At 42.4% G+C, this 72,089-nt stretch overlaps 2 protein-coding genes across 2 annotated transcripts in view; both read right to left on the bottom strand.

The window, feature by feature from the left end:
- The window catches only part of LOC134573494 (uncharacterized), a 26,020-nt gene extending 7,530 nt beyond the window's left edge, over window positions 1-18,490 (bottom strand). The window contains exons 1-11 of the mRNA XM_063433261.1: window positions 18,352-18,490; window positions 15,929-16,056; window positions 9,179-9,267; window positions 8,221-8,316; window positions 7,365-7,469; window positions 7,009-7,061; window positions 6,605-6,741; window positions 3,376-3,428; window positions 2,028-2,117; window positions 1,072-1,182; window positions 93-148 (exon numbers count right to left, since the gene is read on the bottom strand). Of these exons, the coding sequence (XP_063289331.1) occupies window positions 93-148; window positions 1,072-1,182; window positions 2,028-2,117; window positions 3,376-3,428; window positions 6,605-6,741; window positions 7,009-7,061; window positions 7,365-7,469; window positions 8,221-8,316; window positions 9,179-9,267; window positions 15,929-16,056; window positions 18,352-18,459 (1,026 nt within the window). The 5' untranslated portion in view covers window positions 18,460-18,490. The remainder of the gene's footprint in view (window positions 1-92; window positions 149-1,071; window positions 1,183-2,027; window positions 2,118-3,375; window positions 3,429-6,604; window positions 6,742-7,008; window positions 7,062-7,364; window positions 7,470-8,220; window positions 8,317-9,178; window positions 9,268-15,928; window positions 16,057-18,351) is intronic.
- A 5,282-nt stretch (window positions 18,491-23,772) lies between these two features.
- On the bottom strand, window positions 23,773-42,459 carry NFKBIL1 (NFKB inhibitor like 1). Its single transcript, XM_063433260.1, has 5 exons — window positions 42,373-42,459; window positions 27,730-28,005; window positions 26,480-26,592; window positions 26,177-26,315; window positions 23,773-25,187 (listed from the first exon to the last, which is right to left on the bottom strand). Exons 2-5 carry the CDS (start codon window positions 27,998-28,000, stop codon window positions 24,526-24,528), a joined length of 1,185 nt encoding a protein of 394 aa, XP_063289330.1. The 5' UTR covers window positions 28,001-28,005; window positions 42,373-42,459; the 3' UTR covers window positions 23,773-24,525.
- Between the last annotated feature and the right edge of the window lie 29,630 nt (window positions 42,460-72,089).

The following is a 72,089-nucleotide window of genomic DNA, read 5'->3' as shown; positions in this document are numbered from 1 at the left end:
ATAAGTCTAATATATTTATTTATTTTTTTCTTATTTTAAAAATTGGTTACTTGCTGTTTGAAGCATTATCAGATGATAGTTGAGATATTCACCTCTTTCAGGATCACTGGCAATAATTGATCGAAGACTTTGGTACAAGCTTCTTTTTCTGAAATACAGAATTCTAGGTGTGAGATAAGGGTTGAGGTTAAATTAAACTTTCAGGGTTGTTTACTAAATGAGGAGTTGAGGATTGTTGGGAATTCAACGTGAATTTCAATGTTTAGCTCAACTGAAAGCATCTGACTGAATTTTTGTCTGAATTTGGCTAATTTGGACAAGTTTGAAATTCACGTTAAATTCTCTTTGGATTTTCGACAATTCTCCGTTTAGTAAATAACCCTGTTTGTCTCTCCCTGGATCTGCCTAAAACACTCCCCAGCTACCTAGTAAGAAAGTAATGATGTAACTCTACCTGCCTTAAATAGATATTACACCTACTATTTAATTGCATCCTCCTTTTCGAGTAACCTGTTTCGATTCCTGCACCAGTAATGATGCAATTTAAGAAGAATACACAATAAGATCACTCAATCAGTAGAAACTTCCACGGAATCAGGAAATAGCAACAAAAAAAAAAACACAATGTCCCCATCTTTTAGGCAAGGTTTTAAATATATATATATATGATATTTGTTAATCAAAGTTCGTTAAAGAGCAATGAGTGAAAAAGGACCAAGCAATGGGTATGGAAATGGTAGGAGAGTTTTAATGAAGAATGAACAAAAATCACAACTTTTAACGTACAACAATCTGCAATAATTCATGCCATATAGACAGGGAACTCACTTTACTCAAGTCTAGAACCAGTTAGACGGATTGGCAGCTGGTATTAAGTTTATACAGTATTTTTACTTGTGATATAGTATTGGCGAGGTATGTATGGTCAGATGTTTATCCAAAATAGGCTTCACATGGACTGCAAGACAGGGTCGGGTGATAGAGGGGAGGAAGGGAGGTGGGGGGAGAGAATAGATATCAAAGAAAGAAAGAGAAAACAAAAAAACAGACAGATAGATATACAATACTTACCATTTTCGGGTATTTTGCTGCCAGGAATATGATAAATATGATTTGTTTCAAAGCACTGCGCCTGCCTCTCGAATTTCTCCAGCACTGACTGTTTAGCTTTAGATGACTTAGCTAATAAAAAATAAATAAAAGAATAAAATAAAATAAAAGCAATGACATATTTTTAAATCGCACGTTTTGGTTTAAGGACATATCAATCCTTTAAACATGTTACTTTAATGAAAGTATCAGAGGAATCAAAGGAATCTGGGGGTCTGGTTCGCTTGCCAATCTCATGGTCAGTTCCAGTATACGGTGGCCGCTGGTCCACAAATATATTTAGAGCAAATTTCATATATTTCTAAACCATTAAATCATGTCACGGTCATCATGCAGCTGTACTGAAAAGCCCTCTGGCATGGATTTGGCTGGTAGTGTCCAGTGCAGCCATTGGTTACCACTAGGATTCAGACTCAAGAAAGCATGGTGATGAAAAACGTTGTATCTAGGTTCCGACCTAAACTAAATGTCACAGCCAGGACCCTGGCACATAGGTGACAACAGCCCCAGTTTGGTTCAGGACAGTCCTGATAATGGGACGTATGTTTTTACTATTGGTTGGTTGTCATTTCAAACAGTTGATCTGTAACCTGTTTTTGTTACGCAATTTGTAGTTGCACCAATAATGCTCACTTACAGGAGGAACCGGATCTAATGACACTGCCATTCTCATGGTGGATGGTTTGGTAGCATTGTATTTTTATGCCCACTTTGACCATATAAATTATGCAACAGAATTAAAGACATATATTCATTGCCAGTATGTCATCGATATTCTGTCCAAATACCTTCATCTTTTTAGTGTAATTTATTCACAATCCCTTTTATGTGCCATGTGGATGATGTAATTATATATATATGCACAAATAATATACCCTATAAGGAAAGCCGTTTATATGACCTCGGACCACACTTACATGCCAGGAAAAGCGTTCGAAAATCCTTAGACCTGACTCCAACAACCAATAAACCTTCCTCAGTCTTATATGTTGATATTGAAACATCAGCTGTTAAACGACAAATAAAATAATTAGACACTGGAAAGGCATTACAAAAGACAGAGGCCAGGAAAATATAATATAAAGAAGCAATGGAATGTAAGAAACTTTTATTTCACAGACACCGAATGTCACAGCGAAGGTGATCGGCACAAACGTTAACTCATTGTTTTGAATAAAATCACTATATATCAGTTGTATGATATATACATTATGTCCTCCCACTCTCTGCATTATAGTTACCATATGTCAGTTATATAATATATATGTATCATTTACTGTGATTACACCTGTCAATCAATCTCTCCTCTGATTACATTGCACTTTACCTTTTGCGTACGTTGTTATCCCTCACATACGTCAGCCGTATAAAGGAAAACTGTTATAATTTCTTATGTAACTTTTAAGTGGCTCTGGATATGTGAGTGAGACCATTACTTACTGCATTATAATTTAATGTTAACAATATTACCCTATGTCTTTCTTTTTTGTTTTAACATTTTAGATTGACTGACAAAGTTTGGGTAAAGTTGTTTTATTCTGAGTGCTCTCACCAATTTTGTATATTTTTTTTGTATCACTTGTTGTATTTGTGGCGGTGTGGCCCACAGAGGTGATTGTAGCACCATTTTATTTTAGGGATCTTTACTCATCTTTTGTTGTTTATATTAATTTAAAATAGTTTACATGTTTTATGGCCTTGGTGTGTATTTTTTGTTTACAAAAAGGGCTAAAGATGGCTGCTCCCATGAAACAACGTTAACCCGTGAGGTGTACTAAAAAGAGCTATTAACTGATATTTATATTATTACAAAATAATCAACAATATATATCACATTCAATCTTTTATTTTCTGTAAAAATTAAAAATGATGACAGCTTTCCTTTAAGGCCCTTATCATAGCATGTTTCTGGATGTCTTTGAAATTATTTAAATTTTTTTGTGTGGTTACGGACATGTTTTGTTTACCCATTCGTTATATAGCGCTGCAGATTATATTTGTTCTTTAATAATAATAATATTAATAATAATAATCTGAATACCCAATTCTATTCATACATGATCTAAACTTGGGGATCTTAATCTTTTTTTTTTTTATATTTTAGAACAATGTTTTCCGACAGCTGCTCCCGTGACTGAAGTTGATCTGCCAGTAGTCCTTCCTGACTGGCTGGGCTATAAACCTTCGGGGGCAACCCAGGATGTAGTGAGGGAGTGGCTTAAAGAAGAACAATGGCCGCCTCCGTCCGCAATAATTAATACTCACAGTCTTTCTCTCCTTTGGTGTATTTCTTTTCAGACAGGTGAGTACCTCCTGGCCTGCGGTTTACAAACAGAGAATGACATAAAAGTTGGGCATCAGCAACCGTACGATAATGAGAAAAGAGAAATGATTTAATAAATGTTAGTTACGTAGCAGTGCTCCTGTAAGGAACGGTCTGTACTGGGCTAGAATGAATATCGATATAACATAATGTCATAAAAATACTATTCCTAGCTTATTGCAGTGTGTGGAGGTTGTGCATCTTGGGAAAGTTTAAAACTGTATTTTATGGGCGCGCTGTTCTTTAATCTGTATTTTATATAAATTTTGGTCTCTACTGCAGCACCACTGCTGATAAATGCATGTTTCGGGTGTGCCCCTTTTTTTCTAATGCCAGGATGTTAGCAAAATAAATTGAAATTTGCCTGTCCTGTTACCTGAGAGCCATGAGGTGTGTCCTGCTACATGACAACCAAGAAGCCTGTCCTGTTACCTGAGATCCATGAGTTTTCTCCTGTTACTTGACAACCAAGAAGCCTGTCCTGTTACCTGAGAGCCATGTGACTTGCCCTCTTACTTATTAACCCAAAAACCTCTCCTGTTATCTGAGAACCCATAGGCCTGTCTGTTTACCTGAGAAAACAGAGGCTTTGCCTGTTACCTGAGAAGTCAGGGGCCTGTCCTGTTACCTAAGAATGCAGAGCCCTGTCCTGTTACCTGATTAAACAGAGGCTTTTCCTGTTACCTGAGAAGTCAGGGGCCTGCCCTGTTACCTGAGAATGCGGAGCCCTGTCCTGTTACCTGATTAAACAGAGGCTTTTCCTGTTACCTGAGAAGTCAGGGGCCTGTCCTGTTACCTGAGAATGCAGAGCCCTGTCCTGTTACCTGAGAATGCAGAGCCCTGTCCTGTTACCTGATTAAACAGAGGCTTTTCCTGTTACCTGAAAATTCAGGGGCCTGTCCTGTTACCTGAGAATGCAGAGCCCTGTCCTGTTATTACTTGTTTTTATGAACTAGATTTCATTGTTTTCCCCTTTATATTGGATTTTAGCCAGCTTACTGCATCCTGTCTGAGACCTTTCCCAACTCTAACATAGATATTGACCAGCTTGACCCAAATTCTGAGATGTGAGAAGCAAATTTCACCTACATGGTGGATGATTACGTCATATTCCTGTTTATTCCACATAATCTCACCCAGACAGCGTACACCGAACAAACCAGATAGAGTACACAAATCCAGAGTACACCAAACCAGACAGCGCACACCAAACCAGATAGAGTACACAAATCCAGAGTACACCAAACCAGAAAGCGCACACCAAACCAGATATAGTACACAAATCCAGAGTACACCAAACCAGAAAGCGCACACCAAACCAGATATAGTACACAAATCCAGAGTACACCAAACCAGATAGAGTACACAAATCCAGAGTACACCAAACCAGACAGTGCACACCAAACCAGATAGAGTACACCAAACCAGACAGCGCACACCAAACCAGATAGAGTACACAAATCCAGAGTACACCAAACCAGACAGCGCACACCAAACCAGATAGAGTACACAAATCCAGAGTACACCAAACCAGAAAGCGCACACCAAACCAGATATAGTACACAAATCCAGAGTACACCAAACCAGACAGCGCACAGCAAACCAGATAGAGTACACAAATCCAGAGTACACCAAACCAGACAGAGTACACCAAACCAGACAGCGCACACCAAACCAGATAGAGTACACAAATCCAGAGTACACCAAACCAGATAGAGTACACAAATCCAGAGTACACCAAACCAGATAGAGTACACAAATCCAGAGTACACCAAACCAGATAGAGTACACAAATCCAGAGTACACCAAACCAGATAGAGTACACAAATCCAGAGTACACCAAACCAGATAGAGTACACAAATCCAGAGTACACCAAACCAGATAGAGTACACAAATCCAGAGTACACCAAACCAGATAGAGTACACCAAACCAGATAGAGTACACCAAACCAGATAGAGTACACAAATCCAGAGTACACCAAACCAGACAGCACGCAACCAAACCAGATAGAGTACACAAATCCAGAGTACATCAAACCAGACAGCGCACACCAAACCAGATAGAGTACACAAATCCAGAGTACACCAAACCAGACAGTGCATACCAAACCAGATAGAGTACACAAATCCAGAGTACACCAAACCAGACAGCGCACACCAAACCAGATAGAGTACACAAATCCAGAGTACACCAAACCAGACAGCACACACCAAACCAGATAGAGTACACAAATCCAGAGTACACCAAACCAGATAGAGTACACAAATCCAGAGTACACCAAACCAGACAGCGCACACCAAACCAGATATAGTACACAAATCCAGAGTAAACCAAACCAGACAGCGCACACCAAACCAGATATAGTACACAAATCCAGAGTACACCAAACCAGATAGAGTACACAAATCCAGAGTACACCAAACCAGACAGCGCACACCAAACCAGATATAGTACACAAATCCAGAGTACACCAAACCAGACAGAGTACACAAATCCAGACAGTGGCGTACACGCAAACTATGGGGCCCCGGTGCGAAAATGATCTGTGGGTCCCCCCCTCCTTATCCCCCCCCCCGACAGACACACACACACATACATAGAGAGAGAGACACACACACACACATAGACACATACACACAGACACATACATGCATAAAAACAGACAGGCACACATAAATACATACAGACAGACACAGACAGACACATACATACAGACCGACACACATACATACAAACAGACAGGCACACATACAGACAGACAGACACACACATACAGACAGACAGGCACACATACAGAAAGACACACATACAGACAGACAGGCACACATACAGACATCCACACAAAGACACATACATAAAAAAACAGACAGGTACACATACATACAGACAGACACTTACAGCCAGACAGACACACACACATACAGATATACTCACATACAAACAGACACACACACACACACACACACACAAGACACACATACATACATACATACATACAAACAGACAAGCACACACACACACATACATACATACAGAGTACACCAAACCAGACAGCATACACCAATCCAGGCACAGAACACTAATCTAGACTATGTACACAATTCACAATATTGATTTTGATTCATGTATACACAAACACACAGGTTTTGGAGAGATGGAGATAACTTACAGAGTCAGGATTTCAAGAACACTATACACGTCTCCCGTCTTGCTGATTTCCAGCTTTCCTTCATACAGGATCCTCTTTAGATAATTGATATCAACAATGCTGGAAGATTTTGCAACCAGCCCCCATGTGGCTTTATCCTGGAAAAGAAGGAGTTTAAAAGTAACCCCAACTGACGGCAGAATCAATAATTAAATCTTGTCCCTTACAAAGTCGGTTCTTCCATACCTAAGTGACAGGTTAGAAGTGAGACGTGAAATGCGTAGGAGGAATACAATATGTGACCTTTAACAATTCTCACCGTCCTTCTAATAGTGACAGTGATTTAGAATACACAGAAGGGAAAGATCATTATTTTTTCCTATAAGCATATAGAGGAACTGATGTGTCATTTAATAGATACAAACCACAATGTCATCCAAATGCGTTGAGTGTTCAAAGAGTCCGTGGCATTCCAGAGCTAAAATGGAGAAAAGGGATTAGCGTCAGAAATGCCTTTATTACCGGCCGATATACTCAATAAACTGTCAATGTGCAATGAGTAGGGATAACTGATCACCGATGAGGGTTCTAACCACTTTGTGGCTTTTTTTTTCGGATTAAGTTTGAATATAGGAAAAACAATTTCTGTACGATATGTGGCAAAGAATGAAAGAAAGTGTGAAGGTCGCACGGCATTGATACTCGTTTAATGGCTCCCCAATGTGTTAATATTGCCCTGTTGCATATGGTGGATGATCTATATAATAACAAAATGCCGTACCATAATTCACACCAATCTCAAACTCCCTCAGGAAGACAAGTTTTTTGCAGTTGCTCCATTTTTTAAAATGTTCGACCTCGGACTCTGGCAGGGATGTCCCTCGGCCTAAAACACAGAAATTGGTTAGAAAAGCTTAGCAATCAGGTTCACTAACAGGGTTATTCACAAAAGTGAGAATTCAAAATGAATTGAAAATTTAGGGTCAAAATAACTGAACCAGAAAAAAATCCCCTAAGTCAGAAGTGCTTCTAGTTTGGCTTCTACCGGAGATGTCACACTTTACTGAATAGTTTAGCTAGTTTCCAGCGTTACTTTTTATTACACATTAGAATGTGTTTATCCTGGGTTCTTAACACAGTTTAGTGATTATACAGAGAGTCAGCAATGAATATATTAAAGCAAAACACTTCTTCCCATAAGTCAGTTTAATGCAAATAGATAATAAAAATAATATTTCAACTATAGCGAGCTATAGTAAGTTTGAATTAGCACTAAATATTTGTCTACGTATTAGCCGGGAGACGGCCATCTTGGAATTGTAACACATTTTTAAAAGTGCAGCAGCAAGTTTATTCCCATGAACCCTTGTTACAAAGGGTTTTATGTTGTGTACATGTACCATGGAAGAACAAGGATTTATTGGAAACATTCCAGGTACTCCCTAGTCTGATAAGAGCTCACTGCAGTTTTTGAAAATTCCTGGGATTTACAGCAAACACTGGAACTTCGAAGGTGAGTATCTTTTTTTTTTTATTTGTTTTCGTTTGATAACGCATTATTATTTTTATAATGCAGTAAGAAGAATGCTGAACTCAGGCCGCTGATGTTCGCTAACATGCTCTTTAGTAATACTTACTGTATAAAAAAGCCACTTTAGTTTCATTATCCAAATCCTGGATTGCTATCAAACTTTCTGGATTGGATTGCCAAAATTTTAAAGTATAAACTTCTCCTGCAGAGAGAAAGTTACAGATAAATCAGTTAATGGCAGGTGCATTATTTACGTGAAGATAAATGCTTTGTCGGTGGCGTCCCACCCATGCAGTAACCAGTTATATGCTTGATGTGTGTGTTCTCTGCTTTATCATGAATACTGCCCAGATAATCGAAGTCACTGAGCAGGAAAAGTAGAATTTTTTTTTTTTTTTTTTGGCGATTTTTGCAGAAAAGCTACCATATCAATTGTCCACAATCATTTTTAGTGAAATCCCAGTATGCTATTGTTTTTCTATTTTTACGTTAAATATATTTATTTACACATTAAAGGGCTACTCCAACCAAAAACCTATATTTTAATTTCTGAGATTGACTCCCCCCCTCAAAAAAAAAAAAAAGAAAGAAAAAAAAAGAAAAATTTAAATTTCTCCCTGCAGCTCGATCCTCTTTGCCTGATGTCACTCCCCCTCGCTGGAGACGGAGAGAGGGCATCGAGGACAGACTGGGGGTAGGATGGAGGGGAAGGTCGTGGTACCATTGTGTGTGCTGGAATCAGATGCCAATTTTGCAGATAATTGAGAATAGCCAGCTTTGAACTTTGTTCTGGGCTGGCTAATAGCGTTGCTAGCGGTAGAGTTACATCGCTGGTAGCTTAGGGGTTAATCTCTGTGTGCGCAGCGTTTCAAAGCGAAATGCTGCACATACAGACTCCAGGCAACGTGACCCTTTCAAGTCTTTATAGTCCTGACTTTCTTTACATCGTAATTAGAATATGCTCCTTTCTTTTTCATATCTTTAATTGTAATGTGTGTTAATATGACACAAAGTGCAAATTATTACACAATTAATAATAAAAATAAAATTAATTAATTTCTTACCTTCGGTTGATCTAACCATATAAGATAAGGATAATTTCTGATCATCTATTCTCCTGTTTCTGGTGGTCTCCAATTCTAAATTGTAGATCCTGAAATGAAAAAATGAAGAATTAGTAAAGATCCAGTAATGCAATATACAGTGGGGATACAGGCGCTGTCACTCCTTGCAGAATGTGTCGTATGAGATTTCTATATGCTCACTGTGTATTTTATAATAGGACTTGAGATATTTTGTATAAATCCTGGGTTTATCTCATAGTGACACCCAGTGGTTATTGCTTGCATTGCAGATGTTATAGTCCATTGTCCTGCAGGGTCTCAAGAGTAAATGGGAACTTTTTGATGAGCTTGAACTTTTCAGTTAGAATTGCAACACTTTACACTGATGCCAATCACTTCTCAGTTAAAGGGACACTGTAGGCACCCAGACCACTTCAGCTCATTGAAGTGTTCTGGGTGTTGTGTCCCCTTTGTACCTAGTGCTGCAATGTAAAACATTGCCGTTCCAGAAAACTGCAATGTTTACATTGCAGCTCTAAGTCTGCCCTCAGACTAGAGGGCATCCAGGGCCGGACTGGCCCACCGGGACACCGGGAAATTTCCCGGTGGGCCGGCACACTAGGTGGCCGGTGCGCGGCCGCCTAGTGTGCACCAGCCCGGGCCGCAATTACAGGGTGACCGGCAGGAGGGGATGCGCTCCCCTCCTGCCGGTCACAGAATGTAGCGTGGCCGGGCTGGCAGACCGGGTAGTGGCAGTGGCACTGGGCCAGCCTCTTCTCCTGGGGGGCCCCCCGAGGCTGGCCCTGCTTACACCCGGCGGGCAGGCAGGCAGGCTGGCCGGTGCGCGAGGGAGCACTCTCCCCTGAGTGCTTCCTCTTCAGCTCCCTCGCGCACCGCACTGATACCGGAGCCGGAAGATGATGTCATCTTCCGGCGCCGGTATCAGTACGCGGCGCGCGAGGGAGCTGAAGAGGAAGCACTCAGGGGAGAGTGCTCCCTCGCGCACCGGCCAGCCTGCCTGCCCGCCGGGTGACCGGCCCCCCTGGAGCCCAGCAGCCCCACTGGACCCCAGGGAATCCCCTCAGCACTCCAAAAGGTAAGGAGGCTGGGGGGATTAAATAAAAAAAAAATGTGTTAGTGTGTGTTAGTGTTACTGTGAGTGTTAGTGTGTGTGTGTTAGTGTTACTGTGAGTGTTAGTGTGTGTGTGTGTGTTAGTGTTACTGTGAGTGTTAGTGTGTGTGTGTGTGTGTGTTAGTGTTACTGTGAGTGTTAATGTTACTGTGAGTGTTAGTGTGTGTGTGTGTTAGTGTTACTGTGAGTGTTAGTGTGTGTGTTAGTGTTACTCTGAATGTTAGTGTTAGTGTGTTAGTGTTACTGTGAGTGTTAGTGTGTTAGTGTTACTGTGAGTGTTAGTGTGTGTGTTACAGTGTGTGTTAGTGTTACTGTGAGTGTTACTATGAGTGTTAGTGTCAGTGAGTGTGTGTCTGCTAGTGAGTGTCAGTGAGTCTGTTACTGAGTGTGTTTGTGTTAGTGAGTCTGTTTGATGTCTGTTAGTGAGTGTGTGTTTGTCAGTGAGAGTGTATGTTTTGTAAGTGAGTGTGTATGTATGCCTGTCGCTGAGTGTGTCTCTGTCAGTAAATGTGTGTGTCTGTTAGCTAGTGTGTATGCGTCTGTTCGTGAGAGTGTGTGTGTGTCTTCAGCACTTACCTTTCTCCAGCGCCGGACTCCCTTGGCGCTGGGGATCCCTCCGCCGCTCAGCTCCGAATGCGCATGCACAGCAAGAGCCGTGCGCGCATTCAAACCGCCCATAGGAAAGCATCACTCAATGCTTTCCTATGGACGTTCAGTGTCTTAGAATCGCGGAAGCTCCTCTAGCGGCTGTCAGTGAGAGAGCCGCTAGAGGCTGGATTAACCCTCAGTGAAACATAGCAGTTTCTCTGAAACTGCTATGCTTTTAGCTGCAGGGTTAAAACTAGAGGGACCTGACACCCAGACCACTTCATTGAGCTGATGTGATCTGGGTGTCTGTAGTGGTCCTTTAACCCCTTAAGGACATGTCATGATTCCCTTTTATTACAGAAGTTTGGTCCTTAAGGGGTTAAGTGTGTGTGCATCTGCATGCACTGGTGTACATACCGCGGTCGCAGGGGTCGCAACCCCTGCGACCAGGTGCCCGCCGCCATGTGTTGCGGCCCCGGCCTGCGCAGAGTAAGCGTGCGGGGAGGGGCCCAGGGATCAATTTTCGCACCAGGGCCCCATAGGTCTTGTGTATGCCACTGGGTAGGGGAGCTTCTGTTCCCCTACCCGGTCTGAAAGGAACCTGCAAGCGAGAACGCTCCTCCCGCGAGCAGGCAGGTTGGAGCGTTGCCGTGCGTTACCATGGCAATGCTCCGACCTGCCTGCCGTTCTCGCGGGAGAAGAGCGAAGTCAGCCTGCAGCCAGAGGAGCTGCAGGCTGAACAGCACGTACCACCACTGTACCACCAGGGATTGAAAAGTTCCCCCTCTCCCCTGGGCCCTGACCAAAGGTAAAGGGGGAGGGGATTAAAAAAAGTTTTTTTTATATAAATATATCAATGCTATAACCCCCCCCATACACACACTACACTCCTCCCCCCCACTAACAGCACCCCTCCACACACACAGAACCCCCCCCCCCCACACACACAGAACACCTTCACGCACACAGAACTCCTTCATGCACGCAGAACCCCTCCACACATAAAAAGCACCCCTTCACGCACACAGCACCCCTTCACGCACACAGCACCCCTCCATGCACAAACGATTTCTTTCATGTTTGAGTGCTAGTTTTCAATTTTTTTCCCGCTTCCATTTCTGCGCACTATGCTGGCGCGATGCATTACGGGGCTGGTATGGAATTTTTTTCCAGGGCTGCTTTTCATTCCCAGTCCGGCCCTGAGGGCATCCGTAATCTAAGCAGACTTTGGTCCGTCATCTGACGCTGGACGTCATCACGCTCTGCATGAGGACCACCAGCGTCAGATTTTTCCCCATAGGAAAGCATTGATTCAATGCTTTCCTATGGGGAGGTCTAATGTGTGTGTGGCATTTGCCGCGTATGCGCATTAGACCCCGCTCAGCGCGGGACAGAGGAGGGGGCGCAAGGGAGGGGGGTTGGCAGAGGGATCGGTAGTGCCAGGAATACAGCTTTGTATTCCTGGCACAACAGTATACCTTTAAACTGCTAATTCAGCTGTTTGCATCCAGATTGTAAATTTCCACGATAATGGGGTACTTGTGTGTCAAATTCCTGGCTTATCTCTTAGTTATATTGTACTGAGCAATTTTACTTGTACCAATCGTACCCCATGACATCGCTACGGACTATGATGGTGCTTTATAAATAAAGAATGATAAAGAGGAGGAACCAAGTTGAGTATTTCAAAATCTTACTAAATACCAAAATATTGTCTGGTAATATAATACATAAATACAATAATCTGCAACATTTGTCAGTTGTGCTGCAATCATTGGGTGTAAGAGAGAGAGCTAGCATATACAAAGCAATGTCAATAATTAAATTGTGCAATATAAGAATACCAGTTCTTAGCTGAGCTTGATGGGAGTTGTAGGTTGCTCACGGCAGTGTAATTAGTTTTCATACTATATTTGAAAGGAAATGTATTTCTCTATGTAATACTTGTGGCAGCAGAATTATGCAAAAACTGTGTATTTTCCGGTCATTAAATCCATAAAAGGGACACTATAGCCACCAGAACAACTATAGCTTAATGTATTGGTTCTGATGAGTATAACCATTCCCTGCAGGCATTTTCATGTAAACACAGCCTTTTCAGAGAAAAGGCAGTGTTTACATTGCCCCCTAGGGATACCACCATTGGCCACTCCACAGATAGGTGCCTCCTAGGGCAGTGCTGCACAGTGTGCAGAACTAATGTTCAGTGTCTCTACACTTTGCACGCTTTGATTCAAAGCATCTCTACGAGGAGGTGCTGATTGGCCAAGTCAACCCCGCCCCCTCCAGCCTCCTCCATATGGCAAAGCATTGGATTGGCTAAAATCATAAATTCTGATGATGTCAGCAAGGAGGTGGATAGTGGGTGGGGCCAGCGCTGTGCAGGTCCACACGGCGGTGAAAATAAGATTAGCTTTATTAACTTTTAAGGGGGAACAAGACACCAAAATTGTGTTTTTTTAACACTATAGTGTCAGGAATACATGTTTAAGTTCCTGACCCTATAGTGTTCCTTTCAGACAAATATTTTATTTTTTAAAAATCGAATGGATCTAGATATTGCTTTCTGGGTGCTTTTTTGAGATCCAGTTTCTATTGAGACATAGTCACTATTGGATAGAATATTATCGCTTTTCGAAAAATCGCTTTTCATTGCACTGCAATGATCGACTTCTATGGTTCAAAACCATTTATCACAGCATAATCCTCGATTAATGGCCTTGAAAATACTGACTGCTAAAAGCTGTGGGTAATGAATTTTCTTTACTATTTGCCCGCTGGCAGTACTAGGAAATAGTTAAAAAAATATCTGTGGGGGTCAATATGACTCCAACATTAGTATAAGGGAGGCTTTAAGCCTCCCCTGTGCCCCACTTGCTGTGACTGGGGGCATGTTTGCTAAACAGTGAGCAGCCACTGGCGACTGGAGTAGAACAACTGGGGCTCTAATTTTTATAAAGCAAGGGAACCTCATGTGCTCCCAGCCCCCACCCATAGGTGGAAGGCAGGGGGAATAAATGTTACAATGCCCCACATTCACTGGTGGCAAGTGGGGAGTCTAACAATAATAATAATAAATGGGCAAGGCTAGGCAGACATTAGGTCCCCCCGGGTTTATACAACGTAGAGGCTAAATCTGCTGACCATGAGTTGGGCACATGGGGACACTTAGTCCCTCAGCTTTAATATTTATATTAACAGCCCCACCACTTGGCACTCGGGGACAGGAGAGAGGGGGGGAATGGTCTGTCTACCCCCGTTCATTAAACCTAATACCCTAAGACCCACGCTTCTTTTATTGATAGCACCTCTCATTGATCATGGGTGGGTGCACTGGGGGACACTAAGTCCCACCTCTTATTTTAATGATAGAACACACCAGCTGACCCCTTTATTTTTTTTAAATCATAGGAGGAGGGGTCTTCTGACCTCAACTGTTCTTTTAACTAAAGCCCGGTTGCTAATTTTATTATAGTGAGCAGCCGTTGTGGACATGCCACCACTTGTGGCAAGGTTTAAAATCTCCGTTATACTGACTTGGAGAACACATTGACCCCTATGGGCTTTTATTGAATTTCTTTAACGTGGTTAGTTATTAAAAAGGCCAGTAAATCTGCATCCGAGTCACATTTCTCATAGGATTTGTCTCAAACAGCCGACCCGTTTATTCGATTCGGCTGATTTCAAATCAAGCCATAATTCGATAAATGTCGGCCGAATGTCGGCCGAACACCGTGGGTAATTTTCTACTGAGCTTTGCTGATAATTTTGAATCAAGGCTATTGTTACAAATGCCACTCATATTGTTTGGTTTGAAAGTAATTGTGCTCTTTTATATATTTTGTAAGAACTTGTCAGCTAGTTATTGCTCTCAGTAATAAAATCCTGCCAGTAATGTTTAACTTGGTCAACTTGGTCACCATTAGCGTGTGCCACACCACGAACATATTCAATTCAAGGATGTGATAAATTGAATGCAATTTAAAAAAATCATTTTTAATAAACGTGGCAATTAATCACAATTAGTAAGGCTAGAGTTATGCATATTTCTCTAGTAAGGAATCAAATAAATGTGAGATTTTTACTTGCTGTCTGTTAAATTATTACATTGTTATTAAATTGTTTGTATGTTTTATATTCTTGTCTCCAAAGATGTGGAAGGTCAACCCATATAAATGTTGGCAAAACATCTAGAATGTTACCAATAATTTATATATATGCTACAGAAATTACTATATCGGGCGTGCACAAAAAGGTAGGTCCCCAGATGCTGTAGAACTACAACTCCCATGATGCTTTGCATGAATTTAGAATGTCTTTCGAATGACAAAGGATCATGGAAGCTCTAGTTTTAAAGCATCTGGGGGATCTACCTTTTTTGGCACCCCCAAACTATAGAATGGCAGCGCCATCAAGTGGTCACTAGCGACTGGAGGATGTGTATATGTGCATATTCAGAAAGCCTATTCACTGTGATGGTGATATAATATGATCCTATAATGTTTGTGATTGTGCCACCTTGTGGTTATGGTGCGTACTACATGAGATTACTCCTATTGCCATTGCATGTGAAGTGGCCATTCAATAAATAATAGCCATTGGGTTTCAACAGACATTACATGCAATTGGGACACCTAGTGGACATTACGCATATTGCAGGAAGTATATCTCTGGCCATTGTTTTATAGTAGCCCTATTATTTATTATTATTATTACTGGTATTCATATAGCACCCACATTTTCCATAGCGCTTTACAATATTATCAAAGGGGGAGATTTAACAATAAATGAGACAATTACAAAAACTTACAGGAACAATAGGTTGAAGAGGGCCCTGCTCAAACAAGCTTACATTAAGTACAGTATACCAGCTGTAATTTCCTGAATTCATTGGTTGTGATGGTGGCGCACTGTGGTATATCGCTGGCAGTATGTTTATCTGGTTAGTACCTGTGATGATGTCGCTGTGTGGTTATTACATACATTACTGACACTAGTTTGGTTACATTTTGTGTAACCATGACACTCACGGATTGCTGGACGTTATATTTGCTTCAGTCTCAGTGACAGATACTTCTGCATACAGATAATTTATTACATTCACCGATTCAGCTTCTTTGAAGGCAGCAATAACCTTTACATTCCACAGACCGTTTACCTGTCAATAGACATGACAATCATTACCTCGGTTTTCCTTGCAGATCATCACTGATTCTAATTTCCCATCATCATTCACAACAACAAAAAAGCCTGTAACTAACACTATGTCAAGACAATGGTGGACAATCTACATGTAGAGGAGTTTAAACTTGTCTGATGCCCAGTCACTGATCGTCTGATTTATTTCATTGTTTAGTTATTTAGTTGTTTATGTAACATTGACTACGGAGTGTCGTTCGTTCTCTGTCTTTAATGATAATCACTGAGTCAACGGGAATATTATATAAATTAACGTTTCACATAAAACATTAAAATCAAAATATGATATAAATGATTAAATCATATATAATTGTAGAACTAGACACTAAGACTTGGCTGATATATTAACGCAGCACTAATTAACATATTTATTTAACACCATTAACAATTACATCAGTTTTATTTTTACTTCCCACAATGCTCCATTGGCACATGCAGCCTAGAAAAAGGTGAATAGGGTTAGAGTTTGATAAAGACCAGGTTAAAGTCAGGGCTATGGTCAGAGAAGAACTGGATAACATGGACAAACACGAACGGAGCTGTATGTCTAATGGACAAGCACTAATTAGACGAGGACATATGTGTCAGCTGGGAAGGTGGAGGAGGGAATCTAGGACAGGGATGCCCAAAAGGTAGGTCCCCAGATGTTGTAGAACTACAACTCCGATAATGCACTGTGTGCCTTTAGAATGCTTTAGAAAAACAATGCCTCATGAAATCTGTAGTTTTAAAACATCGGGGGATCTACTTTTTTGGGCACCCCTGGTCTATGAAATCCTTTGCTAAACTCATGTATTCAGAGGTTTTAATGAATCTGCTTCCAGATATGAGAATATATTTGGAGGCCAGGAGAATGTAAGGCTTTAAAAAAAGGGGTCAACAGATAGAAAGCCAGTTGGGTTTTGCAAGGGAGGAGCTGAGGCATTCAGAGGAGGATCCATAGAGTATTGTGGAATGAAACATGGCTAAGAGTGGCCAAGCTTCTTAAATATTATTGAAAAATCTGCCCAATCACCATTTCCTAGGACATATCGAGATATCGAATGGGTGGAAGCGGCAAATTGAACTAACAAAAGATATTCAGGTCTAAAAGAGTAAAGGGGAATGAAATAGGAGTCCTGCATTGTGAGCTAAGTGCTTGCAGGAGGCAGAATCAGAATAGAGAAAGAAATAGCAGAGAATGTTAAGGGGTAGTGGGGTAGCCTTGGCTGTTCTTATTCTCAGAAAACATAAAGATATTTGGGAGAAGATGCCAGGGAGGCAGGAGGACATATAGGAGGGGAGATCTTGCGTGGAGAATCAAGAAAGATCTGGATGTCATCTACAAAGTCATTGAATTTATGAGCAAGTAGTGAGACAGAGATCTGGACTTTAATAGTTTTAAATTGGCTTTTCAAATGATTTAATCTTTTTGGATAACATTTTCAAATCATTTATCAACAAAAATTTACATAGATTTTTATTATAACTTCTGTATATAAATTATTTGAAAAGTTTATCAAAAAATATTAAATGGAGGTCCGAGTGTCAGTGCAGAGAGAGAAGAACTGGATAACGTGGACAAACAAGGGCTGAGTTGTACGTCTAATGGACGATCAACGTGCAGAGTGGGTGAGTTATTAATAGAAGCTGTGAAGAAACACAAAACTAGTGCCAGGTGAGGACAGAACCGGTTCTATCAAGGATATAGAAAATCAGGTTAACGGTAATGTGATCCAGTGTATCAAATTGGGAATGTTGTGGCCGAGTTAATAAATTATATAATGTGAACATTACATAGGATAAAGGCCGCATTGAATAGTGGGGAGCACAGAATGGGACAGGATTCATTTAAGGAGAACATGCAAGAAGCCTGGAGAAGTAGGGAATAAAGGAAATTAATCTGTAATACTCGTATACATCTCCCCAGTATTTACTGACTGACCTCTATCCTACCCTATAATTCTCTTCTATCTTCCAACTCACCATTTCCTTCTCATTTATATCTCTCCCTTACACCTCTCTTCTAGATCACCTCTGATCCTTATGACATCACCTTCACACTTTTATCTCACATCCCCCCTTCCTGTACCCCACTCACATGCAATTTCTCCTCTAACCCACCTCTCTCAACTACCTTCTCAACCACTATTGCCCTCCGGTCTCCTTTACACTGTCTCATTCTGCCTTTTTTCTCCCACTTCCATTGTGCTCCTCTTTAAAAATCTGTATTAACATTCACTAAGTGCTCCGTAATTCTTCTAGCTTTTCTCACCTTTGTCAAGTCAGTTGGAATATCATATCCTTCATTGCAATCCGTGGGGCTTCCATAGAGAGAAGCAAAGAAAAAGGACAGTGACAGCCAGAAAAATAAAGTCCTCATGGTGTTGTGTAACAGTGACAATGGTGACCGGTTCCCTGGTGTAGTTTTTATATAGCCTCCCGTACTGGCAGGCAAACCCCCTCTGGATGTTCATGACCATAGGTCCCTAGAGGACAAGATAACAGTGTGTAACAAACCTACTCCAAATATTTACCAATGTCTTCATTCGGCCTTTTAACCTCCTGCAGAGAGGGATTGGCATATTTTACAATTATTGAAAACAGATATCTGTCCTTTTTAGCCAGTTGCAGGATTACGTGCTAATTCACACGTGAGGCGGAACCCTGGCTCCTCAATTATTGATGGACTACAAGTCCCATGATTCTCTGACAGGCTGGAACTGAAGTCAAACAATAACATATTTTCTTGTATTATCATCTGTGACTAAACTGGATTTAACTAAGATGATATGTGAACAGATCTAGACAGACATTTAGAAATATATTTTCAAATTATAAGATATATATATATATATATTTATATATATATATATATAATACATAAGTATTTTCACCCATTTCTGTGACAGCCCTACGCAAGTTCCGGTGCTTATTTAGGGATTTTTTTCTGGGTAAGACTCTTTGCCTTTTTTCCCAGATAGATGTTTGGTTTCCAGGACATCAGCCCATAAACTTTATTTGTGTGCAAATAATTATTCTGTCACTTGAAGCCTTCTCTGCCACGTGTGACCTGTCTCTAGTGGCTGAGATTTGATCGAACTGTGATTGTTTGTGGCTGCAAGGAGTCCTACTACTAAGTACCGTATATACTTGTGTATAAGTCAAGAAATTTTTGTAAAAAAATTAATTTTAAAACGCAGAATTGACTTATCCACAGGTCAGTGCTAGTTTCAATAGAATTTCGCCATTCTCCTAACTCTTTGGGAAGTTGGATGGGCAGCGCTAGCAGTTTACCGGGTGTTCGCGGGGTTGTGTATCCAATATTAGCTCCACGCTATCGGCAATCACGTACCGCTGCCTGCGTTCGGGAGACGAACACGTGCGTTCATATATACGAATGGTGCCACCCAGGGAATGCTTCTTTGTGGTTAACAGCCAGGGGTGGTCGGTGATTAAGAGGTGTTAACAAGGGGGACCACACAGAGTCTGTTCAGGGGAACTATTCCATTCGAATAACGTACCCTCAACTTATCCATGAGTCATAGCATATTCCACAAATGGTCAAAAACTGCACTCGACTTATACACAAGATCGACTTATAGACAAGTATTTAAGGTAGCAATGTATTTTACTAAAATTTGGCATGTTCCACAGAACCTGTGTATTCATTTTGTCTTTGCTCTGCATATTTCTTACAACTAATAAAATCAATTGACACAATGCAGTTTGCCTACAAGCGGTGACTCTATAACAAAAATTTAGGACCAGGCAGTAATGCTGTTTATAGATGGCCATACAGGGAAACAAAAAATACAATGATGTATTATACACAATACAAGCTTTAATTTACAGAAAGTGTTGGGAGATATTTCTCTTTAAAGAGTATATGGTACACTGATCTTATATTTTAAACATAATAGGAAACAACATAATAGTAAAGTGTAGCAAATTAACGCCTTGATATAATTCTATTGGTAGAAAACAGTCAATAGTGATCAACTTTTGAGATTTCATGGAAATTTCATTTGGTCTTTTTGGGGCTGAAAAAAGAAGACATCTGATGGTAGGTATATTATATTTTACATTTTACTAGTTTTTTGGGTGGGTGCACCTCACTATTATTAGGGTAAGGGGGTAGGCAGGATTTTTTTTTATTGGGGTGTGGCTGGGGGACTTGCCATCCTGGGGGGCGAATGGTATTTCTACGCACTGTTCTACTATTTTTTAAATAGCCCCCAACCACCGTAAATGGGAAGGGAACATCAGGTCTCTCTAGTTGTTATTATGAAGAGGCAGCCCCCATCTGAATATTAATATATAATTAGACCCCCCGCACCAATATTCTATGAGTGAGGGCTGGGGGACATATGGGTGGTGGATTGGGAGAGATTGGGGGGGACATTAGGGCGCCCTCAGCTATTACATGAATAGCCTCCACCTGCAGCTCATGGTTGGTGACTGCCAGAGGACACCAGGTCTCCCCTCCCATTTATTTTAATTGTAGCCCCCACCTGCTGACTATGGGCAAGGGGGACACTAGGATGATTCATCCACCCCCCCCCTTATATCATGTACAGCCTTCCTATGTACAGGTCCCCCCTGTATTTTAATGGTAGCTGCCCAGTCACTAGGTTAGGAGACATGCATAATGGCATTATAGGTTTTAAAACCTTCCCTATTCTAATACTGTGTTTCCCCGAAAAAAAATCCTAGTTTATTTTTGGGGGATGCTCCTAATATAAACCCTTCCCTAGAAAATAAGCCCTAGTCGTTCGCTAATCTATGTTCGGGGAATTTTCCACTAACATAAATACGTAAGATTCCATTCGCGAATAAGCACATCTATGTTCGGGGAAGTTTCCCCGAACATAGATTTGCAGAAGTCCAGGATTCCTAGTGAACTGGTCTATGTTTGGTCCAGACCTGCTTTATAGCACATGTTTTTCACCCAAATAAGACCTCCCCCGAAAATAAGCCCTAGTTCATTTTTCGGGGGATAAATTAATATAAGACCCAGTCTTATTTTCGGGGAAAGACTGTATGGTAGTCATATTAAACCCTCTAGTCTTTTTTTTTTTTATTGCTATTTCTGTCAGCAGACAAATCGTTAATACATTTTTTTAAATCACTAATGAAATACTTTTTGGTGTCGAATATTATGTAGAGGCAGTTTTTCAATATATATATTTTTCAGTGAATATATACCTAATAAATGGAACTAAAATCCCTGAAGTCGATATTTTCAATGTAAAATATAGGCCTCCGTTTCAAAAAGTATGGGCTCTGTTAAAAGGCTACAGTTAAATGGTTTATTGGGAGCCAATAAACGTGATCTGCTATAAATTATTTGAGGCTCAAGTACTACAGCTCATTAGGAAATCCACGCATGTGGGCACTTGTATGGCTCCTTCACAGAGGATTTTCAATGAGAAGCCTCTGATTGGTGTATTCCCAAGCCAAGATTAAAAATTTGGGCTGGCAATAACGGCGAGGGCTTGCAAAGGCTGCAGACTTGTAAGCAGTGGTTTTATATATACCCCAAATGAAATGATGCAGTTTGGGAGTATATCTACTAAATTGTTAAACAAAATAAATTCAATGAAGTGTTCCTTAGTTTTGCCATTCAGAATGTAATTCGCTACTATTTGGACTTTGCTTAATATATACTATTTTCTGGTCTTGTACATTACATGTGATTTAAAAAAAAAAAAAAAACTATCCATGGGTTTTTATAGGTTCGTGTAATGAATAGTTTTGAATTTTTATGACTACAGCTCCCATAAATGATACCACAATGTATAAAGAATGTAAGTCCAGTTGCCTGGATAAAGCCTATACACAGATTACAAATATGCCACCACCAGTTCTCAAAGCCCCCAAATTCCTGGCGGTTAAAATTAAAACTTTTACTTTCTGAGCCTCTAGAGCTCATGTGCAGCAAGACTTCCTCTGCTGAATACAGGAGACTGAGTCGAGCACCGACAGAGAAACGTTTTAGTCTCTTTGCAATAGGGGTGCCCTCCAGCTTTCGAGTGCTATATATGTAAATACACGGAGGACCAGTTATTGCCCAGGTTCCTCTTTATTATTATTCATGTATCCATGCGGTTACCAGATCCACCATGTTATCAGGGACACGTATCATGAGTATACGTATTGATGGGCAGCGCCCTGGAGTATGTAGAATTCAGAAGAAGGTGTATGAGATTAAGTAATCAGGCAATGCAGAATATGCATTAGACATACAGCAGGGCAACACTTTTCATGCATTTCAAAAAGGTTTCTTTTTTAATCAGATGTTAAAGGGACACTCCAGGTAACTAAACAAATTAAACTTTAAATAAAGCTAATAAGCTGAAATACCTTTGCTTAGTTTCTTTTCTTTCCATTCTGTGTAGTTTTCCTGCAGTGTTGTAAAATGATTGGCTGATTTCAGCAATGTAACTCCGCCTCCTTAGCCACCCCCTCTCACATTTCAACATGTTCCTGATTCCCAGTCTCTAAAAGAAATGTACCTTTTACAGCCAATGAAAATAGAGGCGTGTCTTCTCTAGTGTAAGCCATGCTCACAGCACAGACTGCCCCGCAGAGACAGGTTAGAGCCAAGCACAGTAGGTGTAAAATAGTTTTTGTTACTATTTTGCCTTTATTTCTGTTTTCTTTAGTTTATTTTTATTTCAAATCTTTGTTGTAGCCTTATTCTGTTCTCTTTCCATTTCTATTTTCTTTGATATTCCCCCTGTTCCCAGCCACCCCGTATGTGCTCCTCTCCCCCATAATGCAAGTAAGAAATGCCCCTGCATCCCCTCTCCTTATTTATAAAGCGCCAACATGTTCTGTAGCGCTGTACAATGGGTGGACTAACAGACACGTATTTGTAACCAGACGAGTTTGACGCACAGGAACAGAGGGATTGAGGGCCCTGCTCAATGAGCCTACATGCTAGAGGGAGTGGGGTAAAATGACATCAAAGGTAAGGCTGGGTAGAAAAGTATGTTGCTAGGATATTATTCACTGAGGGCTTAGTGTTTGGTTTTGATGACAGTTAGGGGAGAGGAATCAGGGTGCGGGGAGAGAAAGCTGTTCACAGTTTAATTGATATGCTTTCCTAAAGGAGTAGGTTTTCAAAGATATTTTGAAGGAGTGGAGACTAGGTGAAAATCTAACAGAGAGGGGGAGGGCATTCCCCTCCATCCCCTGTCAGTCAACCTCACTACCCACAGTTAACCTCTTCCGTGCTGGTCCCTGTTACCCGCTCATGCCTCTAGTGACCCCTTCCCTGCCATTCCCAGTACAGCTAGCTGACAGGTGAGAGAGAAAACACAAAGCTCTATTGGTATTTAGGAGTTTGTCTGTCTCTTTATATTTATAATAAACAAACATTGTGCTAACCTAGAACTAAACAAAAAAAAAAAAAACATAACATGCTGTAAGTAGCAAAATACAATTTTAGATCTGCCTCTGAAACACTTATAAATAGTAAAGATCTTGCAGACTGGCATTCAAGTGTATAATTTCCTGATGTACACTAGGCAGCAAATTAACTCTAGGTGTACAGAGTAAATTCCAGATAATGTGCCTGTTTTCAATGACAGCTTACAAAACGACTACAACAAAGAATCAGCAGACACCAAAATTAATCAGCAGACCATGAATTGATTGTGAGAACTGGACTATAAATAAACACAGCACGTCTGGCAGATATTTATTGCATGCGAATATAAACATTGCCATTAATTAAATTAGAGTACAAAACATAACACAGGTGTTGTCTCTGCATATTTCACCATCCGAGCATCTTGCAACCGTGTATCTAATTCAGTGACTCAGAATGAGAGAAAACCACAGACTGACCAAACATGTGAGAAAATGCAGCTTCAGGCTCTACGAGAGAAACTCAGTACTGCAAGCAAACTGGACTGTCAAAGAACTACACCTGTCATAAGACAGCTTCCACAGTATGAGATAACCATATACTTATCCGGAATCCAGAACACTGAGACAGTGTATGTGAGGGAGTGTGCCATGGGCATATCAGCAAATGTGTAGGAATCTGAATGCGGATAAGTAGAAGGTGTGATTGGCAAACGGTGGAGTTAGCACTGTGCACATACGCACCCACACACCCAGCTAGCTTGCCAAACCCATATGCTCAGATGCAGAGTGCTTAAGAAATTGTTCATGGTTGGAAGTTTTTTTTCAGTTTCTTTGTGTCGATTGTTACCAATGTGTTATTCTTGAGTTCCATTAGGAAAGTAATGTGTTTATTTATACAAAGGTTATCAAGATGGTACATAATATAGTAAGAACATGGTGGAATAACTGAATAGCATAGTGTCCATAATATAAGAGGGGAATGGTGAACCAGGAGGGAGCAGAAATCGATGTAAATGTGATGCAAACTCCTGGCTGGCCCTCTATAGTGACAATCAATGCTCGCCATTTATCACTTTGCCTGTTCTGCCATTCTGTTAAGTTCCTGAGATAGGGCTGTGACAGTCTCCAACACCCGATCTCTGTCCTCCTCCAAAAGACGTGCCCCACATCTCTGGAAAAAGCGATCAGGGTGCCAAGTCACCCGTTGTGCCCGCATATATCGCTTGTATAACTCTGTGTCAGAGGAGTCAGCACCTGCAGCTACCGCTTGTGCCATTTGATCTGCGGTTCCCCCTGGCACAGGCCATGGAATGTCAATGTAACCCAACAAACGGGCACCAGTCCTCTGATCTATTTTGCAGTTGCCAGCTCTGATTTCTCCCTTCCTGGTGCCAGCATATCTTTCTGAGTCACTTCCCTTGGCATTTCCTGGATCCTCTGCTTTGCCATCTCCTGTATTACTAGCTGTGCCTGCTGCCCCAAACACCTCTTGGCAGCGTTGCTGGTATCGCTCATTCTGTGCTTGCCGCAGCTCCCTTTCTTTTTGCTGCTGTCTCTCCAGATACTTCTGTTCTTGCATGTCCCGCTGTGTACCCTTTGATGTTGCCTGTTGGGATCTGAAGGAAGGCCGGCCTGTAGAGCCCTGGCCCTTTTTGGCTTTATACTCCCTGAAAATACGATCAGCCCAGGACTCGAAGGACTCCACATCTGGAGGTTGGTCTGAAAAGTCATCTAGAGAGAAAGAACATTATTTTTCACAGAATGACTAATCTTGATCATGGTGTTATTCATTATGATCCCAATGTGTCTCCAAAATCCTTAAATAGGTAAAAATAAATCTTTAAATATTGAAATTTGGATATTCCTTTAAAGCATTTCTGGGTCAGATTAGTTCCAAATGTACCAATACAAATTGAAGCAATTCAGTGTCTGCTGAAAAAAAGATCAGCTCAAAACTATCAGAAATTGGACATTATTACAGTTTTTACTCTATTCTAAAAAAAAAATTTCGTGAGATGTTTAATAACAAGCATAAATCACAAGGGAATGACACATTTTTATTAACCCTCACAGTTGCGCACAGTTGGTGTGAGTAAACTGGAATTATGCCATTACAACTCCCGCCCCATCCCCCAAGGAACCCACATTTACTATATGATTTTGGGTGCTGACCATGGGTGGATTTACAAAAACTGGGGTTACCCATGGCAATTACCACCTCACATCCAGCACAAGGATAATGGCATTTACACTTCTGAGTTATCATGGTCAATGCTGTCCACCCTGTGTGGCAATGATTGGGTGAGAATGCTTAGATAACCTGTCCCCAAGCAACCTCGCTCCAAGTCTCTCAGCCAATCATTGTTGTCCAAACAGAATAGAACTGGCTATGGTAACGTGGAAGTGTATATTTCACATTAGCATGGTCGTTTGAGAATGAGTGTATGGGCTACGGGTGCCATTGAGTACCCTGTTTAACTCAAACTTCTAAAAAAAAAATGTTTTTAAAAAAGTAAGATGGCACTCTAAGACTAAATTAGAAACAATTTCTGAGCTAATCAGACTGATAACCAGGCTCTCTCAAAGGTCATGTGCGCTAATTCAGAAGTGGGTTTGTAATATTCAACAATGGTGAATACCTATCAATACAATAGTACAATGGTCAGCATTTTGTATACGGTAAGTCCAATATGTGAATAACAAAGTAAGAAAAGAAATACCTTCATATTGTCCAAACGTCTCATCATATTCATCCATACATTCTGCCAGAAGCTTATTTCTCCACTCTAAAGATTCCACAGTTGTGGCTTGGTCACCAGGTGGCTTGCCACCACATGTACTGCGTTGGGAACTCAAGTCCTGTTTACAAAGAGTTATATTTCATTAATTCAGCTTTTTCCCCTCCATATTTTTCCCATTTTCTCTTCTTCTACCCAAGCAGTTTGTCTCTTTCCCTCAAAACATCCCATCTCTCCCACACTCTAATTTTATCATTCCCTAGGAGGTACAAGTTGTTAATATACCATGAGGTCCTCTACTCGTCGAAGGATCTGTCTGGGTGTCGTACCATGAAGATTTGGAGCATCTAGAGACTGAGGACATCGTTTGAGAATTGGGACCACCAAGTCTGTGTACACTGAGGAGACAGATAATACAATGACAATCTGTGAAGTCTACTTAAATCATGGCTATGTCAGCTGATAACCTAACATGCAGTTCTAGCACACACTATAGAAGGCCAGTGCTTGCCAACACCCACTGTGCTGCTGGGAGGTCATTTTGTACTTCCTGTGAGGTCGTAGGTCATGTGAATTGGATCTGATCCTTACTACAAAATAATTACCCGAATATAAACAAGCTACTTTGCGAATGAAATGCAAATGTCAAAACGGAGATAAAATAAGCCAAAATGTGACTATGGCTCAGTTGGAGAATTTTTACAGATTACCTAGTTTTGCCACGGTTTAAGCGAATGTTGGAGCCCCCCTTCTTACTATAGAGGGGTTCATAGACTCCTGAACTGGTGATGATGCCACAATTTAACCCAAAGCTTTGTGTGAAGGGTTTTTCTGCTGATATTATCAAGGTGAATCTCAGTATTCCTCTGTATGTGGCTGAATGGAGTGTGATTTAACCTGCTGCTAAAGACTTTGAAGCAATAATAATTGTCCATGCTTTCCTCATACCACACAAAGCACCAACGATGCAGAGCTTGATTTGGCACTCTTCCACATGCTCAAAAAGCTTACAGAATGAGCTAATTTCAAGGGCTGAAATGGATCCCATTTCACAGACCCTGCCTTTTTTGGGCATAGTGAATTTATGACTTGTGTGGTAATAATGAGGCTTAACCCACTGCAGCGGAGATGACATTTTTAGACTACAGGTTGAATTATATTACAGGTAATACATTAACGCTGGTAACTGAATATTAGTTCTCCAATTCACAATTGTGAATAAAATTGCCATTCATTTACCAGATATGCTTCATTATTATAACAGAATCTAGTATATTCTAGCCCAATACATTTATCTGAATAAACTTTAGTTTTACACATGGTGTGACTTACAATATCCATGCTTAACTGGAATTAAAAAAAACCCAGAACTTTTAGGGGGGAGGGGGGGGGGGAAGTATCATTGCTTAGAAAGCTACATATCTAGACACTGGACGAGTGGATTGGATTTATAAAGAGAGTTACTGGTACCATCTTTTTAATCTTAAAGAAAATCACAATAAAGGCAATGTCTTGTAACACAACCTTTGGCTTACCTGTCCACCCTCCTTTCTCTGCTGCCCTTGCTGCGACATGCAGAGCATTGTTGCCTGCTGCATCACATTTCATGGGATCAGCACCTTTGCGGAGCAAGAGAACAGCACATGCTTCACCCTGGATTGTACAGGCAGCATGCAGCAAGCTCTGTGCCCCTGGCAGAGGTTCATCTAGACGCAGGTGGCGGTGTCGACGCAGATATGACTTGAGACGGAGCACATTTCCTTGCTGAACATAGCGCAGAGCACGAAGTTCCCGACGGAAAGACATGAGATCTATAGAACATTGAATAACATTGTTTAGGATATATTGGGGAATATTATTCTAATATATCAGTACAGCAACATCCTGGCATCACTATTGGCTATGTAAGATACAATTTATTATAACAGACTATTTTTATTCTCTAACTTAATGTTACAAAACTCAATAAAATAAAATAGTAAATAGAGACTAATTTAGTAAAGTCCTAAACAAAAACAATAAATTCTAAAAGTCCCCAATATTTTATTCCCAGTCATTAATATACAATATCCTTTTGTGATCTCTTCTCACTTTGAGTATGAATGACATTATAATCAACCCCGGTCTCTCTCACTAACTACAAGTGACAGCATTCACTCACTCTCTCTGGAAATATGAGTGGCACATTATTAACTCCATTCTATTTTGTTAGCAGTGAGTCAAAGTATACTCATGCCATTTCCTTCTAACTGAGTATGAGTGACAATGTAACCAACCCTGACTTACTCACGGAGTATGAGTGACCGTGTATTTAACTTACTCACTGAGCTTGAGTAACAGTGTAACCAGTCCCTGCCTTACTCACTGAGAATGAGTGACCATGTATTCAACCCCCTGCCTTACTCACTGAGAATGAGTGGCCGTGTATTCAACCCCCTGCCTTACTCACTGAGAATGAGTGGCCGTGTATTTATCCCCCTTCCTTACTCACTGAGAATGAGTGGCCGTGTATTTATCCCCCTGCCTTACTAACTGAGAATGAGTGGCCGTGTATTTATCCCCCTACCTTATTCATTGAGCTTACTTACTCTCAAGCCGCTGCCTTACTCACTGAGTATGAGTGACAGTGTAACCAGCCCATACATCACTCTCTGAGTGTAAGTGACAGTGTAACCAGCCCCTGCCTCACTCTCTGAGTATGAGTGACAGTGTAACCATCCCCTGCCTTACTATGAGTAGGAGTGACAGTGTAACAATCCCCTGCCTTACTCTGAGTAGGAGTGACAGTGTAACCATCCCCTGCCTTACTCTGAGTAGGAGTGACAGTGTAACCATCCCCTGCCTTACTCTGAGTATGAGTGACAGTGTAACCAGTCCCTGCCTCACTCTCTGAGTATGAGTGACAGTGTAACCATCCCCTGCCTTACTCTGAGTATGAGTGACAGTGTAACCTTCCCCTGCCTTACTCTCTGAGTATGAGTGACAGTGTAACCATCCCCTGCCTTACTCTCTGAGTATGAGTGACAGTGTAACCAGTCCCTGCCTCACTCTCTGAGTATGAGTGACAGTGTAACCATCCCCTGCCTCACTCACTGAGTATGAGTGACAGTGTAACCAGCCCCTGCCTCACTCTCTGAGTATGAGTGGCAGTGTAACCAGCCCCTGTCTCACTCTCTGAGTATGAGTGACAGTGTAACCAGCCCCTGCCTCACTCACTGAGTATGAGTGAAAGTGTAACCAGCCCCTGCCTCACTCTCTGAGTATGAGTGACAGTGTAACCAGCCCCTGCCTTACTCTCTGAGTATGAGTGACAGTGTAACCAGCCCCTGCCTCACTCTCTGAGTATGAGTGACAGTGTAACCAGCCCCTGCCTCACTCTCTGAGTATGAGTGACAGTGTTACCGGCCCCTGCCTTACTCTCTGAGTATGAGTGACAGTGTAACCAGCCCCTGCCTCACTCACTGAGTATGAGTGACAGTGTAACCAGCCCCTGCCTCACTCTCTGAGTATGAGTGACAGTGTAACCAGCCCCTGCCTCACTCACTGAGTATGAGTGACAGTGTAACCAGCCCCTGCCTCACTCTCTGAGTATGAGTGATAGTGTAACGAGCCCCTGCCTCACTCACTGAGTATGAGTGACAGTGTAACCAGCCCCTGCCTCACTCTCTGAGTATGAGTGACAGTGTAACCAGCCCCTGCCTCACTCACTGAGTATGAGTGACAGTGTAACCATCCCCTGCCTCACTCACTGAGTATGAGTGACAGTGTAACCAGCCCCTGCCTCACTCACTGAGTATGAGTGACAGTGTAACCAGCCCCTGCCTCACTCTCTGAGTATGAGTGACAGTGTAACCAGCCCCTGCCTCACTCTCTGAGTATGAGTGACAGTGTAACCAGCCCCTGCCTCACTCACTGAGTATGAGTGACAGTGTAACCAGCCCCTGCCTCACTCTCTGAGTATGAGTGACAGTGTAACCAGCCCCTGCCTCACTCACTGAGTATGAGTGACAGTGTAACCAGCCCCTGCCTCACTCACTGAGTATATGAGTGACAGTGTAACCAGCCCCTGCCTCACTCTCTGAGTATGAGTGAAAGTGTAACCAGCCCCTGCCTCACTCTCTGAGTATGAGTGACAGTGTAACCAGCCCCTGCCTTACTCTCTGAGTATGAGTGACAGTGTAACCAGCCCCTGCCTCACTCACTGAGTATGAGTGACAGTGTAACCAGCCCCTGCCTGCCTCACTCACTGAGTATGAGTGACAGTGTAACCAGCCCCTGCCTCACTCTCTGAGTATGAGTGACAGTGTAACCAGCCCCTGCCTCACTCACTGAGTATGAGTGACAGTGTAACCAGCCCCTGCCTCACTCTCTGAGTATGAGTGACAGTGTAACCAGCCCCTGCCTCACTCACTGAGTATGAGTGACAGTGTAACCAGCCCCTGCCTCACTCACTGAGTATGAGTGACAGTGTAACCAGCCCCTGCCTCACTCACTGAGTATGAGTGACAGTGTAACCATCCCCTGCCTCACTCACTGAGTATGAGTGACAGTGTAACCAGCCCCTGCCTCACTCTCTGAGTATGAGTGACAGTGTAACCAGCCCCTGCCTCACTCACTGAGTATGAGTGACAGTGTAACCAGCCCCTGCCTCACTCACTGAGTATGAGTGACAGTGTAACCAGCCCCTGCCTCACTCACTGAGTATGAGTGACAGTGTAACCAGCCCCTGCCTCACTCTCTGAGTATGAGTGAAAGTGTAACCAGCCCCTGCCTCACTCTCTGAGTATGAGTGACAGTGTAACCAGCCCCTGCCTTACTCTCTGAGTATGAGTGACAGTGTAACCAGCCCCTGCCTCACTCACTGAGTATGAGTGACAGTGTAACCAGCCCCTGCCTCACTCACTGAGTATGAGTGACAGTGTAACCAGCCCCTGCCTCACTCTCTGAGTATGAGTGACAGTGTAACCAGCCCCTGCCTCACTCACTGAGTATGAGTGACAGTGTAACCAGCCCCTGCCTCACTCTCTGAGTATGAGTGATAGTGTAACGAGCCCCTGCCTCACTCACTGAGTATGAGTGACAGTGTAACCAGCCCCTGCCTCACTCACTGAGTATGAGTGAAAGTGTAACCAGCCCCTGCCTCACTCTCTGAGTATGAGTGACAGTGTAACCAGCCCCTGCCTTACTCTCTGAGTATGAGTGACAGTGTAACCAGCCCCTGTCTCACTCTCTGAGTATGAGTGACAGTGTAACCAGCCCCTGCCTCACTCACTGAGTATGAGTGACAGTGTAACCAGCCCCTGCCTCACTCTCTGAGTATGAGTGAAAGTGTAACCAGCCCCTGCCTCACTCTCTGAGTATGAGTGACAGTGTAACCAGCCCCTGCCTTACTCTCTGAGTATGAGTGACAGTGTAACCAGCCCCTGCCTCACTCACTGAGTATGAGTGACAGTGTAACCAGCCCCTGCCTCACTCACTGAGTATGAGTGACAGTGTAACCAGCCCCTGCCTCACTCTCTGAGTATGAGTGACAGTGTAACCAGCCCCTGCCTCACTCACTGAGTATGAGTGACAGTGTAACCAGCCCCTGCCTCACTCTCTGAGTATGAGTGACAGTGTAACCAGCCCCTGCTGATACCGGAGAAACTGACGGAAGCCAAGCACAGAGAGATGGACACAGGTTTCTTCAGGAAGGAAGAGATTCTTTATTGGATCACCGATCGGGACTCAGAGGGACTAGCGTCACCAAAATACAGCAAAGTCTGAGTACTGAATACATAGAGTACATTCCTTATATAGCACTGTAGCTCCTCCCACAATTAACTACACCCACACATACCCTTAACCTATTTAATGAATAGAGTCTAAACTCATCCATCCGGTCTAACCACGTGGCTCATCTGATACAAAGGAGAGGGACGCGTAATTCCAGTTCTTACATTCCTGCACCTGGTCAGTACAGTGATAACAGTATCTTAGCTACGTGTAATTAACTAACTGATACTACAAACACATATACATACATATGCCTTGTGGCAATCTTAGCCTGCTAAACTTGTATTTTACTGGAATTACATCACATTCCCCCCTTTGATGCCTCTGATATTTCACAATTACTTGAGGCATCACTTAACCTTGGTTTGCATATACCTCAGGTTACCATGAACCAGACCAGACTTATCTTATGATGTGAATCTTTTAACACTCATCTTCCTGCATTGGTTCTCCTTGATCTAGAGCCTTATACTTATATATCGCCATTATCTGTGCAGCAGCCTTCCTCTCTGCTATACTTCCTATCAGGCTTTGCACAGACCTAACTACTAAGGGTATAAGACACGGTAGGAGTAGACACAACAGTAAAATCAGTAGGACTCCACCTACCACTGCCTTAAGCCCTCCAAACCACTCATACCAGCTACCAAACCAACTACTTGGATTGTACCCTTTCCATACCTGAGTAGGCACATGCACTAGTTTAACCATATGGCTAGTAAGCTCAGCTATTGCTTGCCCTTCGTCATCTATTTGAAGACAGCAATTGCTCAGGTTAAACTTCCCACATACACCTCCCTCTACTGCCAAAAGGTAATCCAAGGCTAATCTATTTTGGTACACTGCTGTCCTCATCCTGGTATTATGCTTCGCTAGAAGATTGAGTGCTTGTGAGGTCTCATTAGTAATAATCTCAACCACCGCCTGTAATCTTATAATACGGTTGAGCATATAAATTGGGGTTCTATAACCAAAGGTACCATCTTCTGCCCACGTGGCTGGCCCATAATAATCTATGATACGCTGGGGAGGCCATTCATTATCTTCCCAGGTACCTATCTCTAGGGTCCCCTTTTCTTCCTATGATTCACATCATACACTTTAACACCTAAAGTCTCACCTGTTTCAATCGGTAACAAGAAGAAGGATGGTTTGAGCATACCCAACACACATGCCCCTTCCCAGTCCTGTGGCAACTCCGAATAGGCTTTCTTACCACAGATCCAGTACAAATTTGCTGGGGCTCTCCAGGTAGATGTGATGGATAAATCAAACCACACATCCTTTAAACTGGCATATCTAGCAAACGGGTTAGATGGTTCTGAGACATTTGAAGCCGACCACCAAGTTGTATTTTTAGTATCATCATCATAAGCTTTTTGCCCTAGACAAGTTAATTCTCCTACAGAAGTATTATACATTATTCCTTTCCTTGCTATGCAAACATAACCTATGATGGAGGTCTTTAATCTCCACTCAGATTTACCTCTAACACTCAAATGATAATCGGCTTGTGTAGATATTAGTTGGTCAACTGCCTCAGAACCGGACATTACCTCCTTTGCTTCCCAAGGCCATTGGTCTCCCATGTTAGTACCTCCACACACATAGCAGTTGGTAACATTAAGACTACCGGCAATACTTTCAGCTAGGTCAATGAACAGGTTTTTAGCGTTATGGGGGATCTTATTATCTATACTCATCTCTTCATAAAAGGAATGGTATACTTGATGAGTCTGGGAGGATACCGTATCAGTCTCTATTCCTATAAACAATAATGTCCCAGGATCTAAACCCGTCCCGTATATCTGAAACCCAAATAAATTTCCATACTTATCTAGGAACTTGTCGGGGTTATTAATAAGTATATGGACTGGGTTGCATTCCATAGACTTACAATAAGGGCTAGTCGGCAACTTAGTCACTATCATGTCTTTATCTACTGTCTGTCCCCAAGTCGCCCACCCCACACAAGACCAATATGGACAAAAGTTATAGTCTTTATTTGGGCATCTAGGACTCACATATTTATTTTTGCTACTGGGACAAATGTATTTATCATTAGACCCATACGTCCTCTCCCATCTAAGATCCCCACATACATTCCACGGCTTTCTACCACTTGATATCGCCTTACATGCATCAAATAGCAGAACACCCGAAGAATGTACGGATTCTAACACCGTCTTATTAATTAGGGTCCCCTGAGGATCTCCATTCCTGAGAGTCAACCAAATTGTACGAGGTTGATACTCTGGACTGAAGCACTTAGGTTCTCCTACTCCTAAATGGCACACACTATAGTCTATATTTAGGTATCTACATCTTGATACCTCTCCTTTACATTCGTATTGTGAATGCCAAATTAGGGTTTGGGAAATATGGTTACCTGTTCTCGTAGTCTTAATGCATACCTCACAGCTAGGAGTGTCGGTACCTCTACCTTCCTGAATATAAAAACACATGTAAATAAACACAATCAAAAGCACATCTTTCGCCGTCATCCTCAGTCTTCGTCCGTGCGATGGAACCTCAGCTTCCAGGATGTGAGGGCTGCAGGGAATGGAGTTCTGCTCGTCTTCACAGGTGTCCCTTCGAGACTTTCCTGGCTTATACACTATGTGTTGGTAAGCGGACAGGCTTTATTATGGCCTTCTCACTCACACCTGTAACAATAAAATTTGTAATCCACAATAATTCCTCGTTACTCCGACTGAGTAGTGCGTTTCAACCGGATCTTGCAGGGATTCTCTGGATCTGCTGTAATTTGCCAAGAATCGACTGCTGCTGGTTTAACCCTGGAGTGATGTATCCACGGAGTTACTTCGGCTACTTTTATCGCTGTAGGGGTAGACAAAAGAACAACATAAGGACCTCTCCACTTGGGCCCTAACGGTACATTATTCCACTCTTTAATCCACACTTGGTCTCCTGGATGATAACTATGAACAGGGGGATAAATATTCACAGGTAATCTATCTTGTACCCATTTCTGTACCTCCTCCATAGTCTTACCCAACTCTACAACCTGCTGCCGGGTAATTCCTTCTCCCAACTGACTCAAGTCCCCCCTTAAGTTACCAAGTACGGGAGGTGGTCGCCCATACATGATTTCAAAAGGAGAGAGGCCCATCCTTCTGGTAGGGGTACTGCGGATTCGCAATAAAGCTATGGGTAAGAGAACGTTCCACTTAAGTTGGGTTTCCTGACACATTTTAGCCAACTGGTTCTTTATAGTTCTATTCATTCTCTCTACCTTACCAGAACTCTGGGGTCTATATGCAGTATGAAGCCTCCACTTTATACCAAGCATATGAGTCAGTTGTTGTAGGCACTGATGAACAAAAGCTGGACCATTGTCCGATCCTATAGAACAGGGTAGTCCATATCGGGGTATTATTTCTCGTAGCAGGAATCTTACAACTTCTCCTGCTTTCTCTGTACGAGTAGGACATGCTTCTACCCAGCCTGAATAGGTGCACACAATTACCAACAGGTAACGATGTCCACCCGATTTAGGCATTACTGTAAAGTCTATTTGTAGATCGGACATGGGGAGTCCCCCCATAAACTGGACTCCTGGTGGCTTTACTGGTCCTTGTCTTGCATTATTCTTAGCACACGTTACACATCTGCGTACAATGGCCTGAGTCAAGTTGGACAATCTTGGTATGTAGAAATGTTTCCTGAGAGATTCTTCAGTACTGTCTCTCCCAGAATGTGTCCCGTTGTGATAATTTTGGACAATTTCTACCGCTAGTGATGCTGGTATGACTATTCTTCCATCTTCTAGCTGATACCACTTGTTCTCCAAATACTTTCCCGGTTCAGTCTTTAACCACTCCTCTTCTTGAGCTGTATAAACTGGAGTCCATTGGGACAGTGGAGTTGGTATAAGAGCAGCTATATGCCCCACATACTCCTGTCTTCCTGATTCAGCAGCACGCTTAGCTGCACTATCTGCCATCCGATTTCCCTTGGTTACATCACCATCTCCTCTCAGATGCGCTCGACAATGTATGATACCGACTTCTTTCGGCTCCCACACTGCTTCCAATAGTTGTAGGATTTCAGCTGCGTACTTGATTTCTTTGCCTTCTGAATTCAGTAGTCCTCTTTCTTTATACAAAGCTCCGTGGGCATGAGTGGTTAAAAACGCATACTTAGAGTCCGTATAGATATTTACTCTTAAACCTTCAGCCAATTGTAACGCTCGTGTTAGTGCTATTAATTCTGCCTTTTGTGCTGATGTTCCTTTCGCCAGTGGCCGAGCTTCTATCACCTTGTCTATTGTTGTCACTGCATATCCTGCATAGCGGATCCCTTCTTTCACATAACTACTGCCGTCGGTGTAATATTGAACATCGGGGTTCTGGATGGGAAAATCACGAAGATCTGGTCTACTTGAAAATACTTCATCCATTACTTCCAAACAATCATGTTGACTTTCAGTAGGTTGCGGCAAAAGGGTAGCTGGATTTAAGGTGTTTACAGTCTCTAAATGCACTCTTGGGTTTTCACACAACATTGCTTGATACTTGGTCATACGGCTGTTACTAAACCAATGATTTCCTTTGTAATCCAACAACGTCTGTACTGCATGTGGGACTCGTACATAAAGTTCTTGACCCAGAGTGAGTTTATCGGCTTCAGCTACTAGCAGGGCGGCTGCAGCTACGGCTCTTAGACAAGGTGGAAGTCCGCTGGCCACTGCATCCAGTTGCTTAGACATGTAGGCAACAGGTCTTTGCCATGATCCCAAGTACTGTGTCAATACTCCCACAGCCATTCTTCTTTGCTCGTGTACATATAAGTAGAATGGTCGTGTGTGATCAGGTAGACCTAATGCTGGGGCACTCATCAAAGCCTTCTTCACATCTTCAAATGCCGTTTGCTGTTCTTGGGTCCATAAGAAGGGGTCGTGCTCTGTACCTTTGATGGCTGCGTACAGAGGTTTTGCCAGTATCGCATAGCTGGGAATCCATATCCTACAGAAGCCTGCTGCCCCCAAGAATTCTCGCACTTGTCTTCTATTCTTGGGTATTGGTATTTGGCAGACAGCTTCTTTTCTCTCTGGCCCCATAATCCTTTGACCTTCAGAGATATGGAATCCCAGATACTTGACAGTTGGCAAACACAACTGAGCCTTCTTCCTGGACACCTTGTATCCTGCCTTCCAGAGAATATGTAGTAGATCGTGCGTTGCTTGCTGACATTTTTCTTTTGTAACTGCTGCTATCAACAAGTCATCTACATATTGTAACAATACACATTCTCCTGGGATAGACTCGAAATCCAGTAGATCTTGACTTAGAGCTGAACCAAATAGGGTAGGTGAATTTTTAAACCCTTGGGGCAGTCTTGTCCAAGTCATTTGGCGTTTTGAGCCCGTTACAGCGTTCTCCCATTGGAAAGCGAAAATACATTGGCTTTCTGCGGCAATTCGGAGGCAAAAGAAGGCATCTTTGAGATCTAAGACTGTGAAGTAAGTAGCCCCGCCCGGAATTAAAGCAAGCAGGTTATATGGATTGGGTACAACTGGATGTATGCTAACAACCGCATCATTGACTGCTCTTAAGTCCTGTACAGGTCGATACTCATCTGTACCGGGCTTTTGAACAGGCAGCAATGGGGTGTTCCAGGGGGAAGTACAGAATTTTAGGATACCATACCGTATGAACTTATCCAGATAGGATTGGATGTTCTTCTTAGCCTTCTGCGGAATGTGATATTGTCTTAGGCTCACTGGATAAACCCCATGTTTCAGTTCAATTTTTATTGGTGGAATATTGCGGGCCAGTCCTGGTGGGTTGTTCTCTGCCCAAACTCCTGGTATGTTAAACAATGTCTCATCACTCCTAGGGTTTTGGCTAGTCAACACTGTATAAAGTCGCCACTCTTCTTCCTTTGGTACGGATAAAGTCATAATACCTGAAGGTCCATTAAACTTTAAAGATGTTGTTCCATTTGGTAGGAACGTAATCTGCGCTTGTAATTTTGATAGCATATCACGTCCCAGCAATTGGACTGGACATTCAGGCATATAAAGGAATTGGTGTTTTACTACGTGGCCTCCCAATGTACAGAGTCGACTTTTAAGAACCGGTTTTTCAGCACTTCTTCCAGTTGCTCCTATCACAGTAATAGTCCTTCCAGATGGAGGAGCAACTAGATTAGTCACCACTGAATGTTCAGCACCAGTGTCGATCATGAACGCACTCCTTTTCCCCCCTATTGATACATCGACCATAGGCTCCGCTCGACCAAGGGGGATGGAGCCCGGTCGGTATCAATAGTCCTCCATGACCGTGTCAGCCAATCCTACAAAGTCCCTACCTTCTCTATCGCGGGACCTTTGCGCTGCTGGAATATACCTGTCTTCCCTAACACTTCCTCTGTTCCCATTACTCCCTCTATAACCATTACTCCCTCCGGGGCCTCCTCTACCTCTCGCTCTACCTCTAAAGTTTCCGTAGCCTGCCCTGGGTTGGTCTCTCTCGTACTGCTCTCTTTGCGGACATTCGTTCCTCCAATGCCCTTCTTCCTTGCAATACGCGCATTGATCCCTACTCAAAGGCTCCCTATTCCATCTACTATCGCCTCTATCTGGGCCCCGTTTATCTACGCCTGCGATTGCTACCGCTAGCATATCAGCCTTTCTACGCATCTTGCGCTCCTCCTCTTTCTTGCTTTCTGTTTCCCTATTCATATACACCTTATTTGCTACCTCCATTAGTTGGGTGATTGACATACCTGCAAACCCTTCTAGCTTTTGTAGCTTGCGCTTAATATCTCCGTAAGCTTGGCTGACAAAGGCGGAGTTCACCATTCGGGAATTGTCTGCGTCTTCCGGATTAAAGGGGGTGTACAAGCGGTACGCCTCCAATAATCGGTCATAAAAGACACTGGGCGCTTCATCGCTTTTCTGAATCACCTCAACTGTCTTTGACATATTAATAGCCTTCTTTCCTCCGGCTTTCATGCCAGCAATTATAGCGTCTCTATAGGCTCTGAGTTGAACCATATCAGCACCATTTACGTTCCAATCGGGATCGGTGTTGGGATAGTGTGTCGCGGCCCATGCTGCTGGATTGGCTTGGTTCAAAGCACGGGCTCTATCCTCTAATGCTTTAATGGCTGCTTGATTTATTCTTGTCCTTTCCTCATTGTTAAATAAAGTCATTAGTAACTGCTGGCAATCAGCCCATGTCGGATTATGCGTCTGTACTATTGAGGTGAACAGATCAGTCATAGCTTGTGGTTTCTCAGTATACGAGTAATTATGGGTCTTCCAGTTTAAAAGATCGGTTGTGGTAAATGGGACATATACGAAGACTGGGTCAGCGTGTGCCATTTGACCTGCGGCATCGATATAAGCTGACCCGGGATTCAGACGAAGAGGCATCTGATAGTGCTTTAATTGTTGGGCACCAGTCAACTGTCGGGTTTGGATGGGGCTACGTAGAGAGGCGTCAGTCATGGGTTCCGGTCGGGGAGAGATAGGGTATGGGGATGTGGGAGGTCGGTTTTGGGAAAAGGTCGTAAATAAAACACTTCGAGCCGAGCTAGATGAAGCTTGACCGGAAGTCTGAAGTGGCGCCAAATCAGGATATTCGTTTCTAATGGGGGTGGATTCTGGTTCCGGAAGGGGAGATTTAGTACGAGGGGGGGTGGATCCTGTACTGGAGGAGGAAGCGGAAGTGGATGAGGGTAATGAGGGGAGGGGTGCAGGACTTCCTGCGTTTGCGTCACTTCTTCTTAACGGAAAGTAAGGGGGCGGCAAAGGGATCTCGGACTCAGGGGGCGTGTCCAAAATGGGCCTAACACCGGTCCTAGTGGACGAACAAGTCCTAGCTACCATGAGGCGACACTGCTCCTCGTGGCATGTCTGGAGCCATTTTGGCGAGTCATTTACGGCCTGTCTCCAACAGTCAATATAAGGAAACTGGCCGTAAAGTTCAGGCCTACCCGATACAGCCACGTGTAAGCGCTGTACCAGAGTTGGATCCAAACTGCCACGTGGCGGCCATGCCGCAACCAAAGTAGGCCACTCCCTAGTACACAAAGTGACCAAACGTACAGGAGACATCTTTACCCCAAAATCACAAACTTTGAATCCCTTTTTAAAATTCTTCACCATACAACCTAAGGGATCCGGAATCGTTGACTGCGACGCACCCATACTTAACAATGGAACGTCGTCGACAACGAATACTATACACGCGTACTATTCAACAGTCACACCCGTTTCCTCTGGCAACAGCACCACGTGGTACGGTTACCAAGTGAAACGTACACAATAACAATAAACACTCAGGGAATTCCCGTACACACACAGCTGTTACACCAGTCACTATATAATCAATATTATGCCCTTTGGCGTAACTATACAGTCACCCACGCTATAATTCTCTATATACGAATTACCCGTCTATAACACACCCCAGTAACATCGTCTTTTACAAATAGCGGTTACAGTACGGTTAGCATAGGTCAAAGCACAAGTTAAGGTCACAATACAATTATTAGTGGTTATGGTGTTAAACATGCAATGGACGACAATGATTAGTACTTATTATATAATGTCAGTAAATATACAGGGTTATGGTACCGTGCACTATAATACAGCAACACACTATTAACACTCTCGCTAGACGGCTGAGCTCGCGCTATCTAACAAGATATACACTTTACTAAAACAATCGTTAACACATTTACAATTCCCAACTAAACTATTGGCCAGTACCTTGAATGGACTACCTAAAACTATATACACCCGTTTTGGTTAGCCACACTGCCCAATCACCACATATATAGCGAGCTAGAGAACCGAATTTACACAGGCGCCTCTTAGTCGCACTATCAAAAGTCTAGTGGGTTCCAAATTTACACGCCTTCCCACTTAGCCCAGATAGGATGAGAACTAGCGAACCGAATTTACACAGGCGCCGCTTAGTCTCCCGGTCCCTCCGACCTAGCGAACGTAATATACACCCTAGAACGCTAGTCTAGACAAGACACCGGTGTCCGGCTAGGGCTATTTACACCAGGACCCCGCCTGACTAACCAAATCAAACGGTCTGACTAAAGAGCGTTCGATCGAGCGGTGCGCCTTCGCTCCTTCCCTCCGACAGAGGGGGCAGATACACAGATTCAAAACCCCTTTGGGCCTACCGCACAATCGGTATACCCCTAGTGGGTCCTGCCGTCTAAAACAGCAGTTGTCTTACCTCCTCGTTCCTGAACCTGAGTTCACACTCATCGACGGGGACACCCCAGCACTTCTCACGTAGAGGCCGATGATCTCCTGGACAACAGACCAGTGGCGCCGAGACGAAGGGAGGTCCACGCAGAAGTTCAGGGGTGCAGCCGTAGAGAACGTGGGCAAAGATAGACCGTCTCACGCCTCTGCCTCTCAGCTACCGTTGAACGATGAGCTTCCCGGCCAATGCACCAAATGATACCGGAGAAACTGACGGAAGCCAAGCACAGAGAGATGGACACAGGTTTCTTCAGGAAGGAAGAGATTCTTTATTGGATCACCGATCGGGACTCAGAGGGACTAGCGTCACCAAAATACAGCAAAGTCTGAGTACTGAATACATAGAGTACATTCCTTATATAGCACTGTAGCTCCTCCCACAATTAACTACACCCACACATACCCTTAACCTATTTAATGAATAGAGTCTAAACTCATCCATCCGGTCTAACCACGTGGCTCATCTGATACAAAGGAGAGGGACGCGTAATTCCAGTTCTTACATTCCTGCACCTGGTCAGTACAGTGATAACAGTATCTTAGCTACGTGTAATTAACTAACTGATACTACAAACACATATACATACATATGCCTTGTGGCAATCTTAGCCTGCTAAACTTGTATTTTACTGGAATTACATCACACTGCCTCACTCACTGAGTATGAGTGACAGTGTAACCAGCCCCTGCCTCACTCACTGAGTATGAGTGACAGTGTAACCATCCCCTGCCTCACTCACTGAGTATGAGTGACAGTGTAACCAACCCCTGCCTCACTCTCTGAGTATGAGTGAAAGTGTAACCAGCCCCTGCCTCACTCTCTGAGTATGAGTGACAGTGTAACCAGCCCCTGCCTTACTCTCTGAGTATGAGTGACAGTGTAACCAGCCCCTGCCTCACTCACTGAGTATGAGTGACAGTGTAACCAGCCCCTGCCTCACTCTCTGAGTATGAGTGACAGTGTAACCAGCCCCTGCCTCACTCACTGAGTATGAGTGACAGTGTAACCAGCCCCTGCCTCACTCTCTGAGTATGAGTGATAGTGTAACGAGCCCCTGCCTCACTCACTGAGTATGAGTGACAGTGTAACCAGCCCCTGCCTCACTCTCTGAGTATGAGTGATATTGTTTCCAGCACTCACCTTCCAGTTGCCAGTCGCTGTCCGGAACTATAAGCTGCAGTATGTGTGTTCCGGGGAGCAGTGATTGCAGGACACACCGGAAGTGCAGTTTCTTGTCCGTTTGTTTAACACTTTCCCCGGAAACACATCCTGCTGTCGTCACGCTGTATTAGACACACCCCTGTCTTTATAGTGAGAGAGAGACCCCCTAGACTAGAGTAATGTTATAGTGAGAGAGAGACCCCCAGGGTAATGTTATAGTGAGAGACCCCTAGACTAGAGTAATGTTAGACTGCTAGATATACATTGATAGATATAGAGAAAAACCCCTAGAGTAATGTTAGACTGCTAGATATGACACACTAGATTTAATGCATGAATAGATATAGAGAGACCCCCAGGGTAATGTTAGACTGCTAGTGAGAGACCCCCTGGGGTAATATTATAGTGAGAGAGAGACCCCCTAGACTAATGTTATAGTGAGAGAGAGACCCCTTTGGGGTAATGTTATAGTGAGAGACCCCTAGGGTAATGTTATAGTGAGAGAGAGACCTCTAGCCTAGGGTAATGTTATAGTCAGAGACCCCTAGTGTAATGTTATAGTGAGAGAGAGACCCCTAGGGTAATGTTATAGTGAGAGAGAGACCTCTAGCCTAGGGTAATGTTATAGTGAGAGAGAGACCCCTAGCCTAGAGAAATGTTATAGTGAGAGAGAGACCCCTAGCCTAGAGAAATGTTATAGTGAGAGAGAGACCCCTAGCCTAGAGAAATGTTATAGTGAGAAAGAGACCCTAGCCTAGAGTAATGTTATAGTGAGAGAGAGAGAGACCCCTAGACTAGAGTAATGTTATAGTGAGAGACTCCTAGACTAGAGTAATGTTAGACTGATAGATGTGATACATTAATAGATATTATAGTGAGAGACCCCTAGGGTAATGTTATAGTGAGAGAGACACCCTCTGGGGTAATGTTATAGTGAGAGATCCCTGGAGTAATGTTATAGTGAGAGATCCCTGGAGTAATGTTGGACTGATATCTGTGATACATTAATAGATGTTATAGTGAGAGACCCCTAGGGTAATGTTATAGTGAGAGAGAGACCCCCTGGGGTAATGTTATAGTGAGAGAGAGACCCCCTAGACTAATGTTATAGTGAGAGAGAGACCCCTTTGGGGTAATGTTATAGTGAGAGACCCCTAGGGTAATGTTATAGTGAGAGAGAGACCTCTAGCCTAGGGTATTGTTATAGTCAGAGACCCCTAGGGTAATGTTATAGTGAGAGAGAGACCTCTAGCCTAGAGTAATGTTTTAGTCAGAGACCCCTAGTGATACCGGAGAAACTGACGGAAGCCAAGCACAGAGAGATGGACACAGGTTTCTTCAGGAAGGAAGAGATTCTTTATTCGGTTCACCGATCGGGACTCAGAGGGACTAATGTCACCAAAATACAGCAAGTTCTGAGCCCCGGACAATAGTGCAGGCTCCCTATATAGGCACATAACTCCTCCCATATTAAGCTCCACCCGCACATTCTCTTGACCAATCAATACAAATAAGAATTAACTTCCTGCTTGACCGCATGGCTTGTCCAGCACAATGGAGGAGGGGAAGTGTTTTCAGTTTCTACATTCCTGCATTTGCTCAGTACAGTGATGACAGTATCTTAGCTACGTGTCACTAACTAACTGATACTACAAACACATGTACATACATATGCCTTGTGGCAATCTTAGCCTGCTAAATTTATTTTTACCGAGATTCCACCACATTCCCCCCTTTGATGCCTCTTGATATTTCACAATTACTTGAGGCATCACTTAACCTTGGTTTGCATACACCTCAGGTTACCATGAATCAGAACAGACCTCGTAAGCATCTTAGTATCATTACAAATTCCTTCAGCACTCCTCATTCTGAATATATTCTCTCTGGGCTAAGGGTTCATACTTGCAAACAGCCATTACATGCGCAGCTGGTTTCCTTTCTCTCGTGCTCTCTATGACACTCTGTATGGACCTAATTACCAATGGAACCAAACATGGTAGAAAGAGACACACTATAATCAACATGACTCCTCCTACCAATGTCTTGATCCCTCCAAGCTGCTCGTACCTACTTCCAAACCAACTACTAGAATTGTACCCGTTCCAGGCTTAAGTCGGTACATGCGTCAGTTTAGCCATGTGGGTTGTGAGATCAGCCACTGCCTGCCCTTCATCATCTATGTGCAGACAACAGTTGCTGAGATTGAACTTTCCACATACACCTCCTTCTATTTGCACTGGAAGTGAATGGAGGACTTTATCAACAGCCCAACTGGTTTACCTGGTAAGAAGGCTATGTGCTTTACAGAGGAATCCATAATTGCCTAATGGTAGAATGAGGCTTGAATCCCTGTATTAGAATACAATAACACTTCATGGGCATACAGTTTGGCTGTTAACCAGTTCCCTCACATATTACATCCCTCCTATTGGCAATGAAGCGCGCTAAGGTAGCCAGTGCCACTCATTATCTTCCCAGCTACCTACATTCAAGGATGCTAGCTTCTTTTTATGATTCACATCATACACTTTAACTCTCAAGGTCTCTCCTGTTTCAATTGGCAACAAGAAGAAGGATGGTTTGAGCATACCTAATACACATGCCCCTTCCCAGTCCTGTGGTAACTCCGAATAGGCTTTCTTACCACAGATCCAGTACAAATTTGCTGGGGCTTTCCAACTAGATGTGATGGATAAGTCAAACCATACGTCCTTTAAATTGGCATATCTTGCAAACGGGTTAGATGGTTCTGAGACATTTGAAGCTGACCACCAAGTTGTATCTTTTGTACTATCATTATAAGCTTTTTGCCTTAGACAAGTTAGTTCTCCTACAGATGTGTTAAACATTATTCCTTTTCTTGCTATGCAAACATAACCTATAATGGAGGTCTTTAATCGCCACTCAGATTTACCTCTAACACTCATTTGATAATCGGCTTGAAAAGATATTAATTGGTCAACTGCCTCAGAACCGGACATTACCTCCTTTGCTTCCCAAGGCCATTGGTCTCCCATGTTAGTACCTCCACACACATAGCAGTTGGTTACATTAAGACTACCATCAATGTTTTCGGCTAGATCTATAAATAAGTTTTTCGCATTATGGGGGATCTTATTTTCTACACTCATCTCTTCATAAAAAGAATGGAAAACCTGATGAGTTTGGGATGCTACGGTATCGGTCTCTATCCCTATAAATAATATTGTCCCAGGATCTAAACCCGTCCCATATATTTGGAACCCAAATAAGTTACTGAACCTATCTAAAAATTGTTCAGGATTATTTATGAGTATATGGACTGGGTTACATTCCCTAGACTTACAATATGGCTTTGTAGGCAACTTAGTAACAATCATATCCTTATCTACTGTCGGTCCCCAAGTTGCCCACCCCACACAAGACCAATATGGGCAAAAGTTATATTCCCTATCTGGGCATCTCGGACTTACGTACTTGTTCTTACTACTGGGACAAATATATTTATCGTTAGACCCACACGTTCTCTCCCACTTAAGATCCCCAAATACATTCCACGGCTTTCTACCACTTGATATCGCCTTACATGCATCAAATAGCAGAACACCCGAAGAATGTACGGATTCTAATATCGTTTTATTTATTAGGGTCCCCTGAGGATCTCCATTCCTGAGAGTCAACCAAATTGTACGGGGTTGATACTCTGGATTGAAGCACTTAGGTTCTCCTACCCCTAGTTGGCATACACTATACTCTACATTTAAGTATCTACACCTAGACACATCACCTTTACACTCATATTGCGAATGCCAAATTAGGGTTTGGGAAATATGGTTACCTGTTCTTGTAGTCTTAATGCAAACCTCACAGCTAGGAGTGTCGGTACCTCTACCTTCCTGAATATAAAAAGACACAAAAATAAATATTATCAAAAACACTTCTTTCGACGTCTTCATCCTCAGGCTTCGTCCGTGCGATGGCACCTCAGCTTCCAGGGTGTAAGGGCTGCAGGGAATGGAGTTCTGCTCTTCTTCACAGAGGTCCCTTCGAGACACCCTGCTATGACACGTGGGTGAGTGGTCAGGCTTTATTATGGCCGTCAAAACACTCACGTACTAATCTCTGAAACAACAATAATTGTAATCCACAAGGTTTCCTCGTCACTCCGACTGAGTCGTGCGCTTTAACCGGATCTTGCAGGGATTCTCTGGATCTGTTGTAGCTTGCCAAGTATCTACTGCTGCTGGTTTAACCCTGGAGTGATGAATCCACTGAGTCACTTCTACAACCTTTACAACTGTTGGGGTAGATAAAAGAACAACATAGGGACCTCTCCACTTGGAACCTAATGGAACAGTGTTCCATTCTTTTATCCACACTTGATCCCCTGGATGGTAAGAATGAACAGGTGGATAAATATTCACAGGTACTTTACACACTTATCCACATAGGTTTGTATATTTTCCTTAGCCCTCTATAATATATGGTACTAACTAAGGCTAACAGGATACGCTCCAAGCTTTAATTCAATGTGTATTGGTGGAATATTGCGAGCAAGTCCTGGAGGATTATTCTCTGTCCATATTCTTGAAATGTCAAATAAGGATTCATCACTCTTAGGGTCTGTATTTGTTATTATAGAGTAGAAGTGCCATTCTTCTTCCCTTTGCACCGATACTGATATTATGCCTGGTGATCTATTAAACTTCAGAGACGTTGATCCGTTGGGTTTAAAAGTTATCTGGGCTTGAAGCTTTAATAATAGATCTCGTCCTAGAAGCTGAACAGGACACTCCAGCATATATAGGAACTGGTGCTTAACAAAATGGCCTCCTAGAATACAAGTATGACTCCTGAGAATTGGTCTAGCAGCGCTTTTCCCAGTAGCTCCTATCATAATTATAGTCTTCCTGAAGGAGGAGCAACTAGGTTAGTTACCACAGAGTACTCAGCACCAGTGTCAATCATGAAAGAGCTCCTCTTTCCCTCTATTGATACATCGACCATAGGCTGCACTCGGCTAAATGGGGATGGAGCCCAGTCGGTATCAATAGTCTTCCATGACAGTGTCAGCCAATCCTACGAAGTCCCTACCTGTCATGCCTTAATTATAATATCCTCTTACTTCCTGGTTCCACGGAGCTTAGCCACACCTCTTTATGACACGGTCTCCCTATTTAATCTGACCGCACCAGCTGATCGACGCTGGATTAATGAACTACGTTCCGTACTCACGAACCGGCTGCAACATCGTTGTGAAAGCCTCTATTACCGGACCGGACTGGAAGACTTCAAGTTCCCTTCACCTTTCCTCATCCACGACTAAAGCTGAATACTATCCATGCTGGATAAACCGCCTCTGAGGAGATCTCGGGAACCAGTGTTCTATGTGCCGGAAGCTAAGTAAAACCTCTGTGATAAGCGTTTAAAGTATTAGGGAGTTCTGTTCTAGATAGTTCATCTTTTAAATTCAGCAATGTAATCTTCAACGGGTCTATTTCTTTGCTGTAGTGTTCTGATTGTTAAATCAGCTGTAGCTTGTTTGTTAGGATCTTCATAGAGAAGAGACATGGCTTCAAAAAATTCATCCAGTGAGTCTAAGATGGGGTCATTGTTTTCCAGAAAGGAATGGGCCCATGACATAGGTTCACCTCTGAGAAAGGAAATAACCGAACAAACTTTAGTTCTTTCTGTAGGATAGGATCGAGGTTTCAAAGCAATTAACAATTTGCAGGTGTTGAGGAACTCCCTGTATTTTGAACGATCTCCAGAGAACTTTTCTGGGTTACATACAGCAGGATCACTAGCCGAGTGCAGAATAGTATGAGGAGTATGAGTTTGTAGATCTCTGACATAAGTGAGAATTCTTTCGTTAGTAACTTGCAGGTCTTGCACACCTTGGGCTAGTGTATCAACTCTTTGATTCAGCGTAGTTATAGTAGAATCGAAATCTGCTGGATCCATTACAATGGCTGGATTAATCTGTCACGTCTAAACATTTGTTATGAAGGAACACAACTGCAGATTTCTTATAGTTTTAATATTTATTATAAAAAGTAAAAGGTATTGACTTTAATTCCAATTTACAGGTACTGTAGCTTTAAGTAGTAAACGATAACTGAAGTCCACAATTATATGCACTGTAGCTTTAAGTAGTAAACGATAACTGAAGTCCACAATTAGATACACTGTAGCTTTAAGTAGTAAACGATGACTGAATCAGAAAGAGTCCTTTAGTAGTATTAGTTAATTAGGTGATAAGAAGTTACAATAGCTGTTCCATAGACTTTAACTGAAGTAAGACAGATGCAGCTAACTGAGACAAAGTATGAGTTGAAGTTAGCTGTAACGGGTTGGCTTTAACGAAGGACTTTGGAGACAGGAAATAACAGCTTTGAGATGCAACGCTTATCACAGAGGTTTTACTTAGCTTCCGGCACATAGAACACTGTTTCCCGAGATCTCCTCAGAGGCGGTTTATCCAGCATGGATAGTATTCAGCTTTAGTCGTGGATGAGGAAAGGTGAAGGGAACTTGAAGTCTTCCAGTCCGGTCCGGTAATAGAGGCTTTCACAACGATGTTGCAGCCGGTTCGTGAGTACGGAACGTAGTTCATTAATCCAGCGTCGATCAGCTGGTGCGGTCAGATTAAATAGGGAGACCGTGTCATAAAGAGGTGTGGCTAAGCTCCGTGGAACCAGGAAGTAAGAGGATATTATAATTAAGGCATGACACTACCTTCTCTATCGCGGGACCTTTGCGCTACGGGATAGTATCTATCCTCTCTTACACTTCCTCTATTACCATTACTCCCTCCGGGACCTCCTCTACCTCTCGCTCTGCCTCTAAAGTTTCCATAACCTGCCCTGGGTGGGTCTCTCTCGTACTGCTCTCTTTTCGGACACTCGCTTCTCCAATGCCCTTCTTCTCTGCAATACGCGCACTGATTCCTACTCAGGGGCTCCCTATTCCACCTACTAACGCCTCTATCTGGGCCCCGTCTATCTACTCCTGCGATCGCTACCGCTAACATATCCGCCTTTTTACGCATCTTGCGCTCTTCCTCTTTCTTACTTTCTGATTCCCTATTCATATATACCTTATTTGCTACCTCCATTAGTTGGGTGATGGACATTCCTGCAAACCCTTCTAACTTCTGTAGCTTGCGCTTAATATCTCCGTAAGCTTGGCTGACAAAGGCAGAGTTTACCATTCGGGAATTATCAGCGTCTTCCGGATTAAAGGGGGTATACAAACGGTATGCCTCCAATAATCGGTCATAAAAGACACTGGGCGCTTCATCACTTTTCTGAATCACCTCAACTGTCTTCGACATATTAATGGCTTTCTGCCCTCCGGCTTTCATGCCAGCAATTATAGCATCTCTATAGTCTTTTAGGTGACGCATATCTGCGCCATTAACGTTCCATTCGGGATCGGTATTTGGATAATGAGTTGCGGCCCATGCTGCTGGATTGGCTTGATTTAAAGTACGGGCTTCTTCCTCCAGTGCTTTAATGGCCGCTTGATTAATCCTAGTCCTCTCCTCATTGTTAAATAATGTCATTAATAATTGCTGGCAATCAGCCCAAGTCGGATTATGCGTCTGAACTATCGAGGTGAACAGGTCGGTCATGGCTTGTGGTTTCTCAGTATACGAGGAATTGTGGGTCTTCCAATTCAAGAGATCGGTAGTCGTGAATGGGACATATACGAAGACTGGGTCAGCATACACCATCTGACCTAAAGCATCAAGGTAGGCTGACCCAGGATTCAAACGAAGAGGCATCTGATAATGTTTGGGTTGTTGGGTACCGGTCAGTTGTCGGGTTAGTATAGGGTTTCGTGGAGGGGCGTCAGTTAGGGGTTCCGGTCGGGGGGTAGTAAGACGTGGGGATGTAGAGGCTTTATTGTGGGAAAGGTCGGTAAATAAAATATTCCGAGCCGGGCTAGAGGAAGCCTGACCGGAAGCTTGAAGTGGCGCCACATCAGGATAGATGGACTGAACGGGGGCCGGTGCCGGAAGGGGAGGTTGCTTATGACGAGGGGTGGATTCTGAACTGGAGGAGGATGGGGACAACGGGCGAGTGGGTGTGGAACTTCCTGTACTTGTATCACCTCCCCCTACAGGGAAGTAAGGGGGCGGCATAGGGATCTCGGACTCAGGGGGCGTGTCCAAAATGGGCCTAACCGTAGTCCTAGTGGACAAACAAGTCCTGGCCACCATGAGGCGACATTGCTCCTCGTGGCATACCCGGATCCATCTTGGCGAGTCGTTTACGGCCTGCCTCCAACAATCAATGTATGGAAACTGTCCGTAAAGTTCAGGCCTACCTGATACAGCCACGTGTACACGCTGTACCAGATTTGGATCCAAACTGCCACGTGGCGGCCATGCCGCGACCAAAGTAGGCCACTCCCTAGTGCACAAAGTGACCAAACGTACAGAAGACATTTTCACCCCAAAATCACATTTTGTAAATCCCTTTTTAAAATTCTTCACCATACAACCTAAGGGATCCAAAATCGTCGACTCCGACGCGCCCATACTTATCAATGGAGCGTCGTTGACAACGAATACTATACACACGCTCTATTCAACAGTCACACCCGTTTCTTCCGGCAACAGCACCACGTGGTACAGTTACCAAGTGAAACGTACACAATAACACAATGAACACTCAGGGAATTCCCGTGCACACACAGCTGTTACACCAGTCACTAAGTAATCGATATTATGCCCTTTGGCGAAACTATACAGTCACCCACGCTATAATTCTCTATATATGAATTACCCGTCTATAACACACCCCAGTAACATCGTCCTTTACAAATAGCAGTTACAGTACGGTTAGCACAGGTCAAAGTACAATTTAAGGTCACAATACAATTATTAGTGGTTATGGTGTTAAACATGCAATAGACGACAATTATTAGTACTTATATACAGTGTCAGTAAATATACAGGGTTATGGTACCGTGCACTATAATACAGCAACACACTATTAACACTCTCGCTAGACGGCTGAGCTCGCGCTATCTAACAAGATATACACTTTACTAACAATCTTTAACACATATACAATCCCAACTAAACTATTGGCCAGTACCTTGATGGACTACCTAAAACTATCTACATCCGTTTTGGTTAGCCACACTGCCCAAGCACCACATATAGCGAACTAGAGGGCGGAATTTACAACAGAACCCTCTTAGTCTATCTACTCTATCAAAAGTCTAGTGGGTTCCAAATTTACACGCCTTCCCACTTAGCCAAGATAGGTTGAGAGCTAGCGGACTGAATTTACACAGACGCCGCTTAGTCTCCCGGTCCCTCCGACCTAGCGAACAAAATGTACACCCTAGAACGCTAGTCTAGACAAGACACCGGTGTCCGGCTAGGGCTATTTACACAGAACCCCGCCTGACTCCAAACCAAATCAAACGGTCTTACTAAAGAGCGTTCGATTGAGCGGTGCGCCTTCGCTCCTTCCCTCCGACAGAGGGGGCAGATTCCATACACAGATTTAACCCCTTTTGGGCCTACCGCACAATCGGTATACCCCTAGTGGGTCCGCCGTCTAAAACAGCGGTCGTCTTACCTCCTCGTTCCTGAACCTGAGTTCACACTCATCGACGGGGACACCCCAGCACTTACTACGTAGAGGCCGATGATCTCCTGGACAACAGACCAGTGGCGCCGAGACGAAGGGAGGTCCACGCAGAAGTTCAGGGGTGCAGCCGTAGAGAACGTGGGCAAAGATAGACCGTCTCACGCCTCTGCTTCTCAGCTACCGTTGAACGATGAGCTTCCCGGCCAATGCACCAAATGATACCGGAGAAACTGACGGAAGCCAAGCACAGAGAGATGGACACAGGTTTCTTCAGGAAGGAAGAGATTCTTTATTCGGTTCACCGATCGGGACTCAGAGGGACTAATGTCACCAAAATACAGCAAGTTCTGAGCCCCGGACAATAGTGCAGGCTCCCTATATAGGCACATAACTCCTCCCATATTAAGCTCCACCCGCACATTCTCTTGACCAATCAATACAAATAAGAATTAACTTCCTGCTTGACCGCATGGCTTGTCCAGCACAATGGAGGAGGGGAAGTGTTTTCAGTTTCTACATTCCTGCATTTGCTCAGTACAGTGATGACAGTATCTTAGCTACGTGTCACTAACTAACTGATACTACAAACACATGTACATACATATGCCTTGTGGCAATCTTAGCCTGCTAAATTTATTTTTACCGAGATTCCACCACATTCCCCCCTTTGATGCCTCTTGATATTTCACAATTACTTGAGGCATCACTTAACCTTGGTTTGCATACACCTCAGGTTACCATGAATCAGAACAGACCTCGTAAGCATCTTAGTATCATTACAAATTCCTTCAGCACTCCTCATTCTGAATATATTCTCTCTGGGCTAAGGGTTCATACTTGCAAACAGCCATTACATGCGCAGCTGGTTTCCTTTCTCTCGTGCTCTCTATGACACTCTGTATGGACCTAATTACCAATGGAACCAAACATGGTAGAAAGAGACACACTATAATCAACATGACTCCTCCTACCAATGTCTTGATCCCTCCAAGCTGCTCGTACCTACTTCCAAACCAACTACTAGAATTGTACCCGTTCCAGGCTTAAGTCGGTACATGCGTCAGTTTAGCCATGTGGGTTGTGAGATCAGCCACTGCCTGCCCTTCATCATCTATGTGCAGACAACAGTTGCTGAGATTGAACTTTCCACATACACCTCCTTCTATTTGCACTGGAAGTGAATGGAGGACTTTATCAACAGCCCAACTGGTTTACCTGGTAAGAAGGCTATGTGCTTTACAGAGGAATCCATAATTGCCTAATGGTAGAATGAGGCTTGAATCCCTGTATTAGAATACAATAACACTTCATGGGCATAAAGTTTGGCTGTTAACCAGTTCCCTCACATATTACATCCCTCCTATTGGCAATGAAGCGCGCTAAGGTAGCCAGTGCCACTCATTATCTTCCCAGCTACCTACATTCAAGGATGCTAGCTTCTTTTTATGATTCACATCATACACTTTAACTCTCAAGGTCTCTCCTGTTTCAATTGGCAACAAGAAGAAGGATGGTTTGAGCATACCTAATACACATGCCCCTTCCCAGTCCTGTGGTAACTCCGAATAGGCTTTCTTACCACAGATCCAGTACAAATTTGCTGGGGCTTTCCAACTAGATGTGATGGATAAGTCAAACCATACGTCCTTTAAATTGGCATATCTTGCAAACGGGTTAGATGGTTCTGAGACATTTGAAGCTGACCACCAAGTTGTATCTTTTGTACTATCATTATAAGCTTTTTGCCTTAGACAAGTTAGTTCTCCTACAGATGTGTTAAACATTATTCCTTTTCTTGCTATGCAAACATAACCTATAATGGAGGTCTTTAATCGCCACTCAGATTTACCTCTAACACTCATTTGATAATCGGCTTGAAAAGATATTAATTGGTCAACTGCCTCAGAACCGGACATTACCTCCTTTGCTTCCCAAGGCCATTGGTCTCCCATGTTAGTACCTCCACACACATAGCAGTTGGTTACATTAAGACTACCATCAATGTTTTCGGCTAGATCTATAAATAAGTTTTTCGCATTATGGGGGATCTTATTTTCTACACTCATCTCTTCATAAAAAGAATGGAAAACCTGATGAGTTTGGGATGCTACGGTATCGGTCTCTATCCCTATAAATAATATTGTCCCAGGATCTAAACCCGTCCCATATATTTGGAACCCAAATAAGTTACCGAACCTATCTAAAAATTGTTCAGGATTATTTATGAGTATATGGACTGGGTTACATTCCCTAGACTTACAATATGGCTTTGTAGGCAACTTAGTAACAATCATATCCTTATCTACTGTCGGTCCCCAAGTTGCCCACCCCACACAAGACCAATATGGGCAAAAGTTATATTCCCTATCTGGGCATCTCGGACTTACGTACTTGTTCTTACTACTGGGACAAATATATTTATCGTTAGACCCACACGTTCTCTCCCACTTAAGATCCCCAAATACATTCCACGGCTTTCTACCACTTGATATCGCCTTACATGCATCAAATAGCAGAACACCCGAAGAATGTACGGATTCTAATATCGTTTTATTTATTAGGGTCCCCTGAGGATCTCCATTCCTGAGAGTCAACCAAATTGTACGGGGTTGATACTCTGGATTGAAGCACTTAGGTTCTCCTACCCCTAGTTGGCATACACTATACTCTACATTTAAGTATCTACACCTAGACACATCACCTTTACACTCATATTGCGAATGCCAAATTAGGGTTTGGGAAATATGGTTACCTGTTCTTGTAGTCTTAATGCAAACCTCACAGCTAGGAGTGTCGGTACCTCTACCTTCCTGAATATAAAAAGACACAAAAATAAATATTATCAAAAACACTTCTTTCGACGTCTTCATCCTCAGGCTTCGTCCGTGCGATGGCACCTCAGCTTCCAGGGTGTAAGGGCTGCAGGGAATGGAGTTCTGCTCTTCTTCACAGAGGTCCCTTCGAGACACCCTGCTATGACACGTGGGTGAGTGGTCAGGCTTTATTATGGCCGTCAAAACACTCACGTACTAATCTCTGAAACAACAATAATTGTAATCCACAAGGTTTCCTCGTCACTCCGACTGAGTCGTGCGCTTTAACCGGATCTTGCAGGGATTCTCTGGATCTGTTGTAGCTTGCCAAGTATCTACTGCTGCTGGTTTAACCCTGGAGTGATGAATCCACTGAGTCACTTCTACAACCTTTACAACTGTTGGGGTAGATAAAAGAACAACATAGGGACCTCTCCACTTGGAACCTAATGGAACAGTGTTCCATTCTTTTATCCACACTTGATCCCCTGGATGGTAAGAATGAACAGGTGGATAAATATTCACAGGTACTTTACACACTTATCCACATAGGTTTGTATATTTTCCTTAGCCCTCTATAATATATGGTACTAACTAAGGCTAACAGGATACGCTCCAAGCTTTAATTCAATGTGTATTGGTGGAATATTGCGAGCAAGTCCTGGAGGATTATTCTCTGTCCATATTCTTGAAATGTCAAATAAGGATTCATCACTCTTAGGGTCTGTATTTGTTATTATAGAGTAGAAGTGCCATTCTTCTTCCCTTTGCACCGATACTGATATTATGCCTGGTGATCTATTAAACTTCAGAGACGTTGATCCGTTGGGTTTAAAAGTTATCTGGGCTTGAAGCTTTAATAATAGATCTCGTCCTAGAAGCTGAACAGGACACTCCAGCATATATAGGAACTGGTGCTTAACAAAATGGCCTCCTAGAATACAAGTATGACTCCTGAGAATTGGTCTAGCAGCGCTTTTCCCAGTAGCTCCTATCATAATTATAGTCTTCCTGAAGGAGGAGCAACTAGGTTAGTTACCACAGAGTACTCAGCACCAGTGTCAATCATGAAAGAGCTCCTCTTTCCCTCTATTGATACATCGACCATAGGCTGCACTCGGCTAAATGGGGATGGAGCCCAGTCGGTATCAATAGTCTTCCATGACAGTGTCAGCCAATCCTACGAAGTCCCTACCTGTCATGCCTTAATTATAATATCCTCTTACTTCCTGGTTCCACGGAGCTTAGCCACACCTCTTTATGACACGGTCTCCCTATTTAATCTGACCGCACCAGCTGATCGACGCTGGATTAATGAACTACGTTCCGTACTCACGAACCGGCTGCAACATCGTTGTGAAAGCCTCTATTACCGGACCGGACTGGAAGACTTCAAGTTCCCTTCACCTTTCCTCATCCACGACTAAAGCTGAATACTATCCATGCTGGATAAACCGCCTCTGAGGAGATCTCGGGAACCAGTGTTCTATGTGCCGGAAGCTAAGTAAAACCTCTGTGATAAGCGTTTAAAGTATTAGGGAGTTCTGTTCTAGATAGTTCATCTTTTAAATTCAGCAATGTAATCTTCAACGGGTCTATTTCTTTGCTGTAGTGTTCTGATTGTTAAATCAGCTGTAGCTTGTTTGTTAGGATCTTCATAGAGAAGAGACATGGCTTCAAAAAATTCATCCAGTGAGTCTAAGATGGGGTCATTGTTTTCCAGAAAGGAATGGGCCCATGACATAGGTTCACCTCTGAGAAAGGAAATAACCGAACAAACTTTAGTTCTTTCTGTAGGATAGGATCGAGGTTTCAAAGCAATTAACAATTTGCAGGTGTTGAGGAACTCCCTGTATTTTGAACGATCTCCAGAGAACTTTTCTGGGTTACATACAGCAGGATCACTAGCCGAGTGCAGAATAGTATGAGGAGTATGAGTTTGTAGATCTCTGACATAAGTGAGAATTCTTTCGTTAGTAACTTGCAGGTCTTGCACACCTTGGGCTAGTGTATCAACTCTTTGATTCAGCGTAGTTATAGTAGAATCGAAATCTGCTGGATCCATTACAATGGCTGGATTAATCTGTCACGTCTAAACATTTGTTATGAAGGAACACAACTGCAGATTTCTTATAGTTTGAATATTTATTATAAAAAGTAAAAGGTATTGACTTTAATTCCAATTTACAGGTACTGTAGCTTTAAGTAGTAAACGATAACTGAAGTCCACAATTATATGCACTGTAGCTTTAAGTAGTAAACGATAACTGAAGTCCACAATTAGATACACTGTAGCTTTAAGTAGTAAACGATGACTGAATCAGAAAGAGTCCTTTAGTAGTATTAGTTAATTAGGTGATAAGAAGTTACAATAGCTGTTCCATAGACTTTAACTGAAGTAAGACAGATGCAGCTAACTGAGACAAAGTATGAGTTGAAGTTAGCTGTAACGGGTTGGCTTTAACGAAGGACTTTGGAGACAGGAAATAACAGCTTTGAGATGCAACGCTTATCACAGAGGTTTTACTTAGCTTCCGGCACATAGAACACTGTTTCCCGAGATCTCCTCAGAGGCGGTTTATCCAGCATGGATAGTATTCAGCTTTAGTCGTGGATGAGGAAAGGTGAAGGGAACTTGAAGTCTTCCAGTCCGGTCCGGTAATAGAGGCTTTCACAACGATGTTGCAGCCGGTTCGTGAGTACGGAACGTAGTTCATTAATCCAGCGTCGATCAGCTGGTGCGGTCAGATTAAATAGGGAGACCGTGTCATAAAGAGGTGTGGCTAAGCTCCGTGGAACCAGGAAGTAAGAGGATATTATAATTAAGGCATGACACTACCTTCTCTATCGCGGGACCTTTGCGCTACGGGATAGTATCTATCCTCTCTTACACTTCCTCTATTACCATTACTCCCTCCGGGACCTCCTCTACCTCTCGCTCTGCCTCTAAAGTTTCCATAACCTGCCCTGGGTGGGTCTCTCTCGTACTGCTCTCTTTTCGGACACTCGCTTCTCCAATGCCCTTCTTCTCTGCAATACGCGCACTGATTCCTACTCAGGGGCTCCCTATTCCACCTACTAACGCCTCTATCTGGGCCCCGTCTATCTACTCCTGCGATCGCTACCGCTAACATATCCGCCTTTTTACGCATCTTGCGCTCTTCCTCTTTCTTACTTTCTGATTCCCTATTCATATATACCTTATTTGCTACCTCCATTAGTTGGGTGATGGACATTCCTGCAAACCCTTCTAACTTCTGTAGCTTGCGCTTAATATCTCCGTAAGCTTGGCTGACAAAGGCAGAGTTTACCATTCGGGAATTATCAGCGTCTTCCGGATTAAAGGGGGTATACAAACGGTATGCCTCCAATAATCGGTCATAAAAGACACTGGGCGCTTCATCACTTTTCTGAATCACCTCAACTGTCTTCGACATATTAATGGCTTTCTTCCCTCCGGCTTTCATGCCAGCAATTATAGCATCTCTATAGTCTTTTAGGTGACGCATATCTGCGCCATTAACGTTCCATTCGGGATCGGTATTTGGATAATGAGTTGCGGCCCATGCTGCTGGATTGGCTTGATTTAAAGTACGGGCTTCTTCCTCCAGTGCTTTAATGGCCGCTTGATTAATCCTAGTCCTCTCCTCATTGTTAAATAATGTCATTAATAATTGCTGGCAATCAGCCCAAGTCGGATTATGCGTCTGAACTATCGAGGTGAACAGGTCGGTCATGGCTTGTGGTTTCTCAGTATACGAGGAATTGTGGGTCTTCCAATTCAAGAGATCGGTAGTCGTGAATGGGACATATACGAAGACTGGGTCAGCATACACCATCTGACCTAAAGCATCAAGGTAGGCTGACCCAGGATTCAAACGAAGAGGCATCTGATAATGTTTGGGTTGTTGGGTACCGGTCAGTTGTCGGGTTAGTATAGGGTTTCGTGGAGGGGCGTCAGTTAGGGGTTCCGGTCGGGGGGTAGTAAGACGTGGGGATGTAGAGGCTTTATTGTGGGAAAGGTCGGTAAATAAAATATTCCGAGCCGGGCTAGAGGAAGCCTGACCGGAAGCTTGAAGTGGCGCCACATCAGGATAGATGGACTGAACGGGGGCCGGTGCCGGAAGGGGAGGTTGCTTATGACGAGGGGTGGATTCTGAACTGGAGGAGGATGGGGACAACGGGCGAGTGGGTGTGGAACTTCCTGTACTTGTATCACCTCCCCCTACAGGGAAGTAAGGGGGCGGCATAGGGATCTCGGACTCAGGGGGCGTGTCCAAAATGGGCCTAACCGTAGTCCTAGTGGACAAACAAGTCCTGGCCACCATGAGGCGACATTGCTCCTCGTGGCATACCCGGATCCATCTTGGCGAGTCGTTTACGGCCTGCCTCCAACAATCAATGTATGGAAACTGTCCGTAAAGTTCAGGCCTACCTGATACAGCCACGTGTACACGCTGTACCAGATTTGGATCCAAACTGCCACGTGGCGGCCATGCCGCGACCAAAGTAGGCCACTCCCTAGTGCACAAAGTGACCAAACGTACAGAAGACATTTTCACCCCAAAATCACATTTTGTAAATCCCTTTTTAAAATTCTTCACCATACAACCTAAGGGATCCAAAATCGTCGACTCCGACGCGCCCATACTTATCAATGGAGCGTCGTTGACAACGAATACTATACACACGCTCTATTCAACAGTCACACCCGTTTCTTCCGGCAACAGCACCACGTGGTACAGTTACCAAGTGAAACGTACACAATAACACAATGAACACTCAGGGAATTCCCGTGCACACACAGCTGTTACACCAGTCACTAAGTAATCGATATTATGCCCTTTGGCGAAACTATACAGTCACCCACGCTATAATTCTCTATATATGAATTACCCGTCTATAACACACCCCAGTAACATCGTCCTTTACAAATAGCAGTTACAGTACGGTTAGCACAGGTCAAAGTACAATTTAAGGTCACAATACAATTATTAGTGGTTATGGTGTTAAACATGCAATAGACGACAATTATTAGTACTTATATACAGTGTCAGTAAATATACAGGGTTATGGTACCGTGCACTATAATACAGCAACACACTATTAACACTCTCGCTAGACGGCTGAGCTCGCGCTATCTAACAAGATATACACTTTACTAACAATCTTTAACACATATACAATCCCAACTAAACTATTGGCCAGTACCTTGATGGACTACCTAAAACTATCTACATCCGTTTTGGTTAGCCACACTGCCCAAGCACCACATATAGCGAACTAGAGGGCGGAATTTACAACAGAACCCTCTTAGTCTATCTACTCTATCAAAAGTCTAGTGGGTTCCAAATTTACACGCCTTCCCACTTAGCCAAGATAGGTTGAGAGCTAGCGGACTGAATTTACACAGACGCCGCTTAGTCTCCCGGTCCCTCCGACCTAGCGAACAAAATGTACACCCTAGAACGCTAGTCTAGACAAGACACCGGTGTCCGGCTAGGGCTATTTACACAGAACCCCGCCTGACTCCAAACCAAATCAAACGGTCTTACTAAAGAGCGTTCGATTGAGCGGTGCGCCTTCGCTCCTTCCCTCCGACAGAGGGGGCAGATTCCATACACAGATTTAACCCCTTTTGGGCCTACCGCACAATCGGTATACCCCTAGTGGGTCCGCCGTCTAAAACAGCGGTCGTCTTACCTCCTCGTTCCTGAACCTGAGTTCACACTCATCGACGGGGACACCCCAGCACTTACTACGTAGAGGCCGATGATCTCCTGGACAACAGACCAGTGGCGCCGAGACGAAGGGAGGTCCACGCAGAAGTTCAGGGGTGCAGCCGTAGAGAACGTGGGCAAAGATAGACCGTCTCACGCCTCTGCTTCTCAGCTACCGTTGAACGATGAGCTTCCCGGCCAATGCACCAAATGATACCGGAGAAACTGACGGAAGCCAAGCACAGAGAGATGGACACAGGTTTCTTCAGGAAGGAAGAGATTCTTTATTCGGTTCACCGATCGGGACTCAGAGGGACTAATGTCACCAAAATACAGCAAGTTCTGAGCCCCGGACAATAGTGCAGGCTCCCTATATAGGCACATAACTCCTCCCATATTAAGCTCCACCCGCACATTCTCTTGACCAATCAATACAAATAAGAATTAACTTCCTGCTTGACCGCATGGCTTGTCCAGCACAATGGAGGAGGGGAAGTGTTTTCAGTTTCTACATTCCTGCATTTGCTCAGTACAGTGATGACAGTATCTTAGCTACGTGTCACTAACTAACTGATACTACAAACACATGTACATACATATGCCTTGTGGCAATCTTAGCCTGCTAAATTTATTTTTACCGAGATTCCACCACACTAGTGTAATGTTAAAGTGAGAGAGAGACCTCTAGCCCAGGGTAATGTTATAGTCAGAGAGCCCTAGAGTAATGTTATAGTGAGAGAGAGACCCCTAGCCTAGAGAAATGTTATAGTGAGAGAGAGACCCCTAGCCTAGAGAAATGTTATAGTGAGAGAGAGACCCCTAGCCTAGAGAAATGTTATAGTGAGAGAGAGACCCCTAGCCTAGAGAAATGTTATAGTGAGAGAGAGACCCCTAGCCTAGAGTAATGTTATAGTGAGAAAGAGACCCTAGCCTAGAGTAATGTTATAGTGAGAGAGAGACCCCTAGCCTAGAGAAATGTTATAGTGAGAGAGAGACCTCTAGCCTAGGGTAATGTTATAGTGAGAGAGAGACCCCTAGCCTAGAGAAATGTTATAGTGAGAGAGAGACCCCTAGCCTAGAGAAATGTTATAGTGAGAGAGAGACCCCTAGCCTAGAGTAATGTTATAGTGAGAAAGAGACCCTAGCCTAGAGTAATGTTATAGTGAGAGAGAGAGAGACCCCTAGACTAGAGTAATGTTATAGTGAGAGACTCCTAGACTAGAGTAATGTTAGACTGATAGATGTGATACATTAATATATATTATAGTGAGAGACCCCTAGGGTAATGTTATAGTGAGAGAGACACCCTCTGGGGTAATGTTATAGTGAGAGATCCCTGGAGTAATGTTATAGTGAGAGATCCCTGGAGTAATGTTAGACTGCTAGATGTGATACATTAATAGATGTTATAGTGAGAGACCCCTAGGGTAATGTTATAGTGAGAGAGAGACACCCTGGGGTAATGTTATAGTGAGAGATCCATGGAGTAATGTTGGACTGATATCTGTGTGATACATTAATAGATGTTATAGTGAGAGACCCCTGGGGTAATGTTAGACTGATAGATGTGATACATTAATAGATGTTATGGTGAGAGACCCCCAGGGTAATGTTGGACTTGATGTAGAATTATTAAAAATCTTTATTGAACTTGTATTGAATTATTGCACTAACTCCATTTTAACTTCATACTGTGACAAATCCTCCATTTTGTCCTCATAACCTGACTTCTTCATTTTAAAACTACATTACATGACAGAATTTCCCAGCACATCTAACACAATGGACAAAGACTGTATTTTCTATAAAGACATGACTAACTCAGGAACTGCTGAATTTCCCCTAACTCGCAACATAGTATAAATTGAAGGCCATGAGAACACTGTAGTAATGAAATGTTCTATTCATAAGAGACCTTGCACCTGATCACAGACCTGACATCACTGACCGTGTAAAATGACGCTCAAGCCTCCCTTTCCACCGAGTAAACCTCATGCTAAGGGAAATGGCGCTTGAGCCCCTTGTCCCCACCCGTGTCCAAACAATACCACCTCTCGGTGGGTGGACACATAGCTAACCACTTAGTTTTTGAGCCAATTAATTATATTGATAGGTGGACACTAATCCAGACACTTAACAATTAATCCAATTAATGATGTGTATTTACTGATATCCTGATAATCAATGATGACGAAAAATGCCTCTTAAAAGGGCCTGCGCGCCCGCTTTTCTTCACTTGCCAATAAATTTTCTCGAAGTTATTTTAACCTGAACTCCGTGTGTCAGACTGAATTACTTCAGCGTATATACGCAATTCAATTTTCTTAATTTGGACAGGAACAGATAGACACTTAAACATTTTGGTTTACTGCTAAAAAGTACCATAACAAACTGATGTGATACATTAATAGAAACCTGTACATGGGGGGTACTGTTTTACTCTGGAGACTTCGCTGAACACAAATATTAGCGATTCAAAACAGTAAAATGTATTACAACGATTAAATTGTCAGTGAAAGTAAATTTTTTTACATTTTTCACACACAAACGGCACTTTCACTGATGATATCATTGTTGCAATACGTTTTACTGTTTTGAAACACTAATATTTGTGTTCAGTGAAGTCTCCTGAGTATAACAGTACCCCTCATGTGCAGGTTTTATAGCGTTTTTGATAAGTTACAGGGTCAAATACAAGGCTTGTTTTTTCACATTAAAATTTTCCAGATTGGTTACGTTGCCTTTGAGACCCTATGGTAACCCAGGATTGAGAATTACCCCCATGATGGCATACCATTTGCAAAATAAGACAACCCAAGGTATTGCAAATTGTGTATGTTCAGTCTTTTTTAGTAGCCACTTAGTCACAAACACTGGCCAAAGTTAGCGTTCATAATATTTTTTTGCATTTTTAACACACAAACAAATATAAATGCTAACTTTGGCCAGTTTTTTGGACTAAGTGGCTACTAAAAAAGACTTGAAATACCCCATATTGAATACCCTGGGTTGTCTACTTTTCAAAAATATATTGTTTGATGGGAGTAAATTACATTGGCCTGCTTCAAAAATTGGACATGGGTGCATGATGACCAGCTGTGAAAATTCCAAGTTGTAAAACTGGAATGCACACCGACCAAATAAGGTATTTTAGCCCCCAGAGAACCCGACACACCTATATTTGGGTGGTATCACTGTACTCAGGAAATGTTGCTGAATACATATTGGGGTGTTCTTTGGCAGTAACCCTTAACGTTCTCAGTACATGTATTCTTAGATTGCTATGTGTGTCAAAAGAATCACCATTTTTGTTTTTATTTGGCATAGATTGGTGGTAAAATGGTAGCATGGAAGGAGTCAAAATACCCCAAGTTTAATACCTTAGGTTGTCTTCTTTTAAAAAATATATACATGTGAAGGGTTATTCGGGGATTCCTGACAGATATCAGTGTTGCAATTGAACTTAATAAATTTTGAAAGAAAAAATGGTTTGGGAATAGCAAAGTACTACTTGTACTTATAGCCCTCGAACCCTATGAAAAAAAGCTAAGAACATTGGGCATTTCTAAACGCAGGACAACATTTTGAAACTATTTAGCACGGATGTTTTTTGGTGGTTGTAGATGCGTAACAGATTTTGGGGTCAAAGTTAGAAAAAGTGTGTTTTTATTTACATTTTTTCATCATATTTTATAAAAAAATTTATAGTAAAATATATCATATCATAAAAATAATGATATCTGTAGAAAGACCATTTAGTAGCGAGAATAACAATATATAAAATGTGTGGGTTCAGTAAATGAGTAAGAGGAAAATTACAACTAAACACAAACACCGCAGAAATGTAAAAAGAGCCCTGGTCCTTATTGCTAAGAAAATTGAAAAACTGTCTGGTCACTAAGGGGTTAACAGAGAATCTATTTAATTTCAAAACTTGCTGAAATGATCATTATATTAAAAGATAGTTTTGAGATGACAGTTCTTTAAAGAAATACCACAATGTTAAAAATCAATATATGATCCTGTCTTCCCAGTGGTTGCCCTCTGGAGACTATAACTAATAACTAATAACATTCTCTCTTCCACTCTTCTCCAAAATGGAGCATGTGTGGCAATTCATTCATAGATCACTCAATCAAATGTATCTCAATGAGAAGCATTATTTAGATTCCAATGGAAGCTCTCACTTCGACTTGAACGATTGTTCAAGCTGAATGAGGCAGGAAGTCCTCCAGACCCTCATGGTTGAAACGGTTTTGTTTGTCATGGTTCTAGCCCCCTAAAGAAAATATTTAAAAAGCTATTGCTTTTATTTTGTTAGTCACAATTTTGAATAAATAAGATGCAAAGTATAATTAATATATTCCTTTAAAAATCACCGAAGCAAAAGAGTCTTCATTTGGTGAACATTTATTAAAATGAGTCAAGAAATTATTTTAATACAAGAACCTGCAAACATTCCAATCTTGCTGCGCAAAATGAGAGAATAAAATATGGAAGAGTGTGACTTTCCATATTTATATGTACCTCCTCATTCCTGACCCCCTATTGGTTGGTGAGGTTTTTGGGCACGTGACTTGCTTATAATCCTAGTCATGATCGTTATGATTTTATTCTGTAATTAAGAATTGTAATTATTTTTATATTTCAGTCCCGTTTAAATCTATAAAATATATTGCAGTTGCAGATAATTATAAATTCCTGATTTTAGGCCATTATTTTTAGAAATAGGATAAACCATCTTCCATTTCCTGTCTTGACACATGTTTGCTGGTACAATATTTTCCCTAGTATGTGCCAAACAACACATTAGTCCGGCTCTCTTGATTGATTATGATTTCTTTTTTTCATTCTTCAGATGATATCTGCAGAGGTTTAATGTTCAGAATTCATTATCACATTCATTTCATTTCTAAATTCAGTCGTAATGCAAGATCAGGATATAGACATTGGGGTAAGTAAGTGAGCATATACAGCCCTGTTGTTAAATTACTGAACTACATATATCTAGGTAAAAGCATTTATTCCATAATTTTGGGACACTTCATTATTAAAATGCCAACAAGGATAGTTAATACAATAATGGATGTGATGCGTAGTATTTCCATTGATAGCCAGAGAATCTGGGTATGGCAAGTACAATCTGCTGTAAAGAAGAAAGAAAAGATATGTCATTTATTTTAGAATGTCTTGCTAAAAAATCAATTTAAAGACATTTTTCTGTGTCTGTCCTTAAAAGCAGTGTTGTGGAGTCGGAAGCAATTATTGGATTACTGGAGTCAGTAAAAATGTACTGACTTCGAATAAATGTACCATATGTGCCGGTGTATAATAAACCCCCAAAATAGAAGAAATCCCCCAAATATAAGAAAACCCCCAAATATAAGATGTGTAATATAGGTTTCGACCTATATCCGCCCGAGAAGAGGATCTCAAAAATAATGTTCTGACTTATATTTCAGCATATACGATAAATTATAATGCGGTAATTATATCATATGCTCTATAATTATATTACAAGGAGTCAACAACAAACAAAACCAATCATTTAGTAGCTTCTTCCCCAGAGAATATAAATGTATATTATTTGTTTTGCATGTTTTCCTTGGGTTAAAGGAAACATTGGTTTAAAATAGCTTCAGATCTATTTTCTGCAGCTGCTGCTGCAAGTTCTTCCCCGGAACAATTGTTATCTTAGCATTATTACATACATTTATATAAATCACTCAGCCTTTGGGCTAATTTGTGTTGTGGTTTTTTTTCTCCAAAAAAGGCCTGGATTTATTGGAAAACAGAATATTCAAGGATATAATTAATATGTATGTGAATAGGCTGTTGATCAAGATAAACATCTGATTGCCATTATGGAGTCAAGAATCACATAATTTATTTATTTTTTATGGCATAATTGCACATGGCTTCACATAGTATTTTGCGTTTTATTTTTGCCTTTTTTTTGGCTCAACAGCATAAAAGATGTGTTTTAAAGGTTAGTCTCCAAAATATTATAAAAAGGATCCTTTAGGAATCTGTATCTATCTATCTATCTATCTATCTATCTATCTATCTATCTATCTATCTATCTATCTGTCTGTCTATCTGTCTGTCTGTCTGTCTATATATATATTTATATACACTAAAAAGGTTCTTTGTTGAGCTCATTTGAATAATCTCAGAATCCCTTGCAGTAGTGAGAGCACTGTCTAAGTGAGATTTCTGTGAGAAAAGCAAGTCTTTTGGCTTGACTGGTGTGTGTATTTGTGTTTAGCAATGTATTAACTATTCACTATACAGTATATATATCTACATAGTTTATGTGTGTATATACATAAACATTTTACTCATGGGATTAAACATATATGCACAACCACTATTCCTTTATTTAAGCAGTAGAAATATCTGAGTTACATTGTCTTGGTGCTACTTCCAGTCGGGTTCCATTTCCAGTTCCCGTCTTCCCGTTCGCCAATTCCACATGGCAGTAGTATGTCCCTGAGCCACTCTCTGTCAGGTTGGATAGGGTCAGCTGTCGGTTGAGGTTTTGGAAGCTCACTCTATTTCCATAATAAGTTAAAGTCTCTAAAGGTGTGAGCTCATCACAGCCAAAATACCATTTCACTGAGAAAGAGGAACCTTGTGTCTTAAAGGTGCAATTGATGGTCACAGATGTTCCAGCTTCGATTCTGACGACTGGAGGCTGTTCCACCACTAGGCTGTCCTCCGCATTCACAGCTAATATAAAATCAGAGATATCACAGGTAATTAGCTTAAGGTGAAAATTTATCATGTTCAGTATTTAATAAATATCTTGTACAGGCTGTAACTTTAGGAAGCTACAATTTCGGTCTGAATTTACTCTGCTAAAGCTAAATATGGAAGACGCTTGTTGGAAGAGAGTTGATGGTGAATTAATTCTGAATGTTGGGCATGATTTAGACTTCTCAAGTGCTTTCGTGGGGTGTGATATAGATATTTAAACCTTAGCATTATTACACAAATAAAAAGTGATGTTGCCGCTGGGCCTCAAGTTTCAGGACCCCTGAAAGCCTAAACCTCCTGTGAACCCTATTTGTGCCTGACAACATTATGGCTAGAACAGGAAAAATGTACCATTCCAGCACAAGCCTTCCATTGCTGTCCCTCTCAAACTTATTTTACAGAAATAAAATGTGTTAATATAATAGATAATACATCAAATCCTGATGCCGTCTGGGCAGCTGTGGCACATATCTGGTGGTATCTCTTCCTGCCAACTCGTGTAAAGAAATAACAGGGCAGGGATTGGAGCAGCGTTGCCCGAGTTATACCCAAACCAGTTTCTCCTCCCACTGCATTATACTTAACTAACTCCTTAATAATAACTATACATAGTGCTTGTTATACATGGAAATCCCCCCAACTGCTATGTCTCATATTACCAGCTAATGGATATAAATGCGACACGGTCTCTTGATGGAACATTTTACCCACTTGTTTTCTCTTTTCCCCCTTTCTTACATTTATCCCTGCCCTAGCAAGAAGCTGCATCACAGTGTTAAAAAATCTTCATTGAGTTTTTATTGTGTAGACCAAAACTGAAGTTGTGCAAAAAGAAATTAGGACAATATACAGCACAGAGAAATTTCTTATTCCATGAAATTAAGACAGGGTTACTCATAGGCTAGATAGCAGTGCGTTTCCTCTAATTCTAATGGTTGCTACCATTTATAACATATACCTGTGACGGTACAATCCGTTACTCCGTTAAGCATTCCCTTCTTCCCATAAAATAAAATCACCAAGTAATCCACAGAGTAATAACTTGCTGGTCTCGCCAAATAATCCACACATGAGCCAAAGCTTAATGCTGGAACAAGACTGATTTACTGGCACACAGAACTCACAATTTATGCAACACAAAACTCCTCCTCTGGGCCAGGCTAGATAATTGAGTTTTAGCAATATACATAGCTCAATTATCTGCTGGCCAGAACATTTACAGTTTAACATACTTTTTACCTAACATTCATAACTCTAAAACCATACATCACATTCACATAAAAATTACATATTCACAATAAATCCATTCATGAATCAGACCAGGGGTTCAAAAGTTAGTAAAAGTATATTTTGGTCCCTGGCTGGCAGCATGGCAATCTGGTTTAAGCAGGTTTTACAGAGGCCTCTATCCTGGAGACAAAGGGGAAAGTAATCCAATTATCCAGGGCTAGAGGCAGACTCCATTAACCACATGGTTACAGAAAGACATAAAATTCTTTAAAAATACATAAAGTCATCTTTTACACATAACACACAGACATTTCACATATCCCCAGATAGCTGGGATCTGAACGCACAAAACTACCGAATAGCGCTCAGATCCTATTCACACAGTTCAATTGCCATGGAGCTAAAGTCTTTCCCATAGTCTTTCATTATATGAATAGGCTCCATGGCATAGCTATCTGGGGGTATCACCGCTCACACAGGGCAAGTACCGAATGGCCCCACTGTGTTTAAAGGGCCAGAATGAGTGACATGCACTCTGTTAGGGCCGAATACTGTTTTTAAAGGGCCCAATCTCCCAGGGCCATAGTACAAAGGCAGGAGGCGGGCAGCCAGGCTTCTCCAATGCAATGTGACCAGATTGCTCTCGTCACAATACCTTTATAGCTGCTCGTACAAAATGTGAAGGACAGACTATTTTCTTTTTATCTTCTAACTGTATATTTAAAAAAATGTATTTTACGTGAAGACAGAGCAAAATGAATGTAACAACAACCTTGATACAAATAACAAACACGTTATAGATAATATTGGTATTCTGGAAAACATGACATGATAAAAGCTACAAAAATCCAAATGAGCTGTTTTGTACTTTTAGCAAAGTTTAATCTCTCAGTAGTTAAAAAAATCTGGATCTCTGCACCATCTGATGCCAAAATAAAACACTCTGCTTTCTTGAAAAATGTATTAGAATACAATGAAAATATCACTATTCAATTAAGGCTGTGTCCATTTAAGGGTTCACAAAGCACAAAACTTGCTCTGATCTTAAAGAAACTCTGTTGCCGTCCCCCCATATAAAAATTAACATTTCATAATGGTAAACAGGACTGTTTACCAAAGTGAGAATTCAAAGTGAATATCCAATATAAGTCCAGATTAACCAAACTGAAAGCATGACTGACTTAGAGATTTTTAACAGTTTGGCTATTTTCATCTTAAATTTTAAATTCCTATTTTATTGAATAACTCTGCCTGTCTTTATGCTCATAAAGACTGTGTTGGAATTTCACTGATATTCCACCCCAGTCAAAAGATATCATAAGACAAAGTAGGGACTTCTGTGTCTTATGTATTTTTCCTACGCTTAGCAAAAGGCTGAGCTACCGTTGTCCAGCTTCGTCAAGCGCCCAGTCGTCAGTAGTGATGGCTGAGGGTAAAAAGGCTCTTTCTGTGGATGATTCTACGGTCTTGCAATTCAAAGCTGAGTACTGTGTCAGTATGTGTAAACTTCAGCTCGTTAAGGTAAAGTTTAGACTACAATGTAATGTAAAGTAATCCTGGATGCAGACTTTGATTTACAAATGAGTAATCTGAGTGGACTACGGCTGGGAGCGGCTTAGTGTCAAATCAAATCAAAATTACGGCGTCCGGCAATGTCAAAGTGGAAGTGATGTCACATGCTTGTGTCTTGATATGTTTGGTTCTGTTGTTGTTTTGTATAATAAACCCTTGTTTTATGTCAGCAGAACAGAAGCATACAGAGAAATTAAGAAATTAAACAATGTATAGTTTCTCCTCGTCATTTACATTGATTGCCCTGGTTTGGCCTTGTTTGAACTGGATTTTGAAGTAATTTGCTAAAACTTTAACGTAAATTTTAAAGAAAGCTGAGGTTGTTTTTAAAATGGCTAGCACAAGTTATATGTGATTTTCAATATATTATTCAAAGGAGTAAATTTGTGAGAAGTGACAGTTTCTCTCTAACACAGATGGTAATGTCCTCACAAGTAGCACAATGTACAACACTCACACCTCCTCACTGCATAAAATAATAGCAATAGAAAATTGACCATAGAGTTGCATTCCAACTAATCATATCCCTCTTTTAGTTTAATAAATCAATATTGTAAAAAGTGGATGAGTCCATGTGACAAACCCTGTACTTTCCTCTGCCCCAACCACCCCCCTGGCTCATTTAACTTCAAAGTAACCACAAGATTAAGTGCTCTCCCAGGGCGGCCGCCGTTCATATAACTGAACAACATGTGCGCTGGAAAACGGCGGCCATCTTGTCTTCCAAAAGCAGGCAGTGGTACTTGGTCGTCGAGTGTCTGGAACTCTAAGTCAGACACTCGACCTCGCAAACACCGGTAATTTGGTGCAAACGCCTGCTTCTATCCCCGACAAGCCGGGAGAGCGTTATTAGGTGAAAAGGTACGCACGAATGTGAGAAACAATCGCTACCTCTGAGCCAGCGGAACCGTTCGGTAGTTTGTTAGTTTTGGGACTCCTGAAAGTGACCAGTGGCGATTCGGCTGTGATCGTAGGATCTGAGCTCTATATGGACACTTGGGGTGCTCAGATCCAGGATATCAGGGGATATAGGATTTGTGGGGGTGCCTATTAATATTATGCATGTTTTGGGGTGTTTTATGTTTTATACTTTGTATCTCTAGTGCCTTAGAAAGATAATTAGTTTAAGCAAAGTACACTCAATTATTTCCCAGACTGTGAGATTCCTGGGCGTGTTTTACTATGTTATTGCTGGAGACCCCATGCTGGGGGTCTGTGTATAAAAGTGGGCCATCTGGCCATAGTAAAACATTCCAGTTGTACCCTTCATCAAGTCTCAACTGATGTTTGGGTATGCGATAGGGATCGACTGATATTTGACATTGTGGTTTCTTTTTGTTGCAAATGTGCATAGTCATTTCAAAGTGGACAATTGCTGACAAAGCCTTTGATTTCACCTTGCATGTTGGGCCAGTAACGACTATTGCGAGCTTGACTGTTGTAGCAAGCACCCCCAATGTGGCTTGAGTGTATGCCTAATAGCATCTCTGCTCTAAGTGACTTCGGCTCTATGACTCTTGGACCTTTGTACAGAATACCATTTTGTACGGTAATCTCATCTCTGAAGGACTAATATTCCTTCACAATTGCAGGTACTGCATCCTTTTCAACTTGCCACCCGACCAGAATTATAGACTTCAGTACTTGCAATATTGTATCTTTCTGTGTGCTGTATTACACTTACACTGTTCTGTGGTCCCTCATTTCCTCAGGTAGTGGAATGCTATTAACAGCTATCATAATGTTGCGGTTCTCGCTTCCAGGGCAGGGGGGCACAAGCAGGTTTAAAGTCTATTACTGCAAGACTTGCAAATGTCAGGTTCAGATACTTCTTCTGACACCATTTTTTATGTGGTGTAAGTAATCACAGTGCAAGCTATTAGTGGACGGAAACCATGATAAGATAAGAGCACGAAGCAACTGCAAGAACAGGAAGTAAGAGCGATAAAAAAAATCAACAGAAAAACCATAAAACAGAGGTGAAGCGAGCACAGACAGTGATTATA

Source organism: Pelobates fuscus, chromosome 9, assembly GCF_036172605.1.
Source record: "Pelobates fuscus isolate aPelFus1 chromosome 9, aPelFus1.pri, whole genome shotgun sequence".
NCBI classification, from domain to species: Eukaryota; Metazoa; Chordata; class Amphibia; order Anura; family Pelobatidae; genus Pelobates; species Pelobates fuscus.
The sequence above is the reverse complement of the archived record's forward strand: the minus strand, read 5'-3'. Positions and strand labels throughout refer to the sequence as shown.

Excerpts from the sequence above, each read along its gene's own strand:
- NFKBIL1 (XM_063433260.1), bottom strand. The coding sequence starts at position 28,000 with ATGTCTTTCCGTCGGGAACTTCGTGCTCTGCGCTATGTTCAGCAAGGA. Across the intron at positions 26,316-26,479 it reads GACGAGTAGAGGACCTCATG|GACTTGAGTTCCCAACGCAG; the intron begins GTATATTAACAA and ends CTTTGTAAACAG. Across the intron at positions 25,188-26,176 it reads GACGTTTGGACAATATGAAG|ATGACTTTTCAGACCAACCT; the intron begins GTATTTCTTTTC and ends CTTTCTCTCTAG.